At 45.7% G+C, this 72,089-nt stretch overlaps 1 protein-coding gene and 2 non-coding genes across 3 annotated transcripts; all 3 read right to left on the bottom strand.

Annotated features, from left to right (window-relative positions):
- Positions 1-28,451: 28,451 nt before the first annotated feature.
- Positions 28,452-28,525, bottom strand: TRNAN-GUU (transfer RNA asparagine (anticodon GUU)). The gene has a single exon. It is a non-coding gene; the product is annotated as a tRNA-Asn (tRNA).
- A 72-nt stretch (positions 28,526-28,597) lies between these two features.
- On the bottom strand, positions 28,598-28,671 carry TRNAN-GUU (transfer RNA asparagine (anticodon GUU)). Its single transcript has one exon. It is a non-coding gene; the product is annotated as a tRNA-Asn (tRNA).
- Positions 28,672-57,048: 28,377 nt separating this feature from the next.
- Positions 57,049-58,866, bottom strand: LOC137526129 (uncharacterized). Its single transcript, XM_068247347.1, has one exon. The coding sequence runs from the start codon at positions 58,864-58,866 to the stop codon at positions 57,049-57,051; it is 1,818 nt and encodes a 605-aa protein (XP_068103448.1).
- Positions 58,867-72,089: the final 13,223 nt, after the last annotated feature.

Raw genomic sequence — 72,089 nt, 5'->3', positions numbered from 1 at the left:
TTTCTCCTGGGAGGGGGGTGGGCATCTGGGGGTCCCCTTCTTAAAGGGGATTCCCAGATGCCACCATGAACCCCCCCCCCCGGGAGTCGTCGCCCCCACCTCCTCCTGGGGCACCGGAGGTGGGGAAGAGCCCCTTGTCCATGGATTGGACAAGGGCTCCGGGGGGGAGGGGAAGGCTTGGCCGCCCCTCCCCCCCGAAGCCCCCCCATACCATGGACCATGCGGGCTGGTATAGCTCAGGGTGCGAAGCCCCAGTTGGCCGGGGCTCCGCATTCTGGCTATCCCAGCCTGCATGGGAGACAAGGGGTTACAGAGGCTCAATTTTTTTTTTAAGTATTGTTTCCCAGTATCTTTTTAACATATCCTGCAAATTTGGTGTTGCTAGGATTTAAGGGGACTTTGCTATTAACTGATAAAGTCGGCAGAAAAAGTTTCCACGGAAATGTCAGTACGCGATTTAAATAGATACATTTCCTCTTTGAAGATTTAAAATCGATTTTCTCAAAAACTATAAGGTCGTTTTGAACAATTTTTTTTTCTTCGTGTTCCCACTATTCTTCTTAACATTACCTACACATTTGGTGTTTCTGGCATTTAAAGGTGCTTGGCTATTAACCGCTAAAGTCGGCGGGCGTTTAATTTTCCCACGGTCAGAAGAAGAATATTCAAAATCAATTTTCTCAAAAACTATAAGGTCTTTTTGAAAAAAATGTTTTCCTCTTGTTCACAATTTTCTTCTTAACATTCCCTGCAAATTTGGTGTTTTTAGCTTTTAAGGGGGCTTTGCTATTAAACATTAAAGCCGGCGGGCAGATATTTCCCAAACGGCAGCAAAGCAAGGGTTAAAACGATAAATATCGTTCAGGCAGGACAAAAAAAAAAAAGTTTTAAAACGACAAATTTCGTTCAAAAGGTCTGCACTATTTTAACCTTTAAAACGATAAATATCGTTTTAAACATATATCGGGCAGAAGGGGGCGCCATTTTTTTGCCAGCGCCATTTTTAACTAGACGCCCATAAGTAACCCTTTCCCGATACCCCCTGACCCGCTCTTGCAAATAATTCCTCGGGAAATATCTGACATCTATGTGTCTCCATGTACCTTGCTTGAAGACACTTCCTATGACCTCAGAAACTATGATTGCCAGAATATGTGGAACAAGCAGTTGCTATGATCATAGCATTCTTTTTCCCCGTGCCCAGACTCTGGGAAAATAATCTGAAAGCAGACAGATACTCAGTAGAGTGTCTTTGTCCCCTCTATGGATCCCCCAGACAAACACACAAATCCTGCATCTTCAAACTTCGCTCAAACTCTCGAACAGATACAGACGAAATCCTGCTGCTATGCTCTAACAGCCAAAAAAAACCACACACTAGCATTCCTTTCCTTTTTGCCCAGCACGAAAAAAAAAACCTCTGCTATCCCGTTTAAAAAAAGACAGCAGACTTTGAAACTGAGATGGAACACTTCAGCAAACTTCCATACCCCCGGCATAGCCATCTTTCACTCACCAACTTAATTGTAACAATGCCTTCTCGCATAAATAAACTGTAAATCACAAGAAATATGCATTTTATGCTGCCTAAAGTTTAGCCTAGAAACTGCTAGTATTTGGCTCCACCCACATCATGTTTTGGCCATGCCCATTTTTCACCGCAGCGCGCTGCACTGTGGAAATCTGTCACAACTTTTGGAGAAAAATTGGGAGGTAAGTTAAAAGTGATTCTATCCGGCTGGTTAGTGCATAAGGCTTGTATTTCCTCTATAAGCCTGGCTGTAGTCACGGCTACTAGCAAACATGTTTTAGCGTTAAGTCCTTAATGGAGATCTGGTCCATAGGCTCAAAGGGGAATGTGATAAGAGAATTTAGAACTAAATTCATGTCCCAAGGCAGAACAGTCGGTTACTTCACCACTGTTTTTCTTTTAACCACCTTGATAAACCTTTTAATCAGATAATTTGAGGTAAAAGGAAAATCAAAGTATTCACCCAGGGTTGCTAATTGCACCTTGAGGATTTTTAATTTTAAACCCATGTCTAGCCCTTTTTGCAGGTGTAACGATTGGTGTCAGCAACACAGGTTTGTCTGATTATTGGTGATCTGCAGTATCACCAATAATACAGACGATATACCTGATTATGTGGTGATCTGCAGAATCACCAATAATACAGACGCTATACCTGATTATGTGGTGATCTGCAGAATCACCAATAATGCATGTATAGTGAGACACAGGACACCTAGTGTAGGTAGAGTGTTTGGTGCAACAGAAAGAAAGGTTATCTCCCGAGGTGCGGGAGATACAGACTCAACTGCAGCCAGTGGACCCCTGAGGTGCAGGTGGCCACTAGCTGTACTTCAGCTGCCCTCCCGAGCGTAGGAGAGACAGACTGTACTGCAGCCAAGGATTCCCTGATGGATTGAGAATCAGACTGTACTGCAGCCAAAGATTTCCTGATGGATTGGGAATCAGACTGTACTGCAGCCAGTGGACTCCTATGGAATAGAGGCCCCTGGCTGGACTGCAGACAGGACTTCCCGAGGAGCAGGAAGCTCTCGTAGCTAATTGACACCTGATGGATGAGTGTCACGAGCAGTACAGTTAGACTGATCACCCAAGTGATGAGTGACAGCCAGAAGGGTCAGAAAGGCCAGGTCGGCAACACACGAGCAGATAAGGTACAGAGACAGAAAGCTGATTCGGTAACCGGGTACAGGCAAGGTTGGCAACTAGAAGACAGATGGGCAGAGGTACCGAATCGGAAGGCAAGAGAGAGGTCAACAGAGCCAGAGGTCATAACAAATAAGTACAATCCTAGTCTGAGGTGTGAGGTCCTTGGTCTCGACACCCAGGAACTGGTCTAAAGTATAACACAGCAATGACACAGTAATCCTATACTTGGGTGTGAGGTCCTTGGTCTCAACACCCCGGAACTGGTCTAAATGATAACACAGTAAAGTACAAGAGCGGAATCTGGCTAAGTGGGAATTCCCAGTTGCAATTGGTTCTAACACACTATAGGATCTGACTGAGGTCTGAGTGCTCACACGTTAGTATTCACAATGGCAGACAGCCAGCAACTGACAAGTAAGTTCTATATATACTACAGCGCTCTGCAGCGCCGCCCCCAGCCACTCAACCAATCAGGAGTTCCGCTGGGATCAGCTGATCATCCTAATCAGCTGATACCTCTCCTGCTGGCATAAAGGTCCTGTCTTCTGGCGCGCGCGTAGCTCTCCATCTGTGTGCACTAGAAGGCCCAGGCAAACCAGAGACATGTTGCTGTGCGGAAACCGCCGGCCTGAACGCAGAGACAGCCGCCCCATCGCTAGACCGCGCGGCGGCCTCTCCGCTATCCATTACAGTACCCCCCCCCGAGGAGTGGACTCCGGACACATTCCACCTGGCTTCCCAGGATGTGTGAGTCATGAAATTCCTTCTTTAATTCTTCCGCATGTGTGCGACAATCCGGCACCCAAGTTCTTTCCTCTATACCATATCCTTTCCAGTGGACCAGATACTGTACAGAATTTTGCACTAAGCGAGAATCCAGAATCTTTTCGATCTCATATTCAGGTTGGTCATCAACCATCACAGGGGGGAGGGGGGGGGGGAATCCACGTGCACTGCTGGCTTTAACAGAGACACATCAGAATCAGAATCAGTTTTATTTCGCCAAGAACAGCAAGAGCCATAATCGGAATTATTTGTGGTACACATGGCAAAGACAGAGTAAAGACATACAACACATACACTTTGAAATGCAGTAATCAGATATACAGATAGTGATGCCGGTAAACACTAGTAAAAGGCCCCCGTTTCCGGATAAGAACCGAGGGAGGCAGCGACGGGGACCAGCTGACCGACCCGGCAACTACGAGTGCAGGCCGGACCGGGAAAGGTCAGAGTTCAGTGACCGAACGGCTTGGGGGAAGAAGGTGTTCTTCCGCCTGGTGGTTTTGGCTGGTATAGTCCTGAAGTGGCGGCCCAACGGGAGGAGCTTGAAGTAGTGGTTGCCAGGGTGAGAGGGGTCACGGGAGATCATGGTGGCCCTCTTCCTCAATCTAGCGGAGTGGAGCAGATCAAGAGGTGGAAGAGGAGATCCGATGATTCTCTCTGCATCAGCTATGACCCTCTGCAGTTTATGTTTATCACTGGCCGTTGCACCCGCGTACCAAACAATGACTGAGGAGCAGAGGATGGATTCTATGGTGGCAGTATAGAAGCTGGTCAGCAGCTCCCGTGGCATGCCAAATCTCTTCAGTTGGCGCAGGAAGAAAAGCCTTTGCTGGGATTTCTTTTGAATTTTAGTGGTGTTTTGCCCCCATTTCAGGTTATTGGTGAGAGTCGTGCCGAGGAACCGAACCGATGACACCGTAGAGACTTCTGTTTCTCCAATGAGGACAGGGGAGAGGGGGGGAGGGTTCCTCCTGAAGTCTACAACTAGTTCAACAGTCTTTGCTGTGTTGAGAACTAGGTTGTTCTCCCTGCACCAGTTGCAGATTCTCTCGACCTCGCTACGGTACTCATGCTCTCCGTTGCTACCAATAAGGCCAATAATAGTGGTGTCATCCGCAAATTTGATGACCTTCACAGAGTCAGCGGATGAGATGCAGTCGTTGGTATAAAGGGAGAACAGTAGAGGTGACAGAACACAGCCTTGTGGAGCCCCAGTATTGGTGGTTCGAATGCTGGAGTAATAGTTGCCAAGCTTCACCTGCTGTGTTCGATTTGACAGGAAGTCCTTGATCCATGCTCGGAGAGTGGGATCAACTCCGAGCTGTGTCAGATTGGTGATCAGGATGTCAGGGCAGATCGTGTTGAACGCTGAGCTAAAGTCTAGGAACAGGATCCTGGCATAGGAGGCCGGCCTGTCTAAGTGCTCAGTGATGTGTGCCACGCTGACATTGATGGCATCCTCCACGGATCTGTTTGCCCTATATGCAAATTGGAGCGGGTCTAAAAGGGCGTCCGTGGACCTCTTCAGGTGGGCAAGGACCAACCGCTCAAGGAGCTTCATGATGTTAGAGGTTAGGGCAACTGGGCGGAAGTTGTTGTGCTCGGTACTGCCTGGTTTTTTAGGGACTGGTACAATTATAGACCTCTTGAAACAGGAGGGGACTGTACCATCAGATAATGACTGCTTAAATAAGGAGGTGAGCACAGGGGCTAGCTGATCGGCGCAGGTTCGCAGGCAGACAGACGACACTCCGTCCGGGCCGGAAGATTTTCTGGGGTTCAGCTTCCGGAGGTTCCGGAGTACCTCTGATTCTAGAACAGCGCTAGGAGCCAGGGCGCCGAGTACACCAGAGGTCGATGCGGATTTGACCACGGGTTGGTTGGAATGTTGCTCGAACCTGCAGTAGAACTCATTGAGCTCCTCCGCCAGTCGAGGGCTCGGGGTCGCCGTTTGGGATGTTGGTTTGAAGTTCGTGGCTGCTCTCAGGCCCTTCCATACTTCCCGTGTGTTGGTGGACTGAAGGCAGAGCCCCAGCTTCTCAGCGTAGGCCCTCTTTGCCGATCGCAGTTCTCTTTTCAGGGCGAGCCTAGCTTCTCTGAATTCCTCTAGGGAGCCAGACCTGTGCGCCTCCTCTTTGGGTTTCCGGAGTCGGCGAAGCCTGTCGTTGAACCAGGGCTTGTTGTTGGGGTAGACCCTGAAGGACTTGGATGGGATACACGCTCCTTCGCAGAAGGAGATATAGGAGGAGATATTCTCGGCCCATTCATCAAGGGTAGGTGCCTCCAGAGCCGTCCAGTAGGTGGTTTCAAAGCAAGCTTGGAGCTGCAGTTTGGCGTCCGCAGTCCATTTTTTCACGGTTTTGGTGATGGGCTTTGAAGTCTCCAGGAGCCTCCTGTAGGAGGGGATCAGGTGTATTGTGTTGTGGTCAGAGTTTCCCAGGGGGCTCCTTGGATGGCCTTATAAGCGTTCTTGTGAACCGTGTAGCAGTGGTCCAGGGTGTTACCGCTCCTGGTAGGGCAGGTGATGTGCTGCTTGTAGAAAGGCCTCACAATGCCGAAGGTTTGCCTTATTGAAGTCACCCAAGATGATGAACAGGGCCTCTGGGAGGGCTGTTTCCCACCGCGAGATACAGTCACTGAGTACATGCAGGGCAGTCTTTGTGCATGCGTCAGGAGGAATGTAGACCCCAATGAGGACAAGGGAAGAGAACTCCCTCGGGGAGTACCGAGGCCTGCAGTTTATGGCAAAGATCTCAACTTCAGGAGTGCAGGCCTTGTGGAGAGTGGTGGTGTCGGAGCACCAGGAGGTGTTTATGTAAAAGCAGATTCCGCCGCCTCTTGTTTTCCCAGAGAGGGCTGCATCACGGTCTGCTCTTAGGAGGTTGTAGCCTGGTACCTGTAGGGAGTTGTCAGGGATGCTGTCGCACAGCCAGGTCTCGGTAAAACAGAGAACAGGGGTGTACTTGCTGATCAGGGGTTTGCTGTCGAGAAGGAGGAGCAGCTCATCCATTTTGTTGGGGAGTGAGCAGACATTTGCAAGTAGGATGGCAGGGACAGGCGAGCGTAGGCCTTTCCTTTTCAGTCGGACCTGGGCCCCCGCCCTCCTACCTCTGTGGCGGCGTTTGTTTGGTGCACGCTTGGTGGAGAGGTATTCGATGTGTGCAGTGACATCATTCCACAGGGGAGAGCCCGGTGTTGGGTTGGGGCTGTCCATGGGTTCCCATTCAAGAAGGGCTTCTCTGGAGAGGGTGACAGTCCGTTTTGCGCCCATGGCCCAATTTCCTCAGAAGGTGGCCCAGGTAGGTGGGATAAGCAAGCAGCACAGTGTATGGGGCGACCAGAAGATGGAGGTAGGTAAGAGGCGGCGGCCGGGCCCAGAGCGTGGCACGTATCAAAGGGCGTGGGGTGACCTGCCCGGCGCAGACTATGGCACAGATATGGTGCATGTGGTACGGAGCAGGCGGCACAACAGTCTGTCAGATATGGTGCATGTGGTACAGAGCAGGCGGCACAGCAGTCTGTCGCAGTTGGATGGGGCGGGCAGCACGTCCCGAAGTGGGGCACAAGTAGGTGAGCTGGAGCAGACGGCACAGCTTGGTGCGTGGCACGGGAGATGGTCTGGTGCGCGTAGCACGGTAAGTAGCCCAAGATGTCTAGAGGGTGTGGAGTGGGCAGTACGTGGTGTAGGCAGCCTAGCACAGGCTCTGGCACAGTATCAATGGTGGGGGCAGGCAGCGAAACACAGTCCAGGGCCCACTTAGATGGAATGGAGCAGTCAGGCAGCACAGCGTAGACTGTGGCACAGATAGATGGTATGGACCAGACAGACAGCACCGTCTATGGTACAGATAGATGGGGAAGAGCGGTCAGCGCAGCACAGGCTAAGCACAGATGGTATGGAGCAGGCACAGATGGTATGGAGCAGGCACAGATGGTATGGAGCAGGCACAGATGGTATGGAGCAGGCACAGATGGTATGGAGCAGGCACAGATGGTGTGGAGCAGGCACAGATGATGTGGAGCAGGCACAGATGGTATTGAGCAAGGCACAGATGGTATGGAGCAGGCACAACACAGATATGGAGCGGGCACAGATGATAATTGAGCAGGTGCAGATGATATGGAGCAGGCACAGCACAGCCTATTTCAATCAGTTAGAGGATCACAGTAGGGAGAACAGAACTCACCATGGAGCAGGGCAGGATATGCAGCCGCTGGGCAGGATATGTAGCCACTGGAAGAGGTTGCAGGTTTCTCAGCAGCAGTGAGCACACTGGGTGAGGCCGAGCTTGAGGGGACTACAGCGTGGAGTCGTCTTCACCAGACCAGGATGGAGGAGTGCAGACCAGGCAAAGTGGAGATTCCCAGGATGGAGGAGTGCAGGTCGGGCATAGCGGAGACTCGCAAGCCAGACAAGGTGCTGCCCCTCCTCCCCAGACGAGATGCTGTTCCGGGGGCACCAGGTAGCTGGGGCGCTTTTCCGGGCGGCTTTGGTGGCCAGCTGCTTGCGGGGAGCTTTCCCTCCGGTGGACTTGCGGGCGGTCTGCTTGGTTCTGGCCATCGCTCAATCGGCTGATTCTAATCACAGGCGAGAATAGAATGATCTAACACCTCTCATACTGGTTGGGAGATCAATCGCATAAGTGACATTATTAATCTTTCTGGTCACTGGGAATGGTCCTATGAATCTAGGTCCTAATTTGGGTGACGGTTGTTTCAAGGCCAAATGCCGAGTGGATACCCATACTATGTCCCCCAGGGAAAACTTCCATTCTACAGACCGCGTTTTATCTGCCTGTTTCTTCTGGGTCTGGAACGCTTTCCCTAAGTTCCTCTTAACCATTCCCCAAATCTCCCTCAAAGCTCTCTGCCAATCCTCCAAGGCTGGGAATGGTGTAGACACCACCGGCAACGGGGCAAACTTGGGTGATCTTCCCAAAACTACCTGAAATGGGGAAAATCCTGAAGAGTAACTCTTCAGATTGTTGTGCGCAAATTCCGCAAATGGTAAAAATTTTACCCAATCGGACTGAGCATCTGAAACTTAACATCTGAGGAATTGCTCCAGGGACTGGTTAACTCTCTCGGTCTGGCCATTGGTCTGTGGGTGGTAGCCTGATGAAAATGCAAGGTCTATATTCAACTGATGGCAAAAAGCTTTCCAAAACTTAGATACAAATTGGACTCCCCGATCTGACACCACATTTTCCAGAATGCCATGCAGCCGGAAAACATGCTGGATGAAGAGATGAGCCGAGGGGAGTCCTTTTAATGGAACAAAATGGGCCATCTTACTGAATCTATCCACTACCACCCAAATGACTGTTTTACCCTCAGACCTGGGGAGTTCTCCTACAAAATCCATGGACAGATGAGTCCATGGCTCACTTGGCACTGGCAGGGATTGTAAAGTACCCACAGGTGCCTGACGAGAGGGCTTACTTCTAGCGCATACTGCACATTCCCTCACAAACTCCTTACAATCTGTTGCTAAAGTAGGCCACCAAGCACATCTGGCCAGAAACTCCTGAGTTCTGGTGGCTCCGGGATGACCTGCATTCTTATGGGAATGAAACAGATGTAAGAGTTGCAGCCGAAAAGGTAGTGGTACAAACATCACCCCCTCGGGCTTCCCTTCTGGAACATCCTGTTGGTAAGGACTCAGAGTGACTGTCCAATCTTTCCAGGTCTCAGTAGCTGCCAGAACTACCCTCTGTGGTAGAATGGTCTCAGGGGCTGAGGGCTGTATCGTCTCAGACTCGAAACACCTGGACAAGGCATCAGCTTTGATGTTTTTACTCCCTGGAGTATACATTATAACAAATCTGAATCTTGAAAAGAACAGAGACCACCGGGCCTGAGTCTCTTGGCGCCCTCTATGTACTCCAGGTTTTTATGATCTGTATAAACTGTAATAGTATGCTCTGCCCCCTCTAACCAATGTCGCCACTCTTCGAAAGCTAACTTAATAGCCAAAAGCTCCCGGTTGCCAATATCGTAGTTTTTCTCCGCGGGTGAAAACCTACGGGAAAAGTAAGCGCATGTTTGAAGTTTGCCCTGCAAACCAGATCGCTGAGACAATGCAGCCCCCATGCAGCCCCCACCCCAACCTCCGAGGCATCGACCTCCACAATAAAGGGGTGCAGAACAGAACAGTTTTTTCAGAGTAGAGAAAGCAGAGTGTGCCTCTGCTGACCAGTGGTAAGTATCAGCACCCTTCTTGGTGAGACTGGTGAGAGGTGAGACCACTGAGGAGTACCCCTTGATAAATCTCCTGTAGTAGTTGGCAAAGCCCAAAAATCTCTGGAGGGCCTTCAATCCCACAGGCTGAGGCCACTCTAAAACAGCAGAGACTTTTCCTGGATCTATGGAGAGGCCAGACGTAGAGATAATGTACCCCAAGAAGGCAACGGAGGTTACCTCGAAAAGGCATTTTTCCCGTTTAGCATAAAGTGAATTCTGTCTTAATTTCATTAACACAAACTTGACATGTTTTCGATGTTCCAACAGATTGGAAGAGAAGATCAGTATGTCGTCCAGATATACTAAGACGAACTTCCCCAACACCTCCCTGAATACCTCATTTATTAACTCCTGGAAGACGGCCGGAGCGTTACACAACCCGAAGGGCATCACCAGATATTTGTAGTGCCCGTCAGGTGTGCTGAAGGCCGTCTTCCATTCGTCACCATCTCTGATTCGAACAAGGTTAAAATCCAGTTTAGAGAAAATCTTGGCATTGGTAACCTGAGTGAACAAATCGTCAATCAGAGGCAACGGATAACGATTTTTCACTGTAATTTTGTTCAAGCCTCGATAATCAATGCAGGGACGAATGCCTCCATGTTTTTTATTTACAAAAAAGAATCCTGCCCCTGCTGGTGAACGAGAGGGACGGATGAAACTCTTGGCCAAATTCTCTTTGATGTATTCCTGCATTGCTATTTTCTCAGGTCCAGATAAATTATAGAGGTGACCCCTTGGAGGCATACAACCAGATCTTAAATCGATGGGACAATCAAAGGTACGGTGAGGGGGAGGTTTATCTGCTGATTTAGGACAGAACACATCAGCAAATTCTGCGTACTGGGTTGGCACACCTTTAACCTGAATCTTGGTGTTTCCTACGGTTATTTTCGCTAAACAGTGATGATGACAGTGGGTAGACCAGCTCTTTAGCTGATCTGAAGCCCAGTCAATCTGAGGGGAGTGAAGTTGTAACCATGGCATGCCAAGAATAATGGTGGAGGTTGTCATACGCAGGACCAGAAATTGTAAACTCTCTTTGTGTAGCACCCCAACATTATACACATTAACTCAGGGGTCCGAGAAAGGGGTTGTCTACTTTGCAGAGGAGAGTCATCTACTGCAGTGACCAAAAGCTGTTGGTCTAACGGGAGTAAGGGAATTCCCAATTTTTTTGAAAAACTCGTAATCTATAAAATTAGCCGCTGAACCAGAGTCTATAAAAGCTTCAGTGGGGACAGTCTGACCCTCCCAAGTGATAGAACAGGGAAGGAGCAGACGATTATCGTTTAGAGGTAATGACTGCACACCTAGGTTATTACCTCTGACTACACCTAGGCGGCAGCGTTTCCCGATTTTTTAGGACAATTCTGAACCTTGTGACCCTCCTCTGTACAGTATAAACAGAGTTTTTCTGTTTTCCTGCGATTCTTTTCCACCTGTGTCAGTATTGAATGTCCAATTTGCATTGGCTCAGGCGGAGGCGACACAGGTGGAGGAGTGGCGTAGGAGACATATCTTACAGTATTCTTACCTCGGGTCTGTTTTTGATAGCGTAAACGGCGATCGACCCATACTGCTAAAAAGATTGCCTCATCAATGGATTTAGGCTCAGGATGTCCCAACATCAAATCAGAAACTGCATCTGACAACCCTGATAAAAAGCAGTCTAACAATGCAAATGTCCCCCACCTAGCTGACACAGCCCACTTCCTGAATTCAGCTGTGTAAACTTCTACTGGATCTTTACCCTGACTCAAAGACTTAAGCTTCCGCTCACCGGTGGAGGCAATGTCCAGATCATCATATATTATGGCCATAGCCTTAAAAAATTCCTCTACTGATGACAAGGCCTCATGCCCATCTTGGAGGCTATATGCCCATGTCTGTGAATCCCCTGAGTCTTTATAAATGTAATTCTCTGTGTCTCAGTTCCCGACAAATTAGGTCTTAACTCAAAATAAGACAACACTCGATTTCTAAAGTTCTGAAAGTCAGATCTATGCCCAGAAAACCTTTCGGGTACAGACATTCGCAAGTCTGTAACTGGAGGAGATCGCACTGCATTCACAGCCATTTGGAGGACTTGTATGGACCCAGACAAAGCTGTGATCTGGGTCTGTTGGCCATCTAACACCCTGATGAAATTTTCCACCGAGGTGGTTAGTCCATCGATTCGGCTGTGAAGTGCGTCCATTTTGTTTTTAAGGTCTGCCGTTCTGTAACGATTGGTGTCAGCAACACAGGTTTGTCTGATTATTGGTGATCTGCAGTATCACCAATAATACAGACGCTATACCTGATTATGTGGTAATCTGCAGAATCACCAATAATACAGACGCTATACCTGATTATGTGGTGATCTGCAGAATCACCAATAAGTATAGTGAGACACAGGACACCTAGTGTAGGTAGAGTGTTTGGTGCAACAGAAAGAAATGTTATCTCCCGAGGTGCGGGAGATACAGACTCAACTGCAGCCAGTGGATACCTGAGGTGCAGGTGGCCACTGGCTGTACTTCAGCTGCCCTCCCGAGCGTAGGAGAGACAGACTGTACTGCAGCCAAGGATTCCCTGATGGATTGAGAATCAGACTGTACTGCAGCCAAAGATTCCCTGATGGATTGGGAATCAGACTGTACTGCAGCCAGTGGACTCCTATGGGATAGAGGCCCCTGGCTGGACTGCAGACAGGACTTCCTGAGGAGCAGGAAGCTCTTGTAGCTAATTGACACCTGATGGATGAGTGTCACGAGCAGTACAGTTAGACTGATTACCCGAGTGATGAGTGAGAGCCAGAAGGGTCAGACAGGCCAGGTCGGCAACACACGAGCAGATAAGGTACAGAGACAGAAAGCTGATTCGGTAACCGGGTACAGGCAAGGTTGGCAACTAGTAGACAGATGGGCAGAGGTACCGAATCAGAAGGCAAGAGAGAGGTCAACAGAGCCAGAGGTCATAACAAATAAGTACAATCCTAGTCTGAGGTGTGAGGTCCTTGGTCTCGACACCCAGGAACTGGTCTAAAGTATAACACAGCAATGACACAGTAATCCTATACTTGGGTGTGAGGTCCTTGGTCTCAACACCCCGGAACTGGTCTAAATGATAACACAGTAAAGTACAAGAGCGGAATCTGGCTAAGTGTCAATTCCCAGTTCCAACTGGTTCTAACACACTATAGGATCTGACTGAGGTCTGAGTGCTCACACGTTAGTATTCACAATGGCAGACAGCCAGCAACTGACAAGTAAGTTCTATATATACTACAGCGCTCCGCAGCGCCGCCCCCAGCCACTCAACCAATAAGGAGTTCCGCTGGGATCAGCTGATCGTCCTGATCAGCTGATACCTCTCCTGCTGGCATAAAGGTCCTGTTTTCTGGCGCGCGCGTAGCTCTCCATCTGTGTGCACTAGAAGGCCAAGGCAAACCAGAGACATATTGCTGTGCGGAAACCGCCGGCCTGAACGCGGAGACAGCCGCCCCGTCGCTAGACCGCGCGGCGGCCTCTCCGCTATCCATTACAGCAGGAAGACTAGAATATTGGGGATAGAGAATCTTTCAAGATTTTCTGGAGAGTCCTTGTTAAATTCACAAAACAGTGTGAAGAAGTGACAGGTTTCCTTGTATGAAGCAGAGTAGAAACCACTTTTCTGGAAAGTCCTTGATTCAACAACAGGCGGCACTCCAAAGCCGCGCCTTCAGGTTCAGACTGGCTACTGAGGGATGGTATAATTTTCCCCGATACAGCAGATCTTCCCTGATCGGCAGGACCATGGGTTGCTCTACTGCTAGGGAGAGTAACAGAGGCTACCAATGCCTCCTTGGCCAGTCTGGCAATAAAAATTATCAAGGCCTGGTCTTTGATCATTTCTTGAAGTACCCTGCCTATTAACTTCAAGGGAGCAGGGGCGCCTCCAGCATACAAGCAAGCCAAGCCCCCGCTTGGGGCCTCACTGCAGAGGGCCTTGCTCTACTGCTGGCGGCGGGCGGGCACCAGGTGGAGCGGCGGGGAGAGAGAAGTTTCAACTTACCTTCCTCGATCCTGACAGCTTCTATCTACTTTCTGTCCTGGCAACTGTCGCTATGGTAACAGCCCCCCCTGTGATGACATACTGCATGTCATCACAGCGGGAACTCTTACCGATGCGACGAGCGCCGGGAGAGGCTGAGGATAGAAGATGTGTGCAGGATGAAGGCAGGCAAGTGCAAACTTCTCTCTCCCTGCCGCTGCGCACACCCTCCTGGCTATTAGGGGGGGGGGAGGTATCTACCTATCTAACCTATACTGTTGGACATATACCTATCTAACTTATACTGGGGGACATATACTTATCTTACCTATACTGGGAGACATACAGTGGCTTGCAAAAGTATTCGGCCCCCTTGAAGTTTTCCACATTTTGTCACATTACTGCCACAAACATGATTCAATTTTATTGGAATTCCACGTGAAAGACCAATACAAAGTGGTGTACACGTGAGAAGTGGAACGAAAATCATACATGATTCCAAACATTTTTTACAAATCAATAACTGCAAAGTGGGGTGTGCGTAATTATTCAGCCCCCTTTTGTCTGAGTGTAGTCAGTTGCCCATAGACATTACCTGATGAGTGCTAATGACTAAATAGAGTGCACCTGTGTGTAATCTAATGTCAGTACAAATACAGCTGCTCTGTGATGGCCTCAGAGGTTGTCTAAGAGAATATTGGGAGCAACAACAGCATGAAGTCCAAAGAACACACCAGACAGGTCTGGGATAAAGTTACTGAGAAATTTAAAGCAGGCTTAGGCTACAAAAAGATTTCCAAAGCCTTGAACATCCCACGGAGCACTGTTCAAGCGATCATTTAGAAATGGAAGGAGTATGGCACAACTGTAAACCTACCAAGACAAGGCCGTCCACCTAAACTCACAGGCTGAACAAGGTGCGCGGTGACCAGAAATGCAGTCAAGAGGCCCATGGTGACTCTGGATGAGCTGCAGAGATCTACAGCTCAGGTGGAGGAATCTGTCCATAGGACAACTACAGTGGGTTGCAAAAGTATTCGGCCCCCTTGAAGTTTTCCACATTTTGTCACATTACTGCCACAAATATGCATCAATTTTATTGGAATTCCACGTGAAAGACCAATACAAAGTGGTGTACATGTGAGAAGTGGATTGAAAATCATACATCATTCCAAACATTTTTTACAAATCAATAACTGTAAAGTGGGGTGTGCGTAATTATTCGGCCCCCTGAGTCAATACTTTGTAGAACCACCTTTTGCTGCAATTACAGCTGCCAGTCTTTTAGGGTATGTCTCTACCAGCTTTGCACATCTAGAGACTGAAATCCTTGCCCATTCTTCTTTGCAAAACAGCTCCAGCTCAGTCAGATTAGATGGACAGTGTTTGTGAACAGCAGTTTTCAGATCTTGCAACAAATTCTCGATTGGATTTAGAGCTGGACTTTGACTGGGCCATTCTAACACATAGATATGTTTTGTTTTAAACCATTCTATTGTTGCTCTGGCTTTATGTTTAGAGTCATTGTCCTGCTGGAAGGTGAACTTCCGCCCCAGTTTCAAGTCTTTTGCAGTCTCCAAGTGGTTTGCCCTGTATTTGGCTCCATCCATCTTCCCATCAACTCTGACCAGCTTCCCTGTCCCTGCTGAAGAGATGCACCCCCGAGCATGATGCTGCCATCACCATATTTGACAGTGGGGATGGTGTGTTCAGAGTGATGTGCAGTGTTAGTTTTCTACCACACATAGCATTTTGCATTTTGGTCAAAAAGTTCCATTTTGGTCTCATCTGACCAGAGCACCTCCTTCCACATGGTTGCTGTGTCCCCCACATGGCTTGTGGCAAACTGCAAACGGGACTTCTTATGCTTTCTGTTAACAATGCCTTTCTTCTTGCCACTCTTCCATAAAGGCCAACTTTGTACAGTGCATGACTAATAGTTGTCCTATGGACAGAGTCTCCCACCTGAGCTGTAGATCTTTGCAGCTCGTCCAGAGTCACCATGGGCCTCTTGACTGCATTTCTGATCAGCGCTCTCCTTGTTCGGCCTGTGAGTTTAGGTGGATGGCCTTGTCTTAGTAGGTGTACAGTTGTGCCATACTCCTTTCATTTCTGAATGGTCGCTTGAACAGTGCTCCGTGGGATGTTCAAGGCTTTGGAAATCTTTTTGTAGCCTAAGCCTGCTTTAAATTTCTCAATAACTTGATCCCTACCTGTCTTGTGTGTTCTTTGGACTTCACGGTGTTGTTGCTCCCAATATTCTCTTAGACAACCTCTGAGGCCCTCACAGAGCAGCTGTATTTGTACTGACATTAGATTACACACAGGTGCACCCTATTTAGTCATTAGCACTCATCAGGCAATGTCTATAGGCAACTGACTGCACTCAGATCAAAGGGGGCCGAATAATTATGCACACACCACTTTTCAGTTATTTATTTGTAAAAAAAAATGTTTGGAATCATGTATGATTTTCGTTCCACTTCTCATGTGTACACCACTTTGTGTTGGTCTTTCATGTGGAATTCCAATAAAATTGATTCATGTTTGTGGCAGTAATATGACAAAATGTGGAAAACTTCATAGTTACATAGTTACATAGTTATTTTGGTTGAAAAAAGACATACGTCCATCGAGTTCAACCAGTATAAAGTACAACACCAGCCTGCTCCCTCACATATCCCTGTTGATCCAGAGGAAGGCGAAAAAACCCTTACAAGGCATGGTCCAATTAGCCCCTAAAGGGAAAAATTCCTTCCCGACTCCAGATGGCAATCAGATAAAATCCCTGGATCAACATCATTAGGCATTACCTAGTAATTGTAGCCATGGATGTCTTTCAACGCAAGGAAAGCATCTAAGCCCCCTTTAAATGCAGGTATAGAGTTTGCCATAACGACTTCCTGTGGCAATGCATTCCACATCTTAATCACTCTTACTGTAAAGAACCCTTTCCTAAATAAATGGCTAAAACGTTTTTCCTCCATGCGCAGATCATGTCCTCTAGTCCTTAGAGAAGGCCTAGGGACAAAAAGCTCATCCGCCAAGCTATTATATTGCCCTCTGATGTATTTATACATGTTAATTAGATCCCCTCTAAGGCGTCTTTTCTCTAGACTAAATAAACCCAGTTTATCTAACCTTTCTTGATAAGTGAGACCTTCCATCCCACGTATCAATTTTGTTGCTCGTCTCTGCACCTGCTCTAAAACTGCAATATCTTTTTTGTAATGTGGTGCCCAGAACTGAATTCCATATTCCAGATGTGGCCTTACTAGAGAGTTAAACAGGGGCAATATTATGCTAGCATCTCGAGTTTTTATTTCCCTTTTAATGCATCCCAACATTTTTTTAGCTTTAGCTACAGCGGCTTGGCATTGAGTACGATTATTTAACTTGTTGTCAATGAGTACTCCTAAGTCCTTCTCCAAGTTTGATGTCCCCAACTGTATCCCATTTATTTTTTTATGGTGCTAGACCATTAGTACGTCCAAAATGCATGACTTTACATTTGTCAACATTGAATTTCATCTCCCATGTATGTGCCCGTATAGCCATCCTATCCAGATCCTGTTGCAATATGACTTCCTGAGAGTTGATGATTCTGCACAATTTTGTATCATCTGCAAAAATAGCAACATTGCTCACTACTGCATCTACTAGGTCATTAATAAATAAATTGAAGAGCACTGGACCCAGATCAGACCCCTGTGGGACCCCACTGCTAACAGTCTCCCATTTTGAGTACAATCCATTGACCACAACTCTTTGTTTTCTGTCCATTAGCCAGTTCCCTATCCATGAACACAGACTCGTCCCCAGTCCTTGCATGCTCAACTTTTGCACCAGACTTTTGTGGGGAACAGTGTCGAAGGCCTTTGCAAAGTCCAAGTATATCACATCTACAGCATTCCCAATATTCATATTAGCATTCACTACCTCATAAAAGCTAAGCATGTTAGTCAAACAGGACCTGTCTTTAGTAAACTCATGTTGATGCTGAGAAATAAGATTATTTTCTACTATGAAGTCATGTATAGCATCCCTTAGTAACCCCTCAAATAGTTTGCATACAACTGATGTTAAGCTTACAGGTCTATAATTTCCTGGATCTGATTTTCTGCCCTTCTTAAATAATGGGAAACCGTGGGCTGTACGCCAATCCACTGGGACTCTGCCAGTTGCAAGAGAGTCACAAAAGATAAGATAAAGTGGTTTATCTATAACTGAACTTAATTCCCTTAGGACCCGAGGATGCATGCCATCCGGGCCAGGTGCCTTGTCTATTTTTAATTTATTTAGTCTTGCCTTCACTTCTTCCTACGTTAAGTATTTAATATTACAGTTAGAAGATTGAGACTCTTCCGCCTCTGTAGTTTGCAACAGTGCTGTTTCTTTTGTGAAGACAGAGGCAAAGAAAGCATTTAATAACTCTGCCTTACCTTGGTCATCCACCATTGAGTTCCCACCCTCATCCTTTAGGAGTCCTATACAGTCAACATTTCTTTTTTTAGAGTTAATGTACTTGTAAAACCTTTTTGGGTTAGATTTGATATCCTTAGCGATTTGTTTTTCAGCTTCAATCTTTGCCTGCCTAATTTCTTTTTTACAATTTTTATTGCACTCCTTATAATTGCTTAGTGCAGTCTCGGTCCCCTCCTGTTTTAAGACCTTATAGGCATTCTTTTTCCTCTTCATTTTATCTTTAACCTTTCTATTCATCCATAGAGGCCTTTTTTTTATTCCTAGATATTTTGTTTCCATATGGGATATACATACTACAATATTGATTGAGTATAAGTTTAAAAGCTTGCCATTTCCCTTCAGTGTCTTCCCCTTGTAGTACATTATCCCAGTTCACCAAACTTAGTGCCTGCCTAATTTGATTGAACTTTGCTTTTCTAAAATTCATAGTTTTAGTGGTCCCGCTGCCCCGTGGCCTATCAGTCACCAGATCAAACGTTATCATGTTGTGATCACTATTGTCACGCTTGGAGGTGTATTCTCCACGGTCAGCACGTGATGCATAAGCTGACGTGAAGGAGGTACACACACCAGCACAAGGAATCAGGATATCCCCAGTTTAGTGGAGGAGAGGACTGACTCCAATAAGAGATTGTGGTGCACAGAGCCGGTGCAGATCCGAACAGCCACAAACACTTTCGTAATAACGTCTCAGCGCAAAGTAGCGCTGAGCGCATAAACCAGGACTGAGGAGATCAGGACAGGTAGACAGAATGAACGCTTGCCTAACTAGCCACTACTCAGTGACAGCAAGCGTCCACAATAAAACAGACTGGAATGAGGTAGCCAATGCGTTTGCAGCAATGGCGTGCCTCACAAAGACAGGACAGGATAGTCAGGAAATAGCAGGATCAAGATAGATGAACGTAACACAGATAAATATACAATAAGTATGATTTCCTAGCGTATTACAATTACAGCTATCAATGAAACTATTTGTAACGTCTGACTAACATATGTATATATCGGCAATGAACCGATATATGACATAAGCAGGAACTCTGACTAAGACTAGAGTAATACAGGGAACAGGACTCAGAAGGATTCGCTATCTCTTCGCAGAGATGAACGCAATCCACAAACAGGACCAGGAACAGGATAACTAGCTCAGCGTGCTGGAACGCTGACTAACGGAATACAGGATATAAACAGTTCGTGTACGTATATATCAGCGACACTGATGTATCAACGTAACACGAATACAAGGAAAATAATAAACGTGCAAGTATGCGTATATATTGGCGATGAACCAATATATGACACAAGACAAGCAAAGTAACAACTTCTAGAAACAAGAGCAGAACTAGGAGGACTCGCTGACCCCTTCGCAGGAGTCAGCGCAGTCCACACGGACTAGGAACGAGGTGGGGCATGGGCAGAGTAACAGACAGGATCTGAGACTATGGTAGCCCATGAGACATTGCAGGAAGCAGTTCTTTATACTGAGGTCATCCAATGGGAGCAGACCTGCAGATTCCCACACAAGTGAATGGTAATTAATCACAGGCTGATAGCAGGAAAAGGCAGACAATGATATGCAGCCTGCAGGAAAGGGACTGCCCCTCCACTGCAGCAGACAATGTTTGTTTACACAAGAGCATGTTAAACTGTCATTAATTTCAGAGTGACTGCAGATGGAATCAGCAAGTAGTTTAAGTGCAAACCAAACTATGCAAGAAAATGCATGTAATGACATCAGAACTGCTTGGGTTACAATACCACTGCAGCCAGCAGTAAACGCTGCAGACATGATCATAACAACTATTTCCCAAATGTTCTTGAACCTGCACATTTGATACATTATCTGCTCTATTAGAAATGATCAGATCCAGTAACGCATTCCCCCTAGTTGGTTCAGTTACCATTTGAGTCAAGTAATTGTCCTGTAGTGCTGCCAGAAATCTGCTGCTTTTACCAGAATGGGTTGCCTCAATACTCCAGTCAATGTCTGGAAAGTTGAAGTCGCCCATAATTATGACCTCATTTTTACTTGCAGCTTTTTCAATCTGCTGTAGTAATCGCAGTTCTGCAGCTTCATTAATAAGAGGTGGCCTGTAGCATACCCCAATAAGCAATTCGCAACTTTTATTTCCACCATGAATATTTACCCAAACGGACTCCACATCTTCGCAATCTTCCTCCATCTCATCGTTGAGGACAGTTGTAAGAGAATTCTTAACAAAGAGACAAACCCCTCCTCAAGGGGGCCGAATACTTTTGCAACCCAATGTATTAGTCGTGCACTGCACAAAGTTGGCCTTTATGGAAGAGTGGCAAGAAGAAAGCCATTGTTAACAGAAAAGCATAAGAAGTCCTGTTTGCAGTTTGCCACAAGCCATGTGGGGGACACAGCAAACATGTGGAAGAAGGTGCTCTGGTCAAATGAGCCAAAAATTGGACTTTTTGGCCAAAAGGCAAAGCGCAATGTGTGGCGGTAAACTAACAGTGCACATCACTTAGAACACACCATCCTTACTGTCAAATATGGTGGTGGCCAGGGCCGGATTTAAGACAAGGCCACATAGGCCATGGCCTAGGGCACCACAGGATTAAGGGCGGGTGGGCAGCAGGCTATACTGGGGGAGGAGGAAGGGTCACCTGGATACCAGTACTGGAGGGAAGGGGGTCATCAGGCTATTTGGAAGAGGCAGGAGTGCTTCTTATACTAGAGGGAAGGGGGGTAAGGAGTCATCAGGCTACCTTTACTTGATGAAAGGGGGGAGGGGTTCATTAGGCTGTCTAAATTGGAGGAGTTGAGGGAAGGGTTATCTGTCTACCTATACTGGGGGGAGGTCATGTGGCTGCCTTTAATAGAGGTAAGGGTCAACAGGGTACCTATAATGGAGGAAGGGAGAAAGGTTCTCTGGCTACCTATACTGGGGGGGTCATGTGGCTACCTAAACTGAAGGGGGCGGCTGCTGACAGTGGCCTTGGGTGATAAAGAGTACAAATCCGGCCCTGGTGGTGGCAGCATCATGCTCTGGGGGTGCTTCTCTTCAGCAGGGACATGGAAGCTGGTCAGAGCTGATGGGAAGATGTATGGAGCCAAATACAGGGCAATCTTGGAAGAAAACCTCTTGGAGTCTGCAAAATACTTGAGACTGGGGCGGAGGTTCACCTTCCAGCAGGACAACGACCCTAAACATAAAGCCAGGGCAACAATATAATGATTTAAAACAAAACATATCCATGTGTTAGAATGGGGGCTATTCTAACACATGGATATGTGTCAAAGTCTAGATCTAAATCCAATTAAGAATTTGTTGCAAGATCTGAAAACTGCTGTTCACAAACGCTGTCCATCTAATCTGACTGAGCTGGAGCTGTTTTGCAAAGAAGAATGGGCAAGGATTTCAGTCTCTAGATGTGCAAAGCTGGTAGAGACATACCCTAAAAGACTGGCTGCTGTAATTGCAGCAAGTGGTGGTTCTACAAAGTATTGACTTAGGGGGCTGAATAATTACGCACACCCCACTTTGCAGTTATTGATTTGTAAAAAATGTTTGGAATCATGTACGATTTTCGTTCCACTTCTCACGTGTACGCCACGTTGTATTGGTCTTTCACGTGGAATTCCCATAAAATTGATTCATGTTTGTGGCAGTAATATGACAAAATGTGGAAAACTTCAAGGGGCCCGAATACTTTTGCAAGCCACTGTATACCTATCTAACTTATACTGGGGACATATACCTATCTAACCTATACTAGGTGACATATACTACTGGGGGCATATATCAATCTAACCTATACTGGGGGCATATACCAATTTATGTATTTATTTATTGTATTTACAAAGCGTGAACATATTACGCAGCGCTGGAAATTAGTTTAGGTTACAGACAATATTTAGGGGTGACATACCGAATATAACAATACAGGAATACAAGAAAAAACAGATCACGCAGCACAGTATGAGTACAAGGTAATGCTTAGTCAGTCACTGGATGGAGCATGGAGATTAGGCAAGTTAGGTTCACTCAAATGCATAGTGTGGGTTCACAGTAATGGAGGTGCATGATCAGGTAGGACACAAAAGGAGGAGGACCCTGCCCAAAGGCTTACAATCTAGAGGGAGAGGTAGGGACACGAAAGGTAGGGGACCAGAGTCCAGCTGTGGGTTTAGAGCACTTGTGAGGAGTAGTAGGCCAGAGTGAAAAGGTGAGTTTTGAGGGCCTTCTTGAAGCTGTTGAAGGAGGGGGCTGCCCTAATGGGTGGAGGTAGGGAGTTTCATAATGTTGGAGCAGCTCTTGAAAAGTCCTGGAGGCGTGCATGGGACTGGGTGATGCAAGGGCGGTCAGGCAAAGTTCATTGGAAGGGTGGAGTGAGCAGCTAGGTGTGTATCTCTGAGTAAGATCGGAAATAAGGCTGATTGGAAAAGCTGAATTCCGATTTCGTCGAAATTTCGTGTACCGCATGCGAAAACCGTATTTCGTGTTCAGAATTTTCGTGTTCCGAGTGCATTTCAATTGAAGTCAATTGTAAAGCCCCTGTACATGCTATCATCACCAAATTTGGCATGTATATTAAGCAGATAAGTAGGAACATGGTAAAAAAAAAAATTGTGAAAAGACCTTATAGTTTTTGAGCAAATCGATTTCAAAGTTTCATAGGAAAAACAGTTTTTAAACTGTGTAAAATGACACTGCTGCAGTACAGGTTACTGTATTCCGAGTTCTGTATACATATTGTATACATTTCATGAAAGCAGACAGAGTGGGGTCCCCCCTCCCAAGCGTCCTTAACTCCTTGTCTCCCATGCAGGCTGGGATAGCCAGAATGCGGAGTCCCGGCCACATGGGGCTTCGCACCCTGAGCTATATCAGCCCGCATGGTCCATGGTATGGGGGGGCTCTGGAGGAGAGGGGCGGTCAACCTCCCCCTCTCCCCTAGAGCCCTTGTCTAATCCATGGACAAGGTGCTCCTCCCCACCTCCGGTGCCCCAGGAGGAAGTGGGGGCTGCTGACGTCCTGGGGAGTTCATGGTGCCATCCGGGGTTCCCCTTTAACAAGCGGACCCCGGAAGCCGCCCCTGTCAGGAACCGGCCCGCGGCACGCTTGCGTATATGGTTCCCGACTGCGGGTTTGATCAGATTAAGCGGGGAACAGCCTTATTTAAGCTACAAACAAGGCTGGAACCCCTCAAACACTTCCCACTGCCACCACTAGCGTTGCTAGACACGTCCCCTCAGCTGTCGAGGGCTAAACACGCAATCTGCGTTTTCGTATTTGGGTCATCTTTGCGCTTGGGCCGAATACGAGAACGCCACGCACCCACACACAGTTGCAATCTTACACTGTAATGAAGCAAAACCACTAACAGTCGTTCCGAACGATACTGTTAGACTTCCCACTCGGCTGTCGAGCGCAGAAGTGCCTCATACACACAATGCAATTACAATTTCATACGGTAGTGTTGCTCAAGCGTACAATTAGGCATGAACTTATACACGGTTACACTTCAGTCTCTTCTAGGCTATGAGTGTTAGTTTAGCACAGCAGAAGTCAAGCTTATTAAATAACGATTTAATATTCCATAAAAAACGTGGAACAATGCAGAACTTAATATATACAAAAGATTACAAAAAGACAAAGTAAAAATGTTACAAGATAAAAGTTACAAAAATAAGAGGTTACAAAGATACACACCAAGCAGTTTGCTTACCAAAATACAGAAATCCAGATAGAAGAATCTTGGACTTTTGTGTACGGACACATTTCTGGTTAGACCAGGAGTCCACTAGCTTGGGCCAGGAGACCAGCTGCAGCTACTGTCAGAAGAGAACTGATTTGAGGTAGCTGTCCCCTGGTTTTTACAATGAAATATTCGCCTCGAGGCTGTAAGCCTGTGTGGACGGGGGGAAGCTAGATTTAATTACATCCTCAGTCATAATTGGATCTCCAGAGATCTAACATCCACCTGTGAAAAATGTACAATAGCCCACATACATGAAAAGACTTCCAATAGATGTAATTTACAGGGTATAGTTTGCACCTCATAGGCGGACTGGCCCGGGGGGATGGGGGGCATTTTCCCCCTGGGCCGCCTCCTTCCACTGTGTTTCGGGCCGCCAGCTGAAGAGGAGGGAGGCCTGACTTCTTTCCTCCTTCCTGTCCTGCTCTAAGGGCCTTTGTGTCCCCCATCAGTAGAGGCTGCGGTAATCGGTATCACCAGCACCTGGCTGGTGAGAACCCGACAGAGACTCAGCGGAGCAGCCAGCATCACTTACACGCAGGCTGTTCACACAGCTCTAGTCTACTTCCTGCTGCCACGCCCCCTCTCTTCCCGGGTAGGCAGCGGTAGTTTTGAAGGGTCCCCTACAGCCTGGCCTGCACCAGCATGTGAGCTCACCCGGCCAGCAATGAGTGAATCTGCTGCAGGGTGAATGGAGACAGAACTGCTGCAGCTGTGAGCTCCTCTGGGAAGAAGGGAGAGGCAGGACCTGCACAGCGCTACATCTGACTGTGTAAGTTGGCACACTGTAGATAAGCTCCATTGCCTGCAAGTCCTTATCTCTTCTTCTCTTATCTCCTATTATTTAACTAGTGTGTGTGTGTGTCTTCCCCCTCCTCCCCTGCTATCTCCTGTCTCCCAAATACATGTCCTTGCCAAACTGGACATAGGAAACCAGCAGTCCTGGTGAGACTCCCTGCAGTGTGTGTATCCTCTCTCTCTCTCCCCCCCCCCCCTGTCTGTCGTTGTTAATCTCTCCCCTCATCTTTCTTATGTCCCCCACTCTTTCCCGTATTTCTCTCCCTGTTGTCTCATTTTTATGCATCTGTCTCCCTCTCCATCATTCACTTTCAGTTTCCATCATTCATTTCCTCTCTCTCATACACACACACACTGCAATATACACACACTCTACAATACACACACACACAATATATATATGACATGTGTGTTATATATATATATATATATATATATATATATATATATATATATATATATATATATATATATACGCACACGCACCTTATGCAGCACCTTACAGAGTACATAGTCACATCACTTGTCCTCAGGGGAGCTCACAATCTAATCCTTACCACAGTCGTAGTGTAAAGTCCTACCATGTTATTTTTTATGTATTTATATAGCACTGGCATCTTCTGCAGAACATTACAGAGTACATAGTCATGTCACTGATGATGTCAGAGGAGTTCATAATCTAATCATGCTATAGTCTAATGTTATGCCGTACACTTATTATTATTATTGTTATTTATTTATATAGCACTGACATCTTTTGCAGCACTTTACAGAGTACATCGTTATGCCACGTCTGACCAGGGCTGTTGAGTCAGAGTCGGTTTCAATGAACTGAGGAGTTGGATGATTTTTGTACTGACTCCACAGCCCTGCCACTGATTGTGCTCAGAGAAGCTCACAATCTAATCCTACCATAGCCATAGTCTAATGTCCTACCATATTATTATTATTATTATGTATTTATATAGCACTGACATCTTCTGCAGCACTTTACAGAGTACAGTCATGTCACTGACTGTCCTCAGAGGAGCTCACCATAGTCCTAGTCTAATGTCCTGCCATATTATTATTATGTATTTATATAACACGGACATCTTCTGCAGCACATTACAGAGTACATAGTCATGTCACTGACTATCCTCAGAGGAGCTCACAATCTAATCCTACCATAGTCCTAGTCTAATGTCCTACCATATTATTATGTATTTATATAGCACTGACATCTTCTGCAGCACATTACAGAGTACATAGTCATGTCACTGACTGTCCTCAGAGGAGCTCACAATCTAGTCCTACCATAGTCATAGTCTAATGTCCTACCATATTATTAATATTATGTATTTATATAGCACTGACATCTTCTGCAGCACTTTGCAGAGTACATAGTCATGTCACTGACTGTCCTCAGAGGAGCTCACACTCTAATCCTGCCATAGTCTAATGTCCTACCATATTATTATTATGTATTTATATAGCATAAATGAGATCTGGTGGCAAGAAATCAGTTTGATATGGTGTGAGCTTTGTGACATGGTGCATTATCCTACTGGAAGTATCCATCAGAAGATAGAGTTATAAATCCAGCTCCGATGCACTTTATGCCATAGCTCACTCAGCAGTCACTCCGACCCAGGTTTTTCCTTACTGCTAATAGCAACTTTTTAAAATGTTTTTATTTTTATTTATTTTTTTACCCCAAGCCTGGCTCGCTGGGGCGGGGGTAAACTTATATGATTGCATGTATTGCTGCTTTACACTATATATATATTTGCTCACAAAAAGATATGGATTTGCGCTGGCGCTGCAGTGAAAGGGCCTCTAGGTTGCGTTTCCCCCCAGGCCTAAAGGCCCCAGTCCTCCCCTGTTGCACCTCCAGCAATAATTCAATTTCCTCACAATGAAATAGTGTTTAACACACATGTCAACTTTTGGTGCAGCTACTCTTCCTGACTTAGCCTACAGTTCTTCACTTCCTCAACAGAAGTGTAAATGTTTCAAGTGTCAAGGACTTCAACACACTTCACTTCTGCCATTGTCTGATTACAGAAGCATTATTCACTGAAGTCCTCTTTAGATGCAAATGTAGGTCTTTGAAGTTCCCTGACTATGTCCTGATTTGTATAATGGGACAATAGGGCTTCTAATTAGCTCCCTGCTCTCTGAGAAACTGAGGGTAATTGTATTCCACACTGTCACACAGACAAGTACAGCTTCCCCAAAGCCAGATGATGACCCATACATACGCATCTGAAGTACATAGCAGACAGGCAAATGAAAATATTATCCTTACATCATGAGCACAGTCTCTGTGGCGCAATTGGTTAGCGCAATTGGTTAGAGAAGAAGAGATAAGAGATAAGTATATTCCTGACAGCCCCCTCCCCAGTAGAAATGAGTATAGGGGTACACGGTACCCCTTACCCATTTTAGCAGAGTTAAAAAAAGAAATAAAAACACGACAACGAAAAAAGTCCTTTATTGTTCTAAATTAACTAGGGATACTTACCTTGCGAAAATCCCACGCCAGTATCCTTAGGAGTGGTCCCACGCCAGTATCCTCTTAGGACATCTCACCACCCTCCCACACCGACGAACTCCTGCCACTGAATGGTCACAGTCAGCCTCTGCATCTGTATAGCAGAGGCTATGAACACGAAAATGTTGCTTTTGAAACAAGAAATTTCATCAAACAGTGATCCAGGTCAACTGCTTGGAAGGCAGCTATGCTCTCCACTATACCACCATTGGCCAGGAACCAAACCCAGGTCAACTGCTTGGAAGGCAGCTATGCTCACCACTATACCACCAACGTTACATGCTGAAGCCAGCCACTCATCTCTTCAACTTCAAGGCCCAGGAGTAGTCTTAGCTACCGTAATATCTATGGTACGGCAGGGCCCTTATTACACTTTCTCTTACAGGACTATGGAAACCATTTTGCCCATGCGATAAAACGAGGTGCAAAAGTGAAATCATGCCTAGCAGAGGATGGTTTCGATCCATTGACCTCTGGGTTATGGGCCCAGCACACTTCCGCTGCGCCACTCTGCAGTCTGCTTACATTTGTATACAATCTTCAAGTTTAAGAAGGGTACAGTAGTTCCCTTCACAAAACACAAAAGGCAAGGCCATCCCTGGGTGGGCTTAAACCACCAACCTTTCGGTTAACAGCCGAATACGCTAACCAATTGCGCCACAGAGACTGTGCACGCAGTTGCTGCTAAATGGCTATCTGGGGGTCTCTTCGGACAACTGTTGAACACAAAAGGCAAGGCCATCCCTGGGTGGGCTTGAACCACCAACCTTTTGGTTAACTGCTGAAAGCGCTAACCAATTGCACCAGAGACTGTGCACGCAGTTGCTGCTAAATGGCTATCTGGGGTTCTCTTTGGACAACCGTTGAACACAAAAGGCAAGGCCGTCCCTGGGTGGGCTTGAACCACCAACCTCTCGGTTAACAGCTGAATGCGCTAACCAATTGCGCCACAGAGACTGTGCACGTAGTTGCTGCTAAATGGCTATCTGGGGGTCTCTTCGGACAACTGTTGAACACAAAAGGCAAGGCCGTCCCTGGGTGGGCTTGAACCACCAACCTTTCGGTTAACTGCTGAAAGCACTACCCAATTGCACCAGAGACTGTGCACGCAGTTGCAGCTAAATGGCTATCTGGGGTTCTCTTTGGACAACTGTTGAACACAAAAGGCAAGGCCGTCCCTGGGTGGGCTTGAACCACCAACCTTTCGGTTAACAGCTGAATGCGCTAACCAATTGCGCCACAGAGACTGTGCACGCAGTTCCTGCTAAATGGCTACCTGGGGGTCTCTTCGGACAACTGTTGAACACAAAAGGCAAGGCCGTCCCTGGGTGGGCTTGAACCACCAACCTTTTGGTTAACAGCCGAATGCGCTAACCAATTGCGCCACAGAGACTGTGCACGCATTTGCTGCTAAATGGCTATCTGGGGTTCTCTTTGGACAACTGTTGAACACAAAAGGCAAGGCCATCCCTGTCCTCCTGTCTGCCCGACCACTGACAAAGTATTGCCAGTTTTAAGGATTTTGTAGTTTGCCCAAGTCCAAGTAACTATTGGAATACAGGCTGAATACTTGCTCAAAAGAGGCATAGCTTGTCTTACTGTAACAGACTTTGCTCTCAGAAGTTCCTGAATACAAGTGATCACTTCATCCACTTTGTTTTGCGGCAGACAAGAGATCTGGTTCACTGTATTCAGTGATACTCCCAGAAATTATTTCCTCTGATCTGGTGTAAGATCGGATTTCTTTAGATTCAAGATCCATCCCAGATCCCTCAAACTGTCAGAACGATCTGAATAAGCTTTTGGATTGGATTTTGCAACTATCAGCATATCGTCTAGATATGGCAGTGGTGCTCAAATACCCCTTTTTAAAATTCGAGTTTGGTCGAATTCGAATAGTAAATTATTCGAGGTCAGTCGAATATTCAAACTGAACCAGGCTGGCTTAGTGAGCAGGAGCCAGGAGGTGGTAAAGGGTGGTAAGGCACATTAACGATGGTTCTTAGCCAGTTCATGTCCCCTCTCGCCGACAACAGGGGCCAGGAACTCGCCTTCCACCCACGCCTGGTTCATCTTGAGAAACGTCAGTCTGTCCACAGACTTGTGAGACAGACGTGAGCGTTTCTCGGTGACCACGCCACCAGCTGCACTGAAGCAGCGCTCGGACAGCACGCTGGAAGGGGGGCAGGACAGCACTTCCAGGGCGTACTGCGCCAGCTCGCTCCAGATCTCCAGGCGCTTGACCCAATACTCCATGGGATCAACAGGGGCACCGCTGTCAAGCCCGCTGTAGGACCCCATGTAGTCAGCCACCATGCGGGTCAGGCGCTGGCTGTGACCGGAGGAGGATGCTGCTGCATCATGCACCTCCTCTCTAGTCACTGCTGCCGGAGCCTCTACAGTCCTGTAGAGCTCGTGGCTGAGAGACAGCAGGTCTGTGGGGCGCTTGCTGCTGGATGCAGGCACCTGCTGCTGCCTCTGTGCTGGCTGCTGGACAGTGGGGGTGGAAGGCTGGGGGAAGGCTTCCTCCAAGCGCTCAACAAGGGCCTGCTGCAAGCTCCTTATTTGTTGCGCTGGGTCTCCTCCTGCAGGCGGCAGGAACTGGCTCAACTTCCCCTTGAGGCGTGGGTCCAACATCATGCTGATCCAGATGTCCTCCCTCTGCTTCATCTGGATCACCCTGGGGTCTCTGCGCAGGCACGTCAGCATGTGCGCTGCCATTGGGAAGAGGCGGGCCACGTCTGCTGGCACATCGACGGCAGTGCTGCTGTCCTCATCCTCCTCCTCTGCCTCGTCAGCCTCATCCTCTCTCCACCCCCGCACCAACTCAGCTGCACTGTTCTGCTCCCCCTCATCAGCAGCAAGGTCAGGGACCTCCACCAAGTCCTTCTCCTCCTCCCCCTCAGAGGTGGACTGTGCAGCTGCTTGCCGCTCCTGCTGGTCCAAGGCTGCCGCTCCCTGTTCCAGCAAAGCATCGAGGGCCCTGTTCAGCAGACAAACCAGGGGCACCCACTCGCAGACCATAGCATGGTCCCTGCTCACCATGTTAGTGGCCTGCAGAAAGGGAGCCAGCACTAAGCACACCTGCTGCATGTGCCTCCAGTCATCATCGGGGACGATGGACGGGATGTTGCTGGTCTTGTCCCTTCTCAGAGCCGCGGAAACAGTGGCCAGGGCAAGGTACTGGTTGACAGCGTGCTTCTGTTCAACCAGACGCTCCAACATCGCCAGGGTGGAGTTCCAGCGAGTCGGAACGTCAAGGATCAGCCGATGGCGTGGCAGCTCCAGCTCCTTTTGCACGTCTTCCAGGCTCGCACAGGCTGCAGCCGAGCGCCGGAAGTGACGCACAACGTTCCTTGCCGTTTCCAGCAGTTCGCCCATCCCCTGGTAGGTGCGCAAGAACTTTTGCACCACCAGGTTCAGCACGTGGGCAAGACAGGGGATGTGGGTCAGGTTTCCCCTGTCTATTGCGGCAACCAGATTGGCCCCATTGTCGGCCACCACCTCTCCGACTCTGAGGCCTCTGGGGGTCAGCCAAATCCTCTCCTGCTCCTGGAGTTTGGCCAACACATGGGTTGCCGTCAGCTTGGTCTTCCCAAGGCTGACCAAGTGCAGCAGCGCTTGGCAGTGGCAGGCCTTCACGCTGCTGCTGAGGCGGGGGGTTTGGCCAGGTGTGCCAGAGGATGGCAGAGGATCGGAGGAACCTGCTGCAGTTCCCCTGACCCTGCGGGGGGGCACCACCCACTGTGTTGCTGCTGCTGTGCCCGCTGCTGCTCTCCCATCCTCACCCCCTTCCACCAAGCTGACCCAGTGGACAGTGAAAGACAGGTAGCGGCCTGTCTCGAAGCGGCTGCTCCAGGAGTCCATGGTGACGTGGACCCTTTCACCAACCGCGTGCTCCAGCCCTCGCTCCACATTGGCCATCACAAAGCGGTGCAGTGCAGGAATGGCCTTGCGGGCGAAAAAGTGTCTGCTGGGGAGCTGCCAGTCTGGGGCTGCACAAGCAAGCAGCGCACGCATGTCGCTCCCCTCCTGCACAAGCGTGTACGGCAGGAGTTGGGAGCACATGGCCCGTGCCAGCAAGCCGTTCAGCTGCCGCACGCGACGGCTGCTGGGAGGCAGAGCCCTAACCATCCCCTGGAAGGACTCACTCAAAAGGCTCTGGCATGGCCTTTTGCTGGCACGGGAATCAGCAGACACAGCAGAGGAGGCCACTGAGGACTGGCTGCCAGAACAGGCCTCAGTGTCGGTGGCAGGAGTTGCAGAGGGGGAGGAGCAGTGCATTTCCGCACTCCTGCTGGTGCTGCTGGAGGAGCAGGAGGGCGGGTGGCTGCTGTTGCTGCTGCTGCTGCTGCTGCTGAAGGCTGTGCAGTTATGGGTGTGGTGCCACTGCCAGCACCAGATGCCTTCAGCCTCTGGAACTCCTCATGCTGGTGGAAATGTTTCGCAGCAAGGTGGTTGATGAGCGAGCTGGTGCTGAACTTTAAGGGGTCTGCACCTCTGCTCAACTTCCGCTGACAGTGGTTGCAAGTGGCGTACTTGCTGTACACTGTGGGCATGGTGAAAAAACGCCAGATTGGTGACAAAAACGACCCCCTACGGCATGGAACCGCTGCTGCCTGTCTCCCTGTGGTGGTTGGGGGGGGGCTTGGGTGCGGCTGGTGGTGGTACTGGCAGATGCTGCTGCTGCTGCTGCTGAGCCTGAGACACCAGCAGGCTGTGGGACCTGCCTACTGCTGCCAATGCTTGCAATGATGCGCCTCCTTGCAAGGCCCACAAGCGCATCCTCCTCCTCCTCCTCAGAGCTGCTGAGGACGACATCCCCTGGAGGTGGTGGCACCCAGTCTCTGTCTGTCACCGTGTCATCATCAGCCTCCCCCTCCTGAAACATGTCCTGCTGGGATGATGACCCCCCAAACTCCTCTCCTGATGCATGGATGGGCTGCTTGACTGTCGCCACAGTCTTGCTGTCCAATCGCTCATCCCCCAAAGTGCCCATCAGCATCTCCTCCTCCAAATCGCCAACAACAGCAGACAATTGACGCATCATGCCTGGGCTCAAAAGAGTGCTGAGTGACAGGTCGGCGACTGACGGTGAACTGGCCTCCTCCCCAGGCCCTGCTGGGCGGCTGCTGCGAACAGGGGTGGTGGTGGTGGTGGTGAGGGTGGAGGCCTCGGATGCAGAGCTGATGGCGGGCTGCTCATCCTCTGTCATCAGTTGCACCACAGTGTCTGCATCCTTTTCCTCAATGGGACGTTTCCGACCCGGCTGGAGGAAAATCGGAGCAGGTGCTGCTGCTGCTGTGTCTCTGCAGCGTGAGTTGCAGATGCTCCTGCTGGGCGGCGCCCAAGGCGTCCACGGCCAGTGGCTATGGGAGGAATGTTAGCCACTGACGCTGCTGCTGCGGAACTGTGCATGGTGGCGCGGCCGCGCCCGCGGCTTGCCACAATGCTGCTCCCTCTCCTCCTGATTCCCTTGCTGCCCTTCCCCTTGCCCAAACCGCGCTGGCTGCCACTTCCAGACATCTTCGATGTTTTGGGCGTAAACACAAAAGTTTTTGAAAAGGGAGTCCCGACTCCCTAGTACAGTAAGTAAGTAGTAACAGTCAGGAAGTACAACTAGCAGTTACAATAATCAGTAGTAATCACAAGGAAATAGAGTGTGTGTACACTACAGACAGTGAGTGCACGCACGCGCAAACACGCGCAGGAGCTGGCCTATGAACAGAGAGTGAGTGAGTGTCCCTAGTACAGTAAGTAAGTAGTAACAGTCAGGAAGTACAACTAGAAGTTACAATAATCAGTAGTAATCACAAGGAAATAGAGTGTGTGTACACTACAGACAGTGAGTGCACGCACGCGCACACACGTGCAGGAGCTAGCCTATGAACAGTGACTGAGTGAGTGTCCCTACTACAGTAAGTAAGTAGTAACTGTCAGGAAGTAGAATTTACAATAATCAATCAGTAATCAGAAGGAAATAGAGTGTGTGTACAGTACACAGACAGTGAGTGCACACACACATGCAGGAGCTAGTAGCCTATGAACAGTGACAGTGAGTGTCCTAGTACAGTTACAGTATATAACTATTCAGAAGGAAATAGAGTGTGTGTACAGTACACAGACAGTGAGTGCACGTACACGCAGGAGCTAGCCTATGAACAGTGACAGTCAGTGAGTGTCCTAGTACAGTTACAGTATATAACTATTCAGAAGGAAATAGAGTGTGTGTACAGTACACAGACAGTGAGTGAGTGCACGCACACGCAGGAGCTAGTAGCCTATGAACAGTGACAGTGAGTGTCCTAGTACAGTTACAGTATATAACTATTCAGAAGGAAATAGAGTGTGTGTACACAGACAGTGAGTGCAAGCACACACAGGAGCTAGCCTATGAACAGTGACAGTCAGTGAGTGTCCTAGTACAGTTACAGTATATAACTATTCAGAAGGAAATAGAGTGTGTGTACAGTACACAGACAGTGAGTGCACACACACACGCAGGAGCTAGTAGCCTATGAACAGTGACAGTGAGTGTCCTAGTACAGTTACAGTATATAACTATTCAGAAGGAAATAGAGTGTGTGTACAGTACACAGACAGTGAGTGCACACACACACGCAGGAGCTAGTAGCCTATGAACAGTGACAGTGAGTGTCCTAGTACAGTTACAGTATATAACTATTCAGAAGGAAATAGAGTGTGTGTACACAGACAGTGAGTGCAAGCACACGCAGGAGCTAGCCTATGAACAGTGACAGTCAGTGAGTGTCCTAGTACAGTTACAGTATATAACTATTCAGAAGGAAATAGAGTGTGTGTACAGTACACAGACAGTGAGTGCACACACACACGCAGGAGCTAGTAGCCTATGAACAGTGACAGTGAGTGTCCTAGTACAGTTACAGTATATAACTATTCAGAAGGAAATAGAGTGTGTGTACACAGACAGTGAGTGCAAGCACACGCAGGAGCTAGCCTATGAACAGTGACAGTCAGTGAGTGTCCTAGTACAGTTACAGTATATAACTATTCAGAAGGAAATAGAGTGTGTGTACAGTACACAGACAGTGAGTGCACACACACACGCAGGAGCTAGTAGCCTATGAACAGTGACAGTGAGTGTCCTAGTACAGTTACAGTATATAACTATTCAGAAGGAAATAGAGTGTGTGTACACAGACAGTGAGTGCAAGCACACGCAGGAGCTAGCCTATGAACAGTGACAGTCAGTGAGTGTCCTAGTACAGTTACAGTATATAACTATTCAGAAGGAAATAGAGTGTGTGTACAGTACACAGACAGTGAGTGCACACACACACGCAGGAGCTAGTAGCCTATGAACAGTGACAGTGAGTGTCCTAGTACAGTTACAGTATATAACTATTCAGAAGGAAATAGAGTGTGTGTACACAGACAGTGAGTGCAAGCACACGCAGGAGCTAGCCTATGAACAGTGACAGTCAGTGAGTGTCCTAGTACAGTTACAGTATATAACTATTCAGAAGGAAATAGAGTGTGTGTACACAGACAGTGAGTGCAAGCACACGCAGGAGCTAGCCTATGAACAGTGACAGTCAGTGAGTGTCCTAGTACAGTTACAGTATATAACTACAATACAAAATACAATCACTAAGTAGTAAAGGACAGCAGAAATACTGTCTAATACTATCTAATACTGTCTAATACTGTCTAAATACTAATGAGAAATAAACTAACAGAGGACAGGAGGACAGCTGCCCACACAGGCAAGGCCCTGAGGCCTAAAGCTGTAAGCCTGCAGCAGCTGTCTGAGTCTCTCTCTATGTAACACAAAAGCTACTAACTAAAATACAATGTCTATCTAACTAACAACAATATAGGTGTGTATAGGAGGTGTATGTGAGCAAAAACGCTAGGTAAATGACCACAATAGAGCTCTTGCTAAGCCAAAGCACAAAGGAGCAACTCTCTCTCTATGCAAGTCTCAGGCAAGGACGGAGAAACGGAACATGGCGGCCGCTATTTATAGGGTAGGGGCTGGCCAGGGTCCCCCTCTGTGATTGGCTGCCGTCAGAGGGCCTGGGAGCCCTCTGATTGGCTCTAAGGACATCAATCTGGGCTATGACGCTATTCGAGCTCGGTATTCGAGCTCGAATAGCGCCGTTTGCTCGAATAGCTCGAATAGTGAATGGGCTATTCGCGTTTACTCGAATAGCCCATTCGAATAGCTGCAGCTATTCGGAGCTCGAATACCGAGCTCGAATAGCTGGAAAAGAGCTCGAATATTCGAGCTACTCGAATATTCGAGCTCTGCTGAGCACCACTGAGATATGGTACTAGAATAATCTTCAGCATTCTCAGATATGCTGCAATTTCTATCATGGTCTTTATAAAGATCCTGGTAGCACTTGAAATCACAAATCTGGGATTGATGCAAATAGTTGCTGTAACGATTGGTGTCAGCGCACAGAGAGAATCTGATTATTGATGATCTGCAGAATCATCAACAATACAGATGTATACTCGATTATGGATGATCTGCAGAATCACCAATAATACAAGTATGACTAACCTCTGGACACCTAATAAGTGTAAGTGTTTGGAGTGACTGTAGGATATCTCCCGTAAGACGAGAGACACAGACAGCTCGGCCAGGAACCACCTGTGGGGCAGGTGGTCCTTGGCTGTGCAGGAACTATCCCCTTGAGAGAGGAGATAGAGAGAACCTGACCACCCATGATACTTGGTGAACAGATGTTGACTGTACTGCAGCCAGGGGGCTCCAAGGAGCAGAGGCCACTGGCTGTGAGCAGGCTGAACTCTCTGAGGAGCAGGAGTCCTAACAGCTAACTGACACTTGGTGCAGTAATGTCACAGCTAGTACAGACAGACTGAGCACTCAGGGGATGAGTGACAGTCTGGAGGGTCGGGCAGGCCAGGTCGGCAACACACGAGCAGATAAGGTACAGAAACAGAAGGCTGATTCGGTAACCGGGTACAGGCAGGGTTTGGCAACAGGTAGACAGATATGCAGAGGTACAGAATCAGTAAGCAAGAGAGAGGTTGACAGAGCAAATAGTCATAATATATATAGAACAGAGTCCTAAGGGCATCACCAGATACTCGTAGTGCCCGTCGGCCGTGTTAAAGGCCGTCTTCCATTCGTCACCATCCCTAATACGAACTAGGTTGTATGCACCTCTCAAATCTAGTTTTGAGAAAATCTTGGCGTTGGTCACCTGAGTGAATAAATCGTCAATCAAGGGTAAAGGATAACGATTTTTCACTGTGATTTTGTTTAAGCCTCGATAATCAATGCAGGGACGAAGGCCTCCATCTTTCTTTTTTACAAAAAAGAATGCCCCTGCTGGTGAACGAGAGGGACGGATGAAACCCTTAGCCAAGTTTTCTCTGATGTATTCCTGCATTGCCAGTTTCTCAGGTCCGGACAGATTATAGAGGTGACCCCTGGGAGGCATACAACCAGATCTTAAATCGATGGGACAATCGAAGGTACGATGGGGGGGAAGTTTATCTGCTGATTTGGGACAGAATACGTCAGCAAATTCTGCGTATTGTTTTGGCACACCCTCAGTCTGAATCTTGGTGTTACCCACGGTTACTTTCGCTAAACAGTGATGATAACAATGGGTAGACCAGCTCCTTAGCTGACCTGAAGCCCAATCTATCTGAGGAGAGTGAAGTTGTAACCATGGCATGCCAAGAATGATGGTGGAGGTTGCCATACGCAGGACCAAAAATTGTAGATTCTCCTTATGTAGCACCCCAACGCTGAACCTCAAATTCAGGGTTCGAGACAGGGGATGTCTACTTTGCAGTGACCAAAACCTGTTGGTCTAATGGGAGTATAGGAACCCCCAAATTTTTTGCAAACTCGTAATCTATAAAGTTAGCCGCTGAACCCGAGTCTATGAAAGCTTCAGTGGTAACAGTCTGGCCCTTCCATCCCATGTGACAGAACAGGGAAGGAGCAAACGATTATTGTTTAGAGGTAATGACTGCGCGCCTAGGGTATTACCTCTGACTACTCCTAGGCGGCAGCGTTTCCCGACTTTTTGGGACAATTCTGCACCTTATGACCCTCCTCTGCACAGTATAAACAGAGCTGTTCTGTTTTCCTGCGATTCTTTGGACTGTCCAATTTGCATTGGCTCTGGCGGAGGTGAGACGGGTGGAGGAGAGGCGTAGGAGACATACCTTACAGTGTTCTTACCCCGGGTTTGTTTCTGATAACGTAAACGGCGATCAACCCGTACTGCTAAAGCGATTGCCTCATCAATAGATTTTGGTTCAGGGTGTCCCAACATCAAATCAGAGACTGCATCTGACAACCCTGATAACAAAACAGTCTAACAATGCAAATGTCCCCCACCTAGCTGACACAGACCACTTCCTGAATTCAGCTGCGTAAACTTCTACCAGATCCTTGCCTTGACGCAAGGTCTTAAGCTTCCGCTCAGCAGTGGAGGCAATGTCCGGATCATCATAAATTATGGCCATGGCCTTAAAAAATTCCTCAACTGACGTTAAAGCATCATGCCCTACCTGAAGGCTATATGCCCAAGTTTGAGAATCCCCTGACAAGAGGGTCTTAATCAGGGGCGTAGCAATAGGGGTTGCAGAGGTAGCCACCGCATCGGGGCCCTTGGACCAGAGGGGCCCCGAAGGGGCCTCCCTCAACTACAGTATTAGCTCTCTATTGGTCCTTTGCTCATAATAATGACTTCTATAGATACTTTGAATAGTGGTAATCATTAGAACACTGTTCCCCATCCCCTTCTTGCACCTCTGACACTGTAGTTGCCATTGGCAGATTTTGGTGCGCCGTATCAATTGCTATGTATAGAGTGCTTGGGGGGGCCCCATTGTAAAACTTGCATCGGGGCCCACAACTCCTTAGCTACGCCACTGGTCTTAATGAATGTAATTCTCTGTGCCTCAGTTCCTGATAAATTGGGTCTTAGCTCAAAATACGACATTACTCGATTTTTAAAGTTCTGAAAGTCAGATCTATGACCAGAAAACCCTTCGGGTACAGACATACGCAAGTCTGTAACTGGAGGGGATCACACTGCATTTACAGCCGTCTGAAGGACCTGTATGGACCCAGACAATGCAGTGATCTGGGCAGTGGCGGACACAGCCAACAGTGGGCCCCTGTGCAAATTACCAACTGTGGGCCCCTCTCCTGCGGGAAACAGTGGGTGTGGCCACAATAGAACGTTATGCAAATGAACATTGCACATATTTATGAAAACAACCTGTGGTAAACTTTCCAGAGGCCCAGAAGTGCTGACAAAGTAAAGGAGATTTAGTCTCTCCCAGTTAGTCAGAAAAATATAACTCTACATTGGTTTTTATCTTTTCTTACTTAAAAAATATGACAAGCCCCCAAATCACAAATGTAGCAGTCGTAAGGCACCCAAATAACAATTGCAGCAATAACCCAAGTTACACAGTTATGCAGCATGGCCACCCAAATAACATAGTTATGCAGCATGGCCACCCAAATAGCACAGTTATGCAGCATGGCCACCCAAATAACACAGTTATGCAGCATGGCAACCCAAACAGCACAGTTATGCAGCATGGCCACCCAAATAACACAGTTATGCAGCATGGCCACCCAAATAACACAGTTATGCAGCATGGCCACCCAATTAACACAGTTATGCAGCATGGCAACCCAATTAACACAGTTATGCAGCATGGCAACCCAATTAACACAGTTATGCAGCATGGCAACCCAATTACCACAGTTATGCAGCATGCCTACCCTAATAACATAGTTATGCAGCATGCCTACCCTAATGTGAGAAAACGCGGAAAAGCCGCCGCATATGCCAAGAGCAAGGCGGCTGACTCCGCGTCCAAAGCGGCGGTTTGCACGCATAGACACGCGTCTGGTAGTATGGTGGAATGCGGAAAAGCCGCCGCATGTCCTGACAGCAAAGCAGCTGTTTCCGCGTCCAACGCGGCGGTTTGCATGCAGCAGCATGCGCTTGGTGTGGCAGGGTCTGTTAGTGCACATAGGCAGATGGAGAGCTACGCGCGCGCGGGCCTGAACTCAGGACCTTTATACCAGCAGGGGAAGTGTCAGCTGATCAGGAAGATCAGCTGATTCCTGCAGGACTCATGATTGGCTGAATGGCTCGGGCGGGGCGGCAGAGTCCAGCAACTATATATTCTGCTGCTTGTCAGTTGCTGGTTGTCTGCCATTGCTAACACTTGCGTGAAGGCACTCAGACCTTAGCTAGACCCGACAGTGTGCCAGAACCGGCTGGAGCTGGGAATCTACACTGAGTCAGATTCTTGATAGCTTAAAGTACTAATTGAATTGTATTATTTGTTAGACCAGTTCCAGGGTGTTGAGATCAAGGCCCTCACACCCCAGACTAGGAATACTGTGTATCTTCTGTGTATTCTCTAGCATAGTTCCAGGGTGTTGAGATCAAGGCCCTCACATCCAAGACTAGGGAACTGTATTATCATTTATGTTATGCTCCAGAGTCCAGACTAGTTTCAGGGTGTTGTGAATACGGACCTCACACCCCAGACTAGGATTGTGTTATTACTGTGTTACGTTAGCCCAGTTCAGGGCAAAACCTTACTTATTAGCAGCAGGGCTTCCTGCAACCCAGCCTTGGTCCCTCGCTCAGGGGTCCACAGGCTACAGGAATATCACCCACCGCTCAGGGGTGAATTCCTCAGGAGTATAGGCCGCCAGCTCCTCTGGTGGTCTTTACTCAGAGTTGTTACTGTTGCACCAAACACTTACACTCTCTCCGGTGTCTAGAGGTTAGACATATCTGATTATTGACGATTACGCAGATCTTCAATAATCGGGTATATCTGTATTCTTGGGGATACTGCAGGTCGCCAAGGATCAGTTTCTCTCTCTGGTTGCTGACACCAATCGTTACACCTAATAACATAGTTATGCAGCATGCCTACCGTAATAACACAGTTATGCAGCATGCCTACCGTAATTACACAGTTATGCAGCATGGCAACCCAGTTAACACAGTTATGCAGCATGGCAACCCAATTAACACAGTTATGCAGAATGGCCAACCAAGTAACAATTATGCAGCATGCCTACCCTAATAACATAGTTATGCAGCATGGCCAACCCAATTAACACAGTTACTCAGCATGGTCAACCAAGTAACAGTTATGCAGCATGTCCACCCAAATAACACAGTTATGCAGCATGGCCACCCATTTAACACAGTTATGCAGCATAACCACTCATTTAACACAGTTATGCAACATGGCCATCCAAATAACACAGTAATGAAGCAAAAACACAATTATAGAGCATATAAGGCCTATATGTTCACCGAGTGGCAAAAAAGCCCACTTCACGTGCCCTTACCCTGCCCACAGGAAGTGCTCCACCATGTGAGTACCATTGGCGCCACTTCCTCACTGCACAGCAACACATGGGATGCTGCATATCAGAGCATCCCTGTGTGCAAGGCAAGTCTCCTGATGTGTTGCCTGCAAGATCAAGCTTAGGGTGCATACACACATCCAATTTTGATTGGCCAGTATTACCATTTTCAAGTGGTATGAGAGCTTACCTACACAATCTGTTCATTGTATTCAAAATTGGTTGGCTTTCCTACTACATGGAGGTGGTAAAATTGGCCAGTGATTGGCTAATCAAAATTAGATGTGTACCAGGCTTAAGAGGCAACTTGGGGCCCTGAGGTAGGAATGAGGTCACTGTCTGTGATGTGCAGGAGTCCTCTGGCCCTCTTAGCATGTGGAAGAAGCCACACAAATAATCAGCAAAATAAGGTAAAGGATTATTATGAAATGATGATGTTTCAGTGTTGAAGTGACCTGAGCACCATATCTATATTGTGACAGCTGCAAGATGGAGCATCACCTGTAGGTAAGTTAATTACTCCCATCAGTTACAAACCTTCCTCAGAGGGAAGGTTTAATTTTAAATATATAGTGCACTTTAACTGCAAAGGAAATATTACAAAGGTACCTCAGACATCATCACAAAATATCACAAAACCGTATATCTCTAACATGCATTTCTCAGGGGGAGTTTGCAAACTATCAGTAGAAGAAATAGTAGGTCTTCTACAGCTAGGGGGAGACTGGGCATAAATGAGTAAGCGTAAAGAAAAAAGAGAAGGGCACAGAACAGGAACAGCATACATGGAATGACAAGAGAAAGCTCAGCTTCCCATAATCATCACCCTGCTGTAAAAATGTATATTCGTTTTTCAAAATTCCTCATCACATAACTTGCTTCTAGTGGGTAGGCCCAACCCTGTCCTCCTAAAGGAGTAACCAGCCCTAACCTGTAGCCTTTACTGATCCTTACATTATGTCACCTTTCTTCACAGGTATTAAGCCTGGTACACACATCCAATTTTGTATGGCCAATAATTAGTCAATGTTACCACTTTCATGTAGTATGAGAGCTTACACGATCTGTTCATAGTATTTAAAGTCTGTTGGCCCTCATACTACATGGAGGTGGTTAGATTGGTCAATCAAAATTGCATATGTGTATGCACATTTGGGTTTGGGTGCAACTCTCAGCTATAATATAGAAAAGCACCAGAGCCCAGCTGAAGTGCTATGACTTAACGTCAACATTTGACTACACACAGTAGTTAAAATCAAATGCACGGTGCCCAAAGTGACATATGGCTGCTAATCTCCATTAGACCTCTTTCAGACAGGTAGCTGACAAGAGGTGAATTCACTGACTGTTAGCTAGCGCTCAGCCAGTGTAGTAGAGCTGCTGACAATTGGTACCGGCTCTGGACAAGCAGCCCTCCATGGAGTGACATCCGAGCAGGGCCTCTGCCGTGCTCAAAAGCAACATGTCCTGGTCCTCTGCCACCAGTAAACGCCACTGCATGTCAAGCGCTGACATGCGTGGCGTTAGAAAAGCTGCAATTCTGCTGCATTTTTATTACACTTGAATTGCACTCTTGGGCGGCAGACAGGATGCTGAACTGCCTGACAAGCTCCCAGTTCAGCTGTCCATCCGAAAGAGGCCTTAGGTGTGCAGTAGTCCCCAAGTAAACATGACCTGCATGCAGAAATAAAGAACGTGTCCCCCATTTCTTACTGGCATATGTAATCTCATCTTATGCTCTGTTATCTCATCCACACTGGTAATCTGGCAAGTCATTCTCTTCTGTACATGTGTGGCCTGGCTGTGTGTGCACCCCAGTGCCTGGGAGCATTCTACACCTTCACAGTATTACTATGCACTCCGGCAGAATGCTCCCGGTTGTGGGAATGTGACACTCCCAGGCATCAGGGTGACCGAGCTGCGAATGCACCAAAAATTGCGACAGGCCAGATTACCGGCGGGGATAATGAGATAATAGAGTGGCTGGGGAGGACGGCGAGGGAGCCCACATACCTCATGGGGCTGGTGGAAGCCCCCTGTAAGTATAAAAATACCACTATTAAAGTGTACCAGAGACAAAGTAAAATTATTTATACATACCTGGGGCTTCCACCAGACCCATCCGCATGGATCGCTCCCAGCCTTCTCTAGCTCTGGTACGGGTCCCTGAACTTTGGCCAGTCATGGCTTGACTTAGCATGCGCAGTGCGCTCTCTCTGTCGTAGAATAGTACTGCGCAGTACTATTCTCCAACGGCTGAAGCGTACTGCGCATGCTCAGACAGGCCACGACTGGCCAAAGTTACGGGACCCCTGGTGGAAGCCCCAGGTATGTATAAATATTTTATTTTACTTTGTCTCTGGTTTCCTTAAACAGTGGTCCTCAAACTAAGGCCCGTGGGCCGAATGTGGCCCCCTGATGCTTTTTTACAGGCCCCCCACACACAAAATGTATTACTAATAGCTACAGCTATTAGGTCAGCTACATCTTTAAATATTGGTGGTCCGCATATAGAATAGCAGTGCTGGCACCACCCATCCACATGGAAGCCAGAAAGCAGTAATTCGCTGGTTTCCAATCAAATTCCACATCAGGTGACACTGCTGTCCAACTGGACTGCAGGTTATCACCTGGGTATACTGCACTGTCTGGCCCGCAAATACTTCTACATCATTTTAATGTATACTCCGGCCCCCCAGCAGTCTGAAGTATGTTGACATGCATGACCCAAAACGTTTGGGGACCACTGCCTTGAAACATCTCAGGTTTTCCTTTAACAAATAACATATAACAAGCATGCATACAGGTGTCTGCTGTGTGCACTTCCCATGTCATCCTGGTACTGGCCATAATTTAGGGGTAGATAAGGAATCATTTGGTAAGGTCTATTTTATGTTAATGTACTGGCTGGTAAGGGCTTGGACTTTCCTACACAGTGCACACAGCATGCAGGATACTAGTGGCTGAGGCTGCTCTCTGCTTCTGTCCCTCCAGATTTCTTTCTTAGTTATTTATTTTAAGTTTTATTAAAGCATTAGAACAAGTACAGCAAATACAGTGCTTTCGAAGGGAGTACATGATAATATATTGAAGACAGTATTAACAGCATAGAACATGCACAAAAAACCTTCAAAATAGTCATCAATTATTTGAATAAAATCATCATTATAGACAACTAGCTAGGGCTATAGAAGTGAAGTAGAACTCTATGCCAGCTATTTTAACTGTATTGTTAAGCTAAACGAATATTAAGAATTCCTATGAAATTTAAGAAATGTTATCTGCCCTGATAGCTTGAGCAACAGTCATATCGGAAACTTTTACCTTCAGCTTTCTCCCTCCAGTGTCAGCTGTCAGCTCACCTCTCTCCCTCCAGTTTCAGGCTCCTCTCCTCCTCGTCCAGTGACAGGCTGGGCTTCACTCACTCTTCTCCCCCTCCCTTCTCAGGCTCCCTTATCTCCCAGCATTCCGATGATCTTTTGCTCTCAAACTCAGTAGCTGCAGGAGCACGTGTATTGTTGTTGCTGCTGGCTTGTTCCCGCTTCCTCCCCCTAGCTGTCGGCACTTCCTAGAGAGCTTCACTTCTCCTACACGCTGCGGTCAGGAGAATGAAGAGAGATTGTAGTGCAGGCTGCAGCCGCATGGGCCCTAGAGGCTGATGGGCCCTGGTGCCGCTGCACGGCCTGCACAGGCGTATGTTCGCCAGTGGATCTGGGTCTGATGACCGTCCAGCACCCTGATGAAATTCTTCACCGAGGTGGTGAGTGCATCAAGACGGCTGTTGAGTGCATCCATTTTGTTTTTCAGGTCTGCCGTTCTGTAACGATTGGTGTCAGCACACAGAGAGAATCTGATTATTGATGATCTGCAGAATCATCAACAATACAGATGTATACTCGATTATGGATGATCTGCAGAATCACCAATAATACAAGTATGACTAACCTCTGGACACCTAATAAGTGTAAGTGTTTGGAGTGACTGTAGGATATCTCCCGTAAGACGAGAGACACAGACAGCTTGGCCAGGAACCACCTGAGGGGCAGGTGGTCCTTGGCTGTGCAGGAACTATCCCCTTGAGAAAGGAGATAGAGAGAACCTGACCATCCGTGATACTTGGTGAACAGATGTTGACTGTACTGCAGCTAGGGGGCTCCAAGGAGCAGAGGCCACTGGCTGTGAGCAGGCGAACTCTCTGAGGAGCAGGAGTCCTAACAGCTAACTGACACTTGGTGCAGTAATGTCACAGCTAGTACAGACAGACTGAGCACTCAGGGAATGAGTGACAGTCTGGAGGGTCAGGCAGGCCAGGTCGGCAACATACGAGCAGATAAGGTACAGAGACAGAAGGCTGATTCGGTAACCGGGTACAGGCAGGGTTTGGCAACAGGTAGACAGATATGCAGAGGTACCGAATCAGTAAGCAAGAGAGAGGTCGACAGAGCAAATAGTCATAACATATATAGAACAGAGTCCTAGCCTGAGGTGTGAGGTCCTTGGTCTCGACACCCGGGAACTAGTCTAGAGTATAACACAGTAATGACACAGTATTCCTAAGCTTGGGTGTGAGGTCCTTGGTCACAACACCCTGGAACTGGTCTAAAGTATAACACAGCAATGACACAGTATTCCTAAGTTTGAGTGTGAGGTCCTTGGTCACAACACCCTGGAACTGGTCTAAAGTATAACACAGCGTAATCTGGCTAAGTGTGAATTCCCAGGTCCTCCTGGTTCTAACACACTGTGGGATCTGACTGGTCTGAGTGCTCACACGTAAGTATTCGCAACGGCAGACAACCAGCAACTGACAGGCAAGATGTATATATAGTGCAGCGCTCCTCAGCGCCGCCCAGCACCACTCAGCCAATCACCCACTGCGCTGGGATCAGCTGATCGTCCTGATCAGCTGATCCCTCTTCTACTGGCATAAAGGTCCTGCCTGTGTGCACTAGAAGGCTCAGACAAACCAGACGCACGCTGCTGTGCGGAAACCGCCGGTCTGAACGCGGAGACAGCCGCCCCGCTGCCAGACCACGCGGCGGTGTCTCCGCAATCCATTACAGTTGCTCTCAGATATTTTTAGTGAGCCGGCAGAATGGGTACATGATAATATGCGTCCATAAGATCTGTGGACGCCGCAAAGTAATCCTTCCCCAGAAGCTGAGTTGTGGAAGTATCTGATTCCAGTGAAAGTTTTTGTATTTTACAAAAACAGTTCAAAAACCAAAGATTTATAATCAGGCGAAAACTCACCATCAGTTTTTGAAACCAGGAAAAGAGTGGAGAAAAAAATGTCCTGAACTGGAATCCCTTCCACAATTTCCCTCTGGAAAAAGACCAAAAAAAAGCCATATATAAAAAAACCTCCTAAAGGCTGGCTCATGTCAGAAACACCAGGGCATAAAAACCCTGGTGTGTGATGCCTGATTATATCAGGTGGTAGAGAAAGTGTCAGACTGTTTCAGCCAGAACACGCTGACAGCGTGTCTATATACTAGAGCTGTGTGTAGCTAAGGAAACCATCCTCCAATGGCTAGGATGGGGGAAGTAACCTGCCGTGGCGGCGGGGGGCGTGGCCTGCAACACTCATATGCAGAAGGGGAATCCTTGGATTCCCCATTGACCTGCCCGGACGGCGGGGGGCGTGGCCAGCAGCGCTTGTGTGTGGGAGGGGAAGCCTCGGCTTCGTCGTTGCCATGGTGACCCTCCGTATGGACTAGGAGGGAAGGGGGCAGGGTCGCTCGTATGTGAGAGTGAAAGTCTCGGCTTCCCCATTGCCATGGTGACCCTCCGTAGAAGGGGCAGAGCTGCGTGTGCTGGAACAGGCTGTTGGGCTGTGTCTCCTATAAGACACTTCTGGCAGCGCTGATGATAAGCGCTGCATGTGGTGGCTGGTGTTTGCAGCCAAAGCGCTGGCCACTGCAGATTGTCCCCCACAATAAGGGCACATAGTAAATCATATAAAGAATATGGTACAAAGCAGGGGGAAAACATTACAGAATACATTGCAGAATACATTGTAAAAAAAGGACGTTGTGGAAAAAACAATAAAAAGACATTATAAAAAATTGTTTTGTAAAAACATAAAAAGCATAAAAAACATACAGATTTTTCAAATGTGCAGACATCAACAGATTGAAAAGCACACATGCATCTACTGGTTAAAATATGTAAAAAAACGCGTATACACCATCAACTATAAGATATCTATGGTGGTGAGTTAAAAAGTGTGTCTAAAAGTGCAAACCAAGTGTGTATGGGGGAAGGGGGAGGGGGGAATCCTCCCAAAAAGAGGAGTGAGGGGTCAGGAAAGGTGTATCTTAACAGGATCCGCCAGATACGCCTATGAAAGCACTCATGAAAGTCTAATGTGGCATGTAGATTGTAGGATCTCATGAAAAGTTCTAGGGGGGTTAGATGAAGTTGGCTGTCTCGACCTCCTCATTCAACCCTACTGGGCACAGAGTGTTTAGTTTGAAAATCCAATAGGCTTCTTTTTCACACAGTTTCCTGTATCTCAGGCCTATAGGTAGACCAGATGATATGGCCTCCAAGCCCATGATTGTCAGATGGTCAGTGGACTGGTCATGGCTTTCAAGAAAGTGGCGAGGTACACTATGGTTCTGTGATCCATCCTCAATCCCTCGTCTGTGTTCCCCAAAACGTTCCCACAATGGACGTGTGGTACGACCGATGTAATATTTTGGGCAATCACAGAATAAGTACACTACGTACGGAGTGCCGCAGTTTATAAATTGCTTCACCTGGGTAGTATGCTGTTCCATCTGTATAAGCCTCTGACGGTGTCGCATAAATGGGCATCATTTGCACCTGGTTTTCCCACAACGAAAATTTCGAACGCATTTGAGCAGGGATTTTTCTCCTTTGAACCAATGTTACTTTTTGCAATCTTATTTTTGAGAGATTTTGCCCTCCGGAAAATAATGTTCGGTTTTGTGGGTAGATGACGGCTGAGGACAGGATCACGTAAAAAAAGGAGGCCAATTCATACGGATGATGTTGTTGATGTTACTGGCTCTGCTGTTATTTGCAGTTACAAATTGTGGTCCTTTAGTACGGTTTCTTTCCCCTTCTGTCCTTTTTCTTGCAGGAGCTTGTTTATCTCTGGATTCTATTCTAGCCTTCTCTATAGTGGTTATATCGTGACCTTTATCCAGGAATTTCTGTGTTAAATACGCCCCCTGTTTTTCATAATCTTCCCCATGTGTTTGCGACGTTATGTTACCATGATTATCATGGCCTAATTCCAGATCCAAGAACACTATGTTGTTTTCATCAGATACTGAGGTGAACTGCAAACCAAAGGTACTGGTATTACAGTATTCAACGAACTTTTCAAATGTGTCCTCCGGTCCTTCCCATATGATAAGGATGTCATCTATGTATCTAAGATATAGGGCGAAGTTTGCCCTGAAGGGTGAGTTAGACCAGATGTAATGGTCTTCTCAAAAGGCCATATACAAATTTGCGAAACTCGGGGTAAACCCCGCCCCCATCGCCGTCCCACAGGTCTGTAGGTAGAAATCACCAGCGAATGTGAAATGGTTGTGAGTGAGGGAAAACTCTAACAGATCCAGAACAAATTGGGCCTGAGTGTGATGTATGGAGCCATCAGAAGTCAGAAAATAGCTCACGGCATCAAGACCTTTCCCATGTGGAATACACGTGTAGAGCGAACTGACATCTAGTGAAGCCCATCTGTAGTCTTTACTCCATCGCACATCCCGAAGGATATCTAATACGTAACTCGAATCCCTTGTGTACGCTTTTGTGTTCACCACTATTGGTTGTAAGAAGTGGTCCACATACTCTGATAGGGGGGCTAGAATCCCATCCATACCCGCAACTATCGGTCGTCCCGGAGGATCATTTTCATCTTGTGGATCTTAGGTATGTGGTAAAAGTATGGAATTATTGGGTGCTCGTTGATGAGAAAACGGGATTCATCCTTACAAATCGTTCCAGTCTCCAGGGCTCGTTTAACTAGGATTTTGAGTTCTGTCAGGTATTCCACTGTAGGGTCTTTATTAAGTTTCAGATAAGTTGAAGCGTCTCCCAACAGACGGAGCCCCTCTTTGAGATAATTATCATAATCTACAACCACTATACTACCCCCCTTGTCCGCCTGACGGATCACAATGTTGTTGTTTTGGATGAGTTGGTTGAGGGCATCTCTCTCTTGTCTATTAAGGTTATTGTGTTTCTTTTGATGGTTTTTATCTCTATTGCCACATAATGTTTTGAATTGACACTAGACAGCTTGATAAAAGTTGTTGATATGGGGATCTTTGGCATAAGTGGGGTTGAAGATGGACCTGGGTTTGAACCCACTATGTTGTATTTCTGGATTGGTCCACAGATTTAACCAATTCTCCACTTCACTATGACATTCTTGCTCAGACAATAAGTCCTGTAGGTCCTGTAGTGCTCCAAATTCGTCTCCCATAGTGCTGTTCTCACATAGATTGGGGTCAGTGATGGATGGTATCGGGGGTGGTTCCTTGTTGTGTGTATCCTTCAACCCATAATACCTTTTTAGAGTCAGGTACCTAATGAATTTATTAAAATCCTTGAATAATTGGAACTCATCCGGCCCCACAGTTGGGGCAAAATTGAGTCCCCTGTTCAATAAGGTGATTTCGCTGTCAGTTGGTGGGAGGACAGGTTGAAGATCTTTATTGTGTTGAGTTGTCTGTCCCTAAGTTCTCCGTTCTTTCCTTTTTTGGACTTGACGCCCACCTCTTGTTCCTCGTCGGACATAAGTCTTTTCTTTCCCCCTATGGTCGGTGTGGGCGGGGAGATTATCCCTAAAAAATGGGCATTGACATTGATGGTGTCTTGGCGGGGATCTCGCAGGGCATCGGATGTAGATAATTCTCCTAAAAGCGCCATAGAACTGTTTAATAGATGCGACTTGTTGGGAGACTTGTTTACAGACTCATCTTCCTGGAGCTGAGCAGCCATGGACCAATTGAATTGGTCCTCATTTGTATTCGTTCCGTTTTTCTCATAGGGTTCCTTTCGCATGTCCCAAATACGTCGGAAGGTGTTTCTCCCTCTTGTGCCAAGTCTGTTTGGCCCAATGTGTTGGCCATAAGCTTGGAATGAATCATCATTAAATGGTAGTCTTCTAGGTCTTTTAGCATAGGCAGAGGTGTTTTTGTCAACCTTGCTATGTGGGAACGAATCCGATCTGTATGATCTATTGTTCGATCTGATGTGAGTGTTGAGATCGTTGGTATTAAACTTATTTGGTCCTTTGTAATCTTTTCTCAGATTTTTCCTTCTGACCATTTGCCATCCATCATTTTCATCGTTTACCTTGGTCTGGGGACGAAATGGAGGGTGGCAGCCCGCCTGACTCTCAAGTCCCGTGTTGTAGGTGGATGCGGGTCGTGTGGTGGATATATCGGCCCTATGTGTATTGGTGACAGGTGTCTTACTCTGGGGTAATGGACCATTGTTCTTAGGCTTGTTTGGCCCCCAACGGAATACATTGCCCAAAGCATAATCTACTTTGTCCCTCTGGAACTTTTTTACCTATTTATCTAATAATTCAGCTTCAAAAGACCTTAGGAATTTTAGGCTTTTTGTGTCCCATTCATTATATTCTCTTAAGTCCACAAATTTGGACAATTCCTGTTCAATGTCAGGAATCACCATCCTGACACGTGACAGGTTACGCTGCCTTTGCTTATTGACAATGGTCATCCATGAGGTGGTACACGTCTTGGATACCACTTCCCACTTAGATCAGGGTCCAAAAAGTCACACTCTTTGGTGTTCCTCATCCCTCTGGGGGCAAGATGATGTCGGATATATTCAGAGAGGAATGAGGCATCTATCCATTGAATGAATTCGTATTTCCTGGCCTCTTCCAACTCTCTGAACAATCCTATCATGGAATTAAGCTTTGATGTATAATCATCAGATTGTCTATTGTTAGTCATTGTGGATTTGATACCCTGATTAACCTTGTGTGGGTCAGACATAACATCGTCACATATGGCCCCCAACTTAGCGTTGATGTCTTCTTTGAGATTGTCCCATTTGTTGGATGTGGTGGTCTTTGCGACTCGATTAGCCATATTTGTAATCCTCTGCGTTGTTGCTGCAAGATTCAGTCAGCCGTGTGACTGGGAAGTGATTCCTGACTCCTGCTATATAAATGAGCACAGTGTGCATGCAGGTATGTTAACTGACGAAGGCGTGGATACGCCGAAACGCGTCTTGACGTTACCTGCACACAGTCTCCTTGAAGGGATACCTGCTGTCCACCTACCATCTGGACCCTGCTGCCGCTGGACACTGCAGCCTCAGGTTCTTCTTTTAAGAGGGGACGTTTCCTTTTCTGGGCTATATGCCAAATTCAATGCCTGTTGTTTACATTTATCTAGTAAGTGCATTTTTTATTGCGCAGTTTTCATTCAATTAAAAGGTATCACACTACGGAGCGCTCCTCCTGTTTTTGTCGCTTTCTCTTTTAGTAGTCCGCTCACAGCCGAGCGTTTAAGGAGCTGCCATTGTGTGATCAATTTGGGGTCCACATTGACCATTCGCTTGCAGTAGCGCAAGATTTCACATCTCTTTTTTTGCCTCCTCCTCTGGTGGTCACAGCGCTCCTGGATCGACCACTAGAGAGGACGGCAGCCCTGTTAGTGTATGTACACCAGTTTTTCTGCTCGATCCCCCCCCCGTGCGATTGCCGCTGATCACCCCCACTACCCCCTCTCACTGGCCCTGACAGGCGTCTGACTAAGGTCTCATTGAGATCTGGTCGCCTGTCACAGCTCCGATCGAGGTCTGAGTGACATTGAGTGACATCCAATTGTCTGTGCACTGTGGATTGACATTTGATTGCCTGTCACCAGCTCTGTTTGGCCTTTGACCATCTTTGATTGCGCTGTGATTGATCTCTGTTTACATTGCTTGGCATCTGACAGCTGCGCGTCTGACTGAGGTCTGATTGAGATCTGGCCGCCTGTCATCAGCTCTGATCGAGGTCTGAGTGACATCTGAGTGACATCTAATCGGTCTGTGCACTGTTTTTGACATCTGATTGCCTGTTTGCACTGTGATTGGCATCTGCTCTTCTCTGATTGCCCTGTGATTGATTGCTGTTTACATCCTTTGGCATCTGAGAACTGCACTGTGATTGACTGTAACCCAGATATCCGACCATTTTTCAGCTATCCGATTCGGATTCCAGATTTCTGTAGAAATCCGGATAGCTATCTGCGGATATTTGGGCGCATAACGTGGATATCCGCAGATATTGCGGATATCCGGATCCGAAATACTGTAACTAAGGAGATGACGTCCTGGAGCCAATCAGAGGGCTCCCAGCAGAAGCCCTAGCAACCATTCACAGAGAGGAACCCTGGCCAGCCCCACCTGACCTCATTGAGCCAATCAGAGGGCTCCCAGCCTAAACCCTGGCACCCAATCACAGAAAGGAACACTGGCCAGCCCCCCTGTACAATAAGGAGGGCTGCCATGATGAGACATATTGTCCCTTGCTTGTGAATGCTCACTGAGAGACATGCTCCAGTGCTGCTGACCTAGCAAGTGTGTATACAGTGATAAACATAAAGCTGTTCAGTGGTTAACCCCTTCACTATCACTACACTATTGTTAAATTGTTAATTAGCTTGATGTCATTGTGTGACAGTCAGAGTGTGTGCTCCAGTGCTGCAGGCAGCTGCTATGTAAGTGCTGTGCCAGCTACAGTATTAACCTTAGCTAGCTACAGTATAGGTTAAGTTAGGGATTAGGGGATAGGATTACTGTGTTATTGTGTAGTTAGTACTGTAGTACTGCAGTCAGTGTTAGTAATTGTTAGAGTAGTAGTACTATACTGTTAGCTTTCTACAGAACTGCTGTGCTGTGAGCAGTGCCAGTGTGACAGTTCGTGTGCACTAGTGTCTTCTCCTCTGCTGTCTGAGCTGTCACCTGGCACGTGGCACCTGGCACTTGGCTTGTGTCACTTGGCACGTGGCACTTGGCACGTGTCACGTGGCACTTGGCACGTGTCACTTGCCAAGTGCCACATGCCAAGTGACACATGCCAAGTGCCACATAACACGTGCCAAGTGATAATTGCCACGTGCCAAGTGGCAAGTGGCAAGTGACACGTGCCAAGTGACACGTGCCACGTCCGGCATGCTCCTGGCACACGTTACAACTGCTCCTGCTGCCTGTGCAGGGTGCCAGAGGCCACGGATACCACCTATATTTAACCCAAAACACAATTGCTGCGTAATTTGGTGAAGGTGTCTTATCTGAAAACTGTGATGTCCCAGTTGTGCGGTTGGACTTTGGACACAATGTGGCAGGAGCGTAACACGAAATCACTGGGCCCCGTTGCAAAACTTTAGATGGGGCCCCCTCGGTACCTTACTGGGCGCTCCCTCCCTACCTTACTGGGTGTTGTACACAAGACCCTTCTGCATTCTGAACAAGGACTGTCTACAAATCTTGGTCTACAAAACTTTGTATGATTCCTTCTCAGTGGCTAAACAGATGCAGTCATTATAAAAATTGTGCAGAGAGCACAACATTTTTTATCTCCCTCTCCTGAGTTGTCAGTCTCTCAGGACAGGGAAAAGAAATGTCTCCCCCTCCAGGCGAAGCAGTGCTTTTCAGCGCTGCTAGATTTGGGCGCAGCCATAGACTATAATGGGAATCAGTCTACAGCGGCGCTCAGTGAGTAACGTCGGCTCCGTCAGAAGACGGAGCCGAAGTTGCTTAAAAAACACAATAATTCGGCCTCCAGCAATCGCTGGAAGCTGTATTATATCATCCCCCCACTATCCATGGTGGCCTGGAGGGGGAATAGTAATGAACACGGTCCGGACTTGTGCAGAAGCAGGATCAGCCATATAACAGCTGTATCCTGCGCCCAAGTCTACCGGCGCCGTTTTCATCTGTATGCCCTCCAGGGCCCTGTCAAAAACCTGAACAGTTCTTGCCTTTTTCATGATTGCTAACTCAGTAAAGGACCAGCCTTTAAAGTGTTGCTATCATATAAACCCGGCATAGCGGCGTCTGAGTCCTCTATAACAGTAATTATAGATTGACGGTATACCTTGAAATGAATCAGAGCACTCAGTATGTGATTTTATATAAAAAAAATGTATTTGCTTATAATACAGCAATATATACAAAATATGAACAGTTCCAAGTAGTATATCCTTCTAACAGTATTCCATCTTATCAAGGCTTTATAGCCAAGCGTTCATCAATCTTCTAAGTACATGAAAAAATGAATATAACAGTTGTGTTATGTAGAATAAGATCAAAAGTAGTCTCATCTGTATCAGTAGCTGTGTATCAGTAGCTGTGTAAAACTTGTAGTAATCTTCTTAAAGAAATAGCATAAAAAATAGCTTCTAAAAAACTTCTTGCTAACATTTTAATATAACTTAATGCTGAAAAATTATTAAAGCAAATCACCAGAATATTAAGCATATTACCCCTTCTCTGTCATCTCTTCAGCATCTAGAACCACTTTTGGGAAGATAGCTTCTGCCTCATGTGTCTTCTCCGGAGATTGTTGGGGGTCTGCAAACTATGAGCTTTCAGCTCCTACTATTATAGGTATAGGGGGCAATATGGCTGCCTAATCTGGAATTTCCCTGGATCCCAGGTTCTGATTGGCTAAAGCTTCCGTGCATCAATGCTTTATCATGTTTTGAATACCTAAATCATAATATTATTATTTTTAAATTCTGATTAGGTCATTTCTGACGCAGTTGATTAAAAATGGACGTCACCAGTCATCATTGAGACTAAACAATGTAATTCATGAAGCATTTCTGATTAGGTGTTCTCTGCTAATTAGGTAGGAATGTCTCGGTACATTCCCAGACATAAGCTTGGTCAAATTGATACTAACACAGACCTGTAAAAGTCTTCAGCAATTTAGGGCTTATTGAAACATACAGGGCTTCTAATATACTTATTTAACCACTTCAGCCTGCAGTCATTTTCACTTTATGCATGCGAGCAATGTTTACCTCCCATTCATTAGCCTTTAACTTTATCACTACTTATCACAATGAACTGATCTATATCTTGTTTTTTCCACCACCAATTAGGCTTTCTTTGGGTGGTACATTTTGCTAAGAGCCACTTTACTGTAAATGCATTTTAACAGGAAGAATAAGAAAAAAAACGGAAAAAATTCATTATTTCTCAGTTTTCAGCCATTATAGTTTTAAAATAATACATGCCTCAATAATTAAAACTCACGTATTGTGTTTGACCATTTGTCTCGGTTATTACACCATTTAAATTATGTCCCTATTGTCGGGCGTTTTGTCAATGTTTGTATAAATCGTTAAAAATAAATATAAAATCAAAAATGTAATGCTCCTGAAAAGATGGGAGGAGCTAAAAATACAAACATACGCCTAACTGTATGAGTTCGTTTTTCGAGGTTTTTCAAAGTACTGGTTTAAACATGTAAACGTAGACCAATTTGTAAAAATATCAATTTAATATCAAATAAATATTACAATATCAAAACAATATAAAATTGCACTTTTGATTTAAAACAAAACGGGTAAGGTTATTCTTATAATGAGCAATGAGCTGGATAACACAGTTTCAGTGATACAATCAAAAGGTTATTACATGCATTTACCAGAAGTAAAAGGCTTAAATCATTATCAGTTAATTCAAATATAGTGTAGAGCTATGACTCATCAAAGATGGCCGCCGGCCATGTCAATCAATTTATCACAGGATTCCTGGAGACAAGATGGCTGAATTGATCAAAAACAAAATGGTGGCTACTAAAAACAAGATGGCGGCTATCAAACTCAAAATGGCTGCTATAAAAATCAAAATTGCGCAGTCAAAATCAAAAAGTGCGCTATCCAAAATAGAATGGCTGATGTCAGCTATACCATTCACTATGACAAATTTAGGATGACTCAGTGGATATAACGACTGGGCATGTTCCTTTGGGCGTGATCATTCAGGTTGCATGGATTCCCCTGTGAGCCCTCTTCTGCTGGTGATCTGATGATGCTCCTCATTGAATGCCCTCTCTCTTCTTAAACTCCTCACTACCTATGGTCCTGCCCAGGAGATTAAATCTTCCAACCTATCACAAGGCAGTGGGAATGATCAGTGGGAGTTTCCTGTAACTAATTTTTAACCCAAGTGCACTACTGGATTTCACCCTCTGGAGGTGCTGTTGGCTAACTAATCACATTCTTAATGGGATATTTGAAACACTAGAGACATTTTGATTGTGTTCTATTAATTATAACTCACAGTGAATAAATCAATGATATAATTCCTCTATGGATAGCTGATCTTGATTGAATCACTGGTTATGTTTTATTATACAGTGACAGTTCCTACCATATCCAAGATAGATTTGATTTTATCCAAAATCATAGTGGCATACTTAAAATTATCATGGATCTCTCATTATAACACATTGTGCATGTTAGCAAAGTTTTATATCTCTATCCATTAATATGATGGTCTACAATGCAACAAGGGTAATTATAACATTTCCATATCATTCTAGATATATTCATTCAAAGAATTTAGATATTAATACGTATACATTTTCATATTATTACTGGTTTGTCCAGCTATAAGAAAAATAAAGGTAACATTCTCACTTGATATGTCATAATACATATATGTGTTGTCTGCATTCTGAATCGATGGGGAATTGTAATATAACCTTATGTCTCTTTAATATGAAAATTGCTGATAGCAATCCAGTATATTTCTTAAAGTCTTGTTTTTGTGTTAAGATTTCGGTAACCTTTGGAAGCACAAACATTGTGAAAAAAATTGGAAAATTGGAATGTATTTCCATTTGTTGCTTCAGAGAATGATCTCTCTGCAGTGTCAGGGTATTAGGAACTTGTTCTTCCTGGTTCTGCCTGCAAGGCATTTGGGTTCCCATGGATTCTACCAATGGGACCATCTGAACAGAGGGTACTTCACGCTCTGGCTCAAATGACACAGTATCACACATTTGTGTTGAAATATCAAGAACATCAAACTTCCCTTCTTCGACCTGGGGTAGGTCGGTACATTGCACATCATTTTCATTAACCATATCCATTTCCGTACAGTGATCTATCTCGGGTTCCTTTAGTTGGCAGAGCTGGGCCCTGCCTCTCCAGCTAAAAAATCCTCGGGCTGTCTTCCTGCAGATCCCTGAGCCAACTTACCCATCATGTCACTGAGTTTGTTCACTTGATCAACAAGCTGATCAAACCTATTAGGCCGACGAGGGTTCTGGTTCCGGGGATCATTTCTGTTCCTTGTGGGTGATCCACCCCTAGGTGAATTAGGTGGGTCCTGTCTCCTTTCTCACTGCTGCCTGGGTCGGTTATCCCACCGTCTATATCCTTGGGGACGCCTGTACCCCTGGGGTTCTCTATATCCCTGGTAACCTCTGTACCCCTGGCTACCCTGGTTTCCTTGGTAACCCTGGTATCCTTGATACCTGCGATTGAACCGAGGACGGTAGTCCTGGTTTCCAGAGCCTGAGCTATCCCTATCTGACCCTTTAGGATTTTGGGGCCTACTTTGATTTGGATTTTGTTGCTGTCTTTGGCCCTGCTGGATAGGTACTTTTGCAGGAGGTATTTTCTTCTGCTGGGATTCAAAGTTTAGGTCCGCTTTCACTTTGGTTTCATCTACTCTGCGCTCTGGGTACCTTTTGTTGTTTCTTCCACTTACATTGGGATTCTCACTGATGTTAAACAGCAGTGTTGCTGAGGTAACCATTTTCTCTAAGGGGTTTCCGAAGTCTAACTCATTGGCCATACTTAACTTTATTTGGGTAGGCAATGCATCATAATATGCCTGTTTAAAATCAAGAGACTCCCAGTTAGGATTCCGATATGCTAAACTGTAGGAGTTTTTTAGCACGGAAAGGAATTCTCGGGGGCTCTGATCGGGTCGACAAGTAAGTCGATACACATCTCGTTTAGCTGCTGAGATAGTACGATACGGCCCAAACTCCAGCTTCACTTCGTGTGAAACTGCTTGCCATTTAATGATACCCCGCTCTCTAAATGAGGTGAAATAGTGGCGGTATCTGTCATCAAAAACCCATGGGAGAAATCTGATTCTGTCTGCTTCAGACAGATTTAAAGAGTCCATAGTGGATTCATATAACTCCATGTGGGATGCTATTTGCGCTGAACCCTTTTTAGTGAACTTTGGCACAGCGGTGTTTAAGAATTTTATGATGCTGGCCGGGCTCCGTTTTTCTTGGGGGTACTGATTATTTCCCCTATTTGAATCCCCTCTATACGTACCTTTCCCCCTTCTTGAGATAGGGCTGGATTCTCGCTTTCTCTCATCAGCCTCAAATTCATCTGAATCAATATCAGCAAGGGAGTCGTGACCTTTGTGGGAAGTATTATACATGGGGGATTTTGTTCGCATATCTCTTTCAGGAGAGCTGTCAAAATGCGAATCTTGAGGGACCCTTGTATTGTTATCTATCATGGTATTCATAGTTTTACATACCGCCTCCATACGATCCAACATGCCTTGCCATTTTGGGTCATATGGAGTGAGTACTGGCGGGCAAGGACTGGATATTCTGTCAGGTTCGGTTGCCTGTTTGATTTTGAAGTACTGCTGTTGTAGTTCTTCAAAATCTTGTTTAAGTCTGTGATGCGCTTTACGATTTTGTTCAGCGTCTTTTTCCAGACTTTTGATCGCTGCTTCCCTGTCTGAAATATCAATCATTACTTGGTCTCTATCAGCCCTCATAACCTGAATACTTGATTCCATATCATGTAACTGAGAGGTCAACGATTGGACGTTTTCCTCCGTTTCTTGCAATTGAAGTCCCAATTGTTCTATCTCTTTTTTCCTAGATTGTGAAAGGGAATTTACTTCCAATAACCCATATAACACAGAAGGTAGGGCACCTAACAACCTTTTCTTCAGTTCGGATTCTGAAGATATTGTGGTCATACATGATAGATAATGATCAAATGTACCTTTAGACTTAAATATACAATCAACTTCCTGTCTGATACATTTTCTCATTTTGTCTATCCAGTCATCTACTTCCTCATTATATTTTAGCTGTATAAATACGAATTCAACAATCTTCCGGAACAACCGTTCCAGGTGAAGTTCTGAATCACTACTTGCAACACTCATGATTCAATAGCCAATGCAATAAAACCAGCTAAATAAAACGTTTTTACACTGTTTAAACCAGTAAGGGAAAGTAAACGAATCTCGGTGGGACCTCCAATCTTATGTCGGGCGTTTTGTCAATGTTTGTATAAATCGTTAAAAATAAATATAAAATCAAAAATGTAATGCTCCTGAAAAGATGGGAGGAGTTAAAAATACAAACATACGCCTAACTGTATGAGTTCGTTTTTCGAGGTTTTTCAAAGTACTGGTTTAAACATGTAAACGTAGACCAATTTGTAAAAATATCAATTTAATATCAAATAAATATTACAATATCAAAACAATATAAAATTGCACTTTTGATTTAAAACAAAACGGGTAAGGTTATTCTTATAATGAGCAATGAGCTGGATAACACAGTTTCAGTGATACAATCAAAAGGTTATTACATGCATTTACCAGAAGTAAAAGGCTTAAATCATTATCAGTTAATTCAAATATAGTGTAGAGCTATGACTCATCAAAGATGGCCGCCGGCCATGTCAATCAATTTATCACAGGATTCCTGGAGACAAGATGGCTGAATTGATCAAAAACAAAATGGTGGCTACTAAAAACAAGATGGCGGCTATCAAACTCAAAATGGCTGCTATAAAAATCAAAATTGCGCAGTCAAAATCAAAAAGTGCGCTATCCAAAATAGAATGGCTGATGTCAGCTATACCATTCACTATGACAAATTTAGGATGACTCAGTGGATATAACGACTGGGCGTTGCCCCACAATTGATATACAATCAACTATAAATGACATGAATTTTACCTCTGTCTACACTTTAACCTCCGCTGGCCTGTGTTACTTTACAGAGCGAGCAGGCAACCTATATATAATTTTGGAATAAAATATCTATCGAGTCATCCTAAACTTTGCTAGGCGTGGCCTGCACATACTGTGGCAAAATATAAATACTTAGAGGAGGTAGCTTTAACTATCTAGCGCTTACTTCCAGAAATGAACTATACAATGTTATAGTATGCTATCACTGAATATCGGATTATATCTAATATCAATCGGGGAAACAAGTTCTCCGTAAGTAAATTCCTTGCTAAATGTAGGGGGTTCTCGCAGTGTGCACTTCTGTGAGAATCAACTCCTTCAGCAATGAATATGACTATCAACTAATAAAAGTCGCTTTATTAATCGTATATTCGGATAGCAATACTGTACATAATAAAAATATATATAATCCTATTTAATATATTTACCAAGATGGTTTCCAAAATGGAGTCTAGGGCATGTTCCTTTGGGCGTGATCATTCAGGTTGCATGGATTCCCCTGTGAGCCCTCTTCTGCTGGTGATCTGATGATGCTCCTCATTGAATGCCCTCTCTCTTCTTAAACTCCTCACTACCTATGGTCCTGCCCAGGAGATTAAATCTTCCAACCTATCACAAGGCAGTGGGAATGATCAGTGGGAGTTTCCTGTAACTAATTTTTAACCCAAGTGCACTACTGGATTTCACCCTCTGGAGGTGCTGTTGGCTAACTAATCACATTCTTAATGGGATATTTGAAACACTAGAGACATTTTGATTGTGTTCTATTAATTATAACTCACAGTGAATAAATCAATGATATAATTCCTCTATGGATAGCTGATCTTGATTGAATCACTGGTTATGTTTTATTATACAGTGACAGTTCCTACCATATCCAAGATAGATTTGATTTTATCCAAAATCATAGTGGCATACTTAAAATCATCATGGATCTCTCATTATAACACATTCAGGGCCGGATTTCTGGAAAGGCCAGAAAGGCCACGGCCTAGGGCGATAAAATTAGATAAGATAAGAAGGGCGGCATGACTTGGAGAGAGAAGAGGTCATATGTCAAAGTAAATCATCTCTTCTGGTCCCGCAGCGCAGCCATCCAGCGCCCTGCTCTGCACTAATAGCTGAATTCTAGAGTTCCCCAATCCCTGCATCTCTCTCTCACTTCCTGATGTGTTAAAACAATCAGGATCAATCATAACGGTCTCCTGATAATCCATTCCTTTCTTTGTATGATAGACTTACAGATCGATGTGAGAAATACCAGAGAATTACATTACAAAGCAGATAGAACTAAGTTCCGCTGAGTTTTAATGTAGGCATTCCCAAACATCAGAGAGCTCTGCAGTTTCTTCACCTCTTTTACAGCTTTGACCCCAGCAGCTGTTAATTTATCTAATCGTAATTTATGACGGTCTTTCTTTTTTTTTTTTCCTAGTAGCACTGGTCGCTTCTCTTCCTTAGTTAACTCTTTCCTGACTCATTTTCTGTCCTGCAGCTCCTACCATCTATGAGACTGCAGGATAAAAAATGCTGTTTTCTTCCCTTTCATTGCTAAACTGTTATTTTAAATACACCTGAGCAGTGGTGCTCATCCAATATTTGGGTATCCGAACTACCCAGATAATCTGAACTTTTTCCACTATCCGAACTTTGAATAGCAATTCGGATATTTTTTAAAATCTGAATAGCACTATCCGAGCAAACTCGGATTTCCCATCTGAGAGAGAGAGGGATTTTAAGTCCCCACATCATTAAAAAAACATGATGCTACATGCCTCATTTACCCTAAAAAAACGTTTTAAAGGCAATTTAAATAAGCCTTCTTCAGACTTTGTTCCTGTATACTGTCAATATGTTAGAGCACACAACCATATGTACATTCAGCATTCAGAAGAGATGCATAGATTTTTCAGCAAATATAAATATATGTCATTCAGATGCTTTAAAGTGGAGCTGAACTCTTGCACAGGACAGAAGGAAAACAGAGAAATGTACCATTTATGTATTTAGAGAGCCTGTCTAATTCCCCCTCCTCTGTGTCACAAGTTGTAATTTGATCTCTACACTGTGTCACCCGACTGCCACAACAGCTAAGCTCATTTGAAAGCACAGGATGCTAAAAAATATGTCTGCTTCCATAAAAGCAGGAAGTAGACACACTGCAGATTTATTGCAGGATTTGTATCAGCTGTAACAAAAATGTTTTTATTGAAAGGTTATGTTGTTGCGTATCTTTTAGAGCAGAGAGGAAGTTCTGAGTTCAGGTCCACTGTAATTACAACAGAACATCCAAAGTGAGTCTTGACAGGATGTTTGCTGCTTACCTGTTCTCTGTTTTGGATGGGCTTCTCCCCATTGCACTGCCCTGCCACCTGTTTGTGGCTCCGACTGCAGCCAGTCGCACAGAGGACAAAGAAGCAGTGCATGCTCTGGCCACTCGCGCTCCCTGTAATTTCTCGCTCCTGCCCAGATGTGCACAGCAACCGAGGCCGGTACAGTGTTATGCATTCTTGACAAGTACCGGTCATACATCAGCGTCATTTCTCAAGTATGCAAGCCCAGAACACTATCGGCTGCTGTGCACATTCGGGCAGGAGCGCAAATTACAGGAATTATTTGTTGAATGGGAGGCAGAGCAGCACAACTGAGATGGGCCCATTCAAACCAATGATCGCTGGTCAGAGTGTTGGACATTTTTTTTTTGGGGGGGGGAGAGGGGGGGTGGGGCACTTGGTGACAGCAGGCCTAGGGCTCTGGAAAGTACAAATCCGGCCCTGAACACATTGTGCATGTTAGCAAAGTTTTATATCTCTATCCATTAATATGATGGTCTACAATGCAACAAGGGTAATTATAACATTTCCATATCATTCTAGATAGTTACATAGTTACATAGTTACTTTGGTTGAAAAAAGACATACGTCCATCGAGTTCAACCAGTACAAAGTAGATATATTCATTCAAAGAATTTAGATATTAATACGTATACATTTTCATATTATTACTGGTTTGTCCAGCTATAAGAAAAATAAAGGTAACATTCTCACTTGATATGTCATAATACATATATGTGTTGTCTGCATTCTGAATCGATGGGGAATTGTAATATAACCTTATGTCTTTTTAATATGAAAATTGCTGATAGCAATCCAGTATATTTCTTGTCTTTAAACTTTTTATTTCCATGAAAAGTCAGAGGAAATACACTTTCACATAGAAAAATATTCAAGAATATATAATCCAACATATACAAATTAGGACATATAGTTAAGCAGCTATAAACATAGATATACATAAATTCGAGTGATATATCTGACATTTCCATGGGTTTCACCCCTTATATTGATCTATATGTCAAATTTTACGAGAGAAATGTATATATAAGCAGAAAAAGAAAAACTTTTTATATAGATATAGAAACCCCCCCTCAACCTTACCCACCCACCCCTCCCCCCCCAAAAGAAAAGCACACAGCCCCGGACCCCCCCTAATAACTCCGGCCTATTATACAGCCTATTATACTGGCTGCCTCCTGCCCTGGTGGTCCCAGTGTCCGAGGGACCACCAGGGCAGGCTGCAGCCACCCTAGTCTGCACCCAAGCACACTGATTTCCCCCCCCCCTGCCCCCTGATCGCCCACAGCACCCCTCAGACCCCCCAGACCACTGTTTGCACCCAATCACCCCCCTAATCACCCATCAATCACTCCCTGTCACTATCTGTCAACGCTATTTTTTTTTTTAGTCCCTAATCTGCCCCCTACTCCCTCCTGATCACCCCCCACCCCTCAGATTCTCCCCAGACCCCCCCCCCAGACCCCCCCCTCGTGTACTGTATGCATCTATCCCCCCTGATCACCTGTCAATCACCTGTCAATCACCTGTCAATCACCCGTCAATCACCCGTCAATCACCCCCTGTCACTGCCACCCATCAATCAGCCCCTAACCTGCCCCTTGCGGGCAATCTGATCACCCACCCACACCAATAGATCGCCCGCAGATCCGACATCAGATCACCTCCCAAATGCAGTGTTTACATCTCTTCTCTCCTCTAAACACCCACTAATTACCCATCAATCACCCATCAATCACCCCCTATCACCACCTGTCACTGTTACCCATCAGATTAGACCCTAATCTGCCCCTTGCGGGCACCCACTCACCCGCCCACACGCTCAGATTGCCCTCAGACCCCCCCTTATCAATTCGCCAGTGCAATATTTACATCTGTTATTCCCTGTAATAACCCACTGATCACCTGTCAATCACCCATCAATCACCCCCTGTCACTGCCACCCATCAATCACCCCCTGTCACTGCCACCCATCAATCAGCCCCTAACCTGCCCCTTGCGGGCAATCTGATCACCCACCCACACCAATAGATCGCCCGCAGATCCGACATCAGATCACCTCCCAAATGCAGTGTTTACATCTCTTCTCTCCTCTAAACACCCACTAATTACCCATCAATCACCCATCAATCACCCCCTATCACCACCTGTCACTGTTACCCATCAGATTAGACCCTAATCTGCCCCTTGCCGGCACCCAATCACCCGCCCACACGCTCAGATTGCCCTCAGACCCCCCCTTATCAATTCGCCAGTGCAATATTTACATCTGTTATTCCCTGTAATAACCCACTGATCACCTGTCAATCACCCATCAATCACCCCCTGTCACTGCCACCCATCAATCACCCCCTGGCACTGCCACCCATCAATCAGCCCCTAACCTGCCCCTTGCGGGCAATCTGATCACCCACCCACACCAATAGATCGCCCGCAGGTCCGACATCAGATCACCTCCCAAGTGCAGTGTTTACATCTCTTCTCTCCTCTAAACACCCACTAATCACCCATCAATCACCCCCTATCACCACCTGTCACTGTTACCCATCAGATTAGACCCCCATCTGCCCCTAGGGCACCCAATCACCCGCCCACACCTCAGAACGCCCTCAGACCCCAGCCCTGATCACCTCGCCAGTGCATTGCTTGCATCTATTTCCCCCCTCTAATCACACCTTGAGACACCCATCAATCACCTCCTGTCACCCCTAGCACACCTACCCATCAGATCAGGCCCTAATTTGCCCCGTGTGGGCTCCTGATCACTCGGCTAAACCCTCAGATCCCCCTCAGACCCCCTTCCGATCACCTCCCCAGTGCATTGATTGCATCTATTTTCCCCTCTAACCGCCCCCTGAGACACCCATCAATCACCTCCTGTCACCCCCCTAGCACTCCTATCCATCAGAACAGGCCCAATACATCCTGTCATCTAAGAGGCCACACTGCTTATGACCGGTTCCACAAAATTTGCCCCCTCATAGACCACCTGTCATCAAAATTTGCAGATGCTTATACCCCTGAACAGTCATTTTGAGGCATTTGTTTTCTAGACTACTCCTCGCGGTTTAGGGCCCCTAAAATGCCAGGGCAGTATAGGAACCCCACAAGTGACCCCATTTTAGAAAGAAGACACCCCAAGGTATTCTGTTAGGTGTATGATGAGTTCATAGAAGATTTTATTTTTTGTCAAAAGTTAGCGGAAATTGGATTTTTATTGTTTTTTTCACAAAGTGTCATTTTTCACTAACTTGTGACAAAAAATAAAATCTTCTACGAAGTCACCATACCCCTAACGGAATACCTTGGGGTGTCTTCTTTCTAAAATGGGGTCACTTGTGGGGTTCCTATACTGCCCTGGCATTTTAGGGGCCCTAAACCGTGAGAAGTAGTCTAGAAAACAAATGCCTCAAAATGACCTGTGAATAGGACGTTGGGCCCCTTAGCGCACCTAGGCTGCAAAAAAGTGTCACACATGTGGTATCGCCGTACTCAGAAGAAGTAGTATAATGTGTTTTGGGGTGTATTTTTATACATACCCATGCTGGGTGGGAGAAATCTCTCTGTAAATGGACAATTGTGTGTAAAAAAAATCAAATAATTGTCATTTACAGAGATATTTCTCCCACCCAGCATGGGTATGTGTAAAAATACACCCCAAAACACATTATAATACTTCTCCCGAGTACGGCGATACCACATGTGTGGCACTTTTTTGCACCCTAACTGCGCTAAGGGGCCCAAAGTCCAATGAGTACCTTTAGGATTTCACAGGTCATTTTGCGACATTTGGTTTCAAGACTACTCCTCACGGTTTAGGGCCCCTAAAATGCCAGGGCAGTATAGGAATCCCACAAATGACCCCATTTTAGAAAGAAGACACCCCAAGGTATTCCGTTAGGAGTACGGTGAGTTCATAGAAGATTTTATTTTTTGTCACAAGTTAGCGGAAAATGACACTTTGTGAAAAAAAAAATTAAAATCAATTTCTGCTAACTTGTGACAAAAAAAAAAAATCTTCTATGAACTCACCATACTCCTAACGGAATACCTTGGGGTGTCTTCTTTCTAAAATGGGGTAATTTGTGGGGTTCCTATACTGTCCTGGCATTTTAGGGGCCCTAAACCGTGAGGAGTAGTCTTGAAACCAAATTTCTCAAAATGACCTGTGAAATCCTAAAGGTACTCATTGGACTTTGGGCCCCTTAGCGCAGTTAGGGTGCAAAAAAGTGCCACACATGTGGTATCGCCGTACTCAGGAGAAGTAGTATAATGTGTTTTGGGGTGTATTTTTCCACATACCCATGCTGAGTGGGAGAAATATCTCTATAAATAGCAAGAAGTTTTAAATCAGGATGATACCATTTATTGGCTAACTACAAATGAATAAGAATAAACAAGCTTTCGGCCTTGCAGCCTTCGTCAGGTTTATATCCTGTTAGTTTGCAAGCTGGTGGTACAGACAGCTTATATACATGCAACATCAAAAGGAAAACCAGATATTTTTTTCAAGCATAAATACATCATTAAGATGCCTTAATACAAACAGACCATCTAAATGGGGTAAGATAAGGATCCTTGTTTACTTTATTGCTCACAGACCTGGTATTAGGATTGACCCAGAGGTATCGTAAATTCTTAGTTCACAAGTTCAGCTAGGGTGGCTGAGACAGTTCATATATCATCAATCTCATACCAATATAGAAAGTTGTTGTCCTTATTCAGACCCTTCTGCACAGCTTTGAAACAATTTATAAATTTTGTTTCTGCTATTAATCGGTCATTTGACGTTTTGAAGCCGCCCTTCAGGGCAGTGACACGAAGATCATCCATGCTGTGTCTGTTGGACCGAAAGTGTGTAGCAACTGGGAGTCCAGATTTGGTATCATTAATAGTGTGCCTGTGTCCATTCATACGTTTGCGCAGAGTTTGTCCAGTTTCTCCCACGTACATAACATTGGGGCATTTAGCACACATGATCAGATATACCAGATTGGTGGACCCACATGCAGGTCCCACATATTTTTTGTCGGCAGGGTGATGTTCCGTTTTGTTGAGGCCTATTCAAAGAGCTCCTGACAATCATCTGTTTTAGATTGTGTGGTTGCCGATATGACAATTGTGTGTAAAAAAAAATAAAAAATTGTCATTTACAGAGATATTTCTCCCACCCAGCATGGGTATGTGTAAAAATACACCCCAAAACACATTATACTACTTCTCCTGAGTACGGCAATACCACATGTGTGGCACTTTTTTGAAGCCTAACTGCGCTAAGGGGCCCAAAGTCCAATGAGCATCTTTAGGCTTTACAGGGGTGCTTACAATTAGGCACCCCCCAAAATGCCAGGACAGTGAACACACCCCACAAATGACCCCATTTTGGAAAGTAGACACTTCAAGGTATTCAGAGAGGAGCATAGTGAGTCCGTGGCAGATTTCATTTTTTTTGTCGCAAGTTAGAAGAAATGGAAACTTTTTTTTTTTTTCTTTTTTGTCAGAAAGTGTCATTTTCCGCTAACTTGTGACAAAAAATAAAATCTTCTATGAACGCACCATGCCTCTCACTGAATACTTTGGGATGTCTTCTTTCCAAAATGGGGTCATTTGGGGGGTATTTGTACTTTCCTGGAATTTTAGCCCCTCATGAAACCTGACAGGTGCGCAGAAAAGTCAGAGATGCTTGAAAATGGGAAAATTCACTTTTGGCACCATAGTTTGTAAACGCTATAACTTTTACCCAATCCAATAAATATACACTGAATGTTTTTTTTTTTATCAAAGACATGTAGCAGAATAACTTTCGCGCTCAAATGTATAGGAAATTTTACTTTATTTGAAAAATGTCAGCACAGAAAGTTAAAAAAAAATCATTTTTTTGCCAAAATTCATGTCTTTTTTGCTGAATATAATAAAAAGTAAAAATCGCAGGAGCAATCAAATAGCACCAAAAGAAAGCTGTATTAGTGACAAGAAAAGGAGGTAAAATTCATTTAGGTGGTAGGTTGTATGAGCGAGCAATAAACCGTGAAAGCTGCAGTGGTCTGAATGGAGAAAAAGGCTCTGGTCCTTAAGGGGCGAAAAGACTGTGGTCCTGAAGTGGTTAATAATATTTATATGTAATAATTGAAAAAATGTGCGTGTATATATATATATATATATATATATATATATATATATATATATATATATATATATATAACTGCAGTAATGTGACTTTTAAACTAGCATTCTGTCTTACACATACTGCGCTTTGACATAAACAAAGAATGTTTTGGCTTCTTGTAACCAGTACGTCAACAATCTTCCAGCTTGCAAGTTAAAATAATCTTGTAAGCTTTACAGCCCGGAATAGCCTGAGATGTCACAGAGCAATATAAAGTACTCTAACTTTACAGTTTACAATGAAATTTGCATAGAACATTAAAACTTAAAACATACACATATGACAGCTTTTCCTGCATAAATAAACCACTAGGATTCTGACATCCCCCTTGCAGGAAAATGATGGCAGATGATTAGCGATCTCCATTGTTGTTATATTTCTCTGAAAAAAAATATTGCAATCTTTCATTCATGCAAACCCTTGCTCATTAAAGAAATACTATCGATTGAAACAACTTTTTTTTTAATACTCTATATTAGTGTACACATTACCACTAGTGCTAGGGGCACTTTATTTATTCACCCAGGTCTCTCTCTTGCTATCCCTGCTTAAAAATTCATTTCTCACACAGCTCATAGTAGTTTAGGTCACCCTGAGCTGCTTGGTTACTCTGTCACACAGCTCACAAATATATTTCACTGTGTCACTCATAGCATGCAGCAGACATGAGGAGAAATAGGCTGATCTGAGGTGGTAACAGGTAACTAAATGAGCTGGAATATTGCTGGAATATAACTAGCTATACCATGAGTCTGTGTTTACACTCAGACTGGCTGCCTGCTTGAGGTGATTCACTCCAGGCTGCATCCACTTTACAAGCTGCTGAGAGGGGCAGACCACTGTCTACAATTAGCATTATTAGTATCTTTATCAGTCAAGAGAAGCAAAGATAATAAACACACATTGCTAGAATATTTAACCCCTTACCACCATATCAATAAGATTCTTTCAGCAAGGTGATAATTAAACTATAAACTGAGGAGTTGATAGCAACTCCCCTGTGCAGACATGGTCTTAGCCCTCTGGGAGCCCTCAGTTTTTAGATACATTTGTATCCAACACTGACGCCAAAACTGACGAAGGATTTTACAGCTGAGAGGAACAGCTGTGTGAGGAATCAAATTGCTCCTAGTACTTTTCCTAATGTGTGCTACAACATACAGCATTTAAAAATAAATGCATACATCGATAGTATTCCTTTAAGTAGCGTTGTCAGCTGTGTTGCCTGCCTGACTATAGACTCAATAGTAAGATTAATATCTTCTCCAATAAACATATTTTGCTTGTCTAGATCTGGCTATAGTCTTTGTATATGACATATGTATGGATTCACCCTTGAATTTGTAGTTTCTATCACTGTGGTAGCTTATGTAGATATGTAGGGAAATTCTAGGCAATATTTGTCACCCATTTTAAGACATGTGGTATACTTAAAGTTCAAAATTATATAAACAGGAATTATACTGTTCATGTGGTCCCTAGGTTCTTTGGAGCACAATGCATTCAAAGTTTTATTGTTAGCTTAGAACAGGTTAATTAGTTAGTTGGTTAGTATTATGTATTAATACAGTTAATTACACCTTTCTTATATCTTAAGGTTTTTTTCACAAATGGTATGTAGCAGAACAAAGTATGTGTAGTTTGCCAGCAGAATTCCATAAAATAATGTCATCTTTCTATTTAAATGTAAATATCATATTAAAAATGTAAGCATTGAAAAGTTCTTTAGCAATTCAAATTGCAAGCTAACTAGTTGCAGTAGCTGTTTTCAAATATAGTCTCAATAAAACATATATATTAACATCTCATTGTTGAAGTTGCTTCTCCACATCATGTTTCCAATATTTTGGAGTAATTCTATCTCTTGAATTGATCAGGATTTTTTAAGCCTCTTGAAACTTATTTTGTAGTCTGTCAGCATTCTTGTATGTAAATCTTGCATGTTTATTTTCTCAAAAAGTCAAATGTGATAGATTGTCTTGTAGATTAAAGAGACTCTGAAGCGAGAATAAATCTCGCTTCAGAGCTCATAGTTAGCAGGGACATGTGTGCCCCTGCTAAAACGCCGCTATCCCGCGGCTAAACAGGGGTCCCTTCACCCTCAACCCCCCCCCCCCCCCCCTGCAAAATCAACGACCAACTTGGTTGTAGATTTTGCTCTTCCTGGAGGCAGGGCTAACGGCTGCAGCCCTGCCTCACAGCACGTCTATCAGACGTGCATCGCCGCCTCTCCCCTGCCCCTCTCAGTGAAGGAAGACTGAGAGGGGCGGGGGAGAGGCAGAGGTACGCGTCTGATAGACGCGCGGGAGGCAGGGCTGCAGCAGTTAGCCCTGCCCCAATGCGGAAGCGCTCCCCCGCTGCACGGAGGGGATTTGGGGGATCAGGGACCCCCGTTAAGCCGCTGGATAGCGGCGTTTTAGCAGGGGCACATATGCCCCTGCTATCTATGAGGTCTGAAGCGAGATTTATTCTCGCTTCAGACTCTCTTTAAGTTTGATATACGGTTGTTTTATTAAAGGGGTTCTTTTGCGAAAAAAGTAGGCAGTTAAAAAATGTGACAGATGACAGGTTTTGGGCCAGTCCATCTTTTTAAGGGGGATTCTCAGGGCTTTCTTTGTTTTCAACAGCATTTCCTGAACAGCAGTTTAACTGCCAAAATAGCAAGATACCAGCTGGCCTCCCTAATCACTTGCACACTATTATGTCAGTTAGATTTTGCAACTGTTGTTCAGGAAATGCTGTTGAAAACAAAGAAAGCCCTGAGAATCCCCCTTAAAAAGATGGACTGGCCCAAAACCTGTCATCTGTCACATTTTTTAACTGCCTACTTTTTTCGCGAAAGAACCCCTTTAAGCACAGTCTCTTCTCATGACAATACTTAATGTAGTTACACGCTTGATCCTGGATATGTCATGTGTAGATCTTCTCTCTGATTGAAGTAGTACTCCGCACCAATTAATCATTAGTATTGGAATCAGTAGTCAGTCATTCAGAATTTTCTTTCCTGGAAACTTCTTAACAGGTATCATATGTTTCATATAACTTTCAGTCAAGTGTCTGTAATTCTTGTATGCAGTTCTCCTGATAGCGCGATAGGATCCCCCCTTGTGCCGCTTTATAGCAATCTAGTATCAGCCCAGTGTTTTACCAGCAGTTTAATCTGCCACTTTAGCGCATTATTGACAGTTCAGGTTGTTTAGAACATTTCATCTGTAATATCAAATAGTCCCGCATTTAACTCTATATTTTCTGAGTTGACTATGGCTAGTCATCTTGCATCTTTAAAGAGAGTCTGAAGCGAGAATAAATCTCGCTTCAGACCTCATAGATAGCAGGGGCTAAAACGCCGCCATCCCGCGGCTTAACAGGGGTCCCTTCACCCCCAAATCCCCTCCGTACAGCGGGGGAGCGCTTCCGCATTGGGGCAGGGCTAACCGCCGCAGCCCTGTCAGACGCGTATCTCCGCCTCTCCCCCGCCCCTCTCAGTCTTCCTTCACTGAGAGGGGTGGGGGAGAGGCGGCGATGCGTGTCTGATAGACGCGACTAGAGGCAGGGTTGCAGCCGTTAGCCCTGCCTCCAGGAAAAGAAGATTTACAACCAAATCTACGACCATGGGGGTGAAGGGACCCCCGTTTAGCCGCGGGATAGCGCCTGATAACTATGAGCTCTGAAGCAAGATTTATTCTCGCTTCAGAGTCTCTTTAAGTCTAGTGTATATGACAGTCTTTGCATATCATGGCATTTGAAGGCGTTTCACTCTCTTAGTTTCTCCAGTACTTCTCTTGTGTATATATACGGATAAGCTTTCTCTGAACCTGCCCTGTACCATGAATGAAAACATGATCTCCACTCGCACTAAGATTTCTGAGTCCCTTTCTTGTTCT

The sequence above is a fragment of the Hyperolius riggenbachi genome, chromosome 7, assembly GCF_040937935.1.
Source record: "Hyperolius riggenbachi isolate aHypRig1 chromosome 7, aHypRig1.pri, whole genome shotgun sequence".
Lineage (NCBI taxonomy): Eukaryota > Metazoa > Chordata > Amphibia > Anura > Hyperoliidae > Hyperolius > Hyperolius riggenbachi.
The sequence above is the reverse complement of the archived record's forward strand: the minus strand, read 5'-3'. Positions and strand labels throughout refer to the sequence as shown.

Coding starts and splice junctions, on each gene's coding strand:
- LOC137526129 (XM_068247347.1), bottom strand. CDS start 58,866: ATGAGTGTTGCAAGTAGTGATTCAGAACTTCACCTGGAACGGTTGTTC.